The 72,089-nt window shown below is 43.8% G+C and overlaps 1 long non-coding RNA gene across 1 annotated transcript; it reads left to right on the top strand.

Moving 5' to 3' along the window:
* Window positions 1-14,113: 14,113 nt before the first annotated feature.
* On the top strand, window positions 14,114-47,948 carry LOC133804244 (uncharacterized). The gene is made up of 2 exons (XR_009878383.1): window positions 14,114-14,217; window positions 47,699-47,948. It is a non-coding gene; the product is annotated as an uncharacterized LOC133804244 (long non-coding RNA).
* The last annotated feature ends 24,141 nt before the right edge of the window (window positions 47,949-72,089 follow it).

The following is a 72,089-nucleotide window of genomic DNA, read 5'->3' on the forward strand; positions in this document are numbered from 1 at the left end:
GATTTCTTTACGGTGTGGACCACCAACCCAGGGCCCGGTAAAGCACCTGGGAAGGCATGGCCGTATGTGTATTGCATGTTAATGGCTTATTTAAATGCTAAGTGTTGATATGCATATATTATCTGCTTGTGAGGGTTTCTTGCTGGGCTTCGACTCACGAGTGCTCTATGGTGCAGGTAAGGGCAAGGGGAAAGTCGACCAACCATGAGTACGAAGAGCGTGAAGCGGTGTGTACATGTTTGGACTACCTGGCTGCCACGGCCAGGGTATTTTGGGAGATGATTGTACTGAACCTAGATTTTGTCGTTTAGCCGACACTGTTTATATTTATATGTTGTAAATATTTCTAAACGGTATTTTGGGATCCCAAATGTTAAACACTTTATAATTTTTAGTAAATGGTTTATTTTCAAAGTTTATGACCCTAATTATGGTTTAATTACACTTTTGTTTTAAAATTTCAATTAGTGAGTTAATTTCACATTTTAAACTCTCTGAGTAACGACTCTAAGGTAGTAGAACATTACAACTTGGTATCAGAGCAAGCCAAGGTTTATGGTTTCTGGAGATTGACCGAACATGTACGCTCGCTTTCAGTGACAAGCTCGACTCAGGGTTAGTTGGTAATGATTGACTTATATGCTTGAATATGTGCTTAAATGCCCTGTTTGCCTGCTTATCTCATATAGAGCATGATGAATGAGTTAACATATGCATGATGTCAGGGCATGGCCCATTGTGTGTTTTATGCTATCTGTATGTTATGTGGATTGTTGTTTGTGGTTGACTGATGTGTTTGGGAGGTGGTTTTGGGATGTTGTTATCATGCCTGATGGGCGGCGTCGTTGATTACAAACATATTTGTTGAGATGCCGCGACAATCATCGAGACTCCGCGGCAGTAGGGCCGAGGATGATAACCAGGGTCAGGACCCTCCACCTACCCCACAGAATTGGCAACAGATGTTTGCCGAAGTGGAATCAAGATTGCAACGAACAGAGGAAGAGCTTTGACAGTTGAGGCATCAATCCCCTCCACAGGTCACTGGGTTGCCAGTTCAGCAGGTCGTGGCGCTAGTGTCGGTTCAACCTGTTGTGGAGAACAGGCGGGAACCTTTATATGAGAGGATCAGAAAGCAGCATCCTCCCACCTTTGAGGGTGGACCAGACCCACTGCGGGTAGAGCAATGGATGAATATGATTTCCTCAATTATGGATTTTGTGAGGGTTGAGGGGAGTGAGAGGGTAGCTTGTGCTAGCTACATGTTCAGAGAGGATGCCTATATCTAGTGGGATGTAGTAGTTCAGAGGAGGAATGTGTCCGTTATGACATGGGAAGATTTCAAAAATATCTTCAACGAGAAATACTACAGTGTAGCAGTCCGAGCTGCGAATGTTGACGAGTTCATCAACCTGACTTAGAACCGGTTGACAGTTACTGAGTAGGCTCTGAGATTTGACCGGTTGGCGAAGTTTGTACTAGATTTTGCGTCGACTGATGCGGCAAGAAGAGACAGATTTGTATGGGGATTGAACGTCATGATCGCCCGTGATGTGAAGATCACTTTGGAACTAGAGACTACTACCTATGCTCAAGTTGTGGATAAGACCTTTACAGCTGAGGGGGCCGAGGACCAGATTTGGAAAGAGAGCGTTGTTAGGCGCGATGCCAGGAGGACAGTGTCTCCTTTTGTGAGATCCAGTCGGGGTAGTGGCTCCAGTGAGCAGAAGAGGAAGGCCCAAGATTCTTTTGTTCCTCCCAGTTCGGATAGAAGGGCGTGGGGTGCTTCTAGTGGCCGTCAGGGTGGAAGTGACAACTAGAGGAGTTTTTCAGTGTGTCCACAGTGTAGACGATGACACCAAGGTGAGTGCAAGGTTAGGGCCTGCTTTGTCTGTGGGAGTGCCAATCATCTAAGGAAGGACTGCCCACAAGTCAGGAAGGAGGAGCCAAAGCAGGGCGACAGCCTCACTCCGTCCAGGGTGTTTACTTTGACTCGGACTGAGGAGAAGGCTAGCCCCTCGGTTGTGATAGATCAGTTGTGTAGACCTAGTGTTATGTATGCTAGGGGTTTACAGACTTTGTTGTCGACTGGGGAATTGGTAGTCTCTAGGAGGTGGGTTAGAGCCTTATCAGTAAAGGTAGATAGTAGGGAATTGTTTGCTGATCTGATGGAGCTTGCAATGGATGACTTCGATATGATCCTAGGGATGGATTGGCTATCGAAGTATGGGGCGACGGTTAACTACAAGCGCAGGATGGTGACATTTGAACCATAAGGGGAGGTACCCTTTGTATTTGTGAGAACAGCTAGTGGACCGCAGGTACCTATAATTTCAGCACTGAAGGCTAGAGACCTAATGCAGAGAGGTTGCATAGGATTCCTAGAGAATGTTGTGGATACCTCCAGGGTTGTGTCAGTTGGACCGGGGGAGACCAGATTGGTATGTGAGTTTCCAGATTTATTTTCAACAGATCTGCCAAGTCTGCCACCGCAGCGGGAGATTGACTTTGTTATAGAGTTGGTACTAGGGGCGGAGCCAATATCTAGGACGTCTTACGGAATGGCTCCAATGGAGTTGAAGGAATTGAAGATTTAGTTGCAGGAGTTACCAGGTTTGGGGTTCATCAGACCGAGTTTCTCGCCATGGGGTGCTCCAGTGTTGTTTGTCAAGAAGAAGGATGGTTCCCTTAGGATGTGTATTGACTACAGGGAACTGAACAAGTTGACCATTAAGAATAAGTATCCGCTGCCTAGGATTGATGATTTGTTTGATTAGATGTAGGGAAAGACAGTGTTTTCTAAGATAGATCTCCAGTCAGGTTACCATCAGTTAAGGATTAAAGAAGAGGACATATCAAAGACTACTTTCTGGACAAGGTATGGACACTATGAATTCCTGGTTATGTCCTTTGGATTAACCAATGCCCCAGTAACTTTTATGGATATGATGAATAGGGTTTTCAAGGATTATTTGGATAAGTTTGTGATTGCGTTCATCGATGAAATTTTGGTGAACTCTCAGTCAGAGACAGAGCATGAGCAGCATCTGCGGTTGGTATTACAGTGGTTAAGGGAGCATAAGTTATATTCTAAGTTCAGTAAGTGCGAGTTCTGGTTACTGCAAGTTACATTTTTGGGCCATATCATTAGTAAGGAGGGGATTCTGGTTGACCCAAGTAAGATTGAGGCAGCGAGAGATTGGCCTAGACCGAGCAATGTTCCTGAAGTGAGGAGTTTTCTGGGATTGGCAGGATATTATTGGTGGTTTGTCAAGGGATTCTCCAAGAAAGCTACGCCGTTGACAGAATTGACAAAGAAGAAGACAAAGTACATTTGGACAGATAGATGTGAGAACAATTTTAAAGAGTTGAAACGGCGACTGATCACTGCGCCAGTGTTGAGTCTGCCGATAGATAATGAAAAGTTTGTGGTTTATTGTGATGCTTCCAGATAGGGTTTGGGGTGTGTACTGATGCAAGCTGGTAAGGTGATAGCCTATGCATTGAGACAGTTATAGGAGTATGAGCAGAGATATCCCACGCATGATCTAGAATTGGCAACGGTGGTATTCGCACTTAAGATTTGGAGACATTATCTATATGGTGAGAAGTGCGAGATATACACCAACCATAAGAGTTTGAAGTACTTCTTCACTCAGAAGGATCTGAATATGCGGCAGAGATGGTGGCTGGAATTGGTTAAAGATTGTGATTGTGACATCCTATACCATCCTGGGAAGACTAATGTAGTGGCTGATGCGTTGAGTCGGAAAGGCCCAGGACAGTTGTTCAGTTCGAGACAGATATCTGACAAGCTAGCTAAGGAGATGACTAGAGAGGGCATAGAGTTAGTGGTTGGCCGGTTAGCCAACACCACTCTTTAGTCTACGCTCCTTGAGAGGATCAAGGAGGCCCAGGGAAAATATTTCTAGTTGAGAGGTCACAGAGAGAATGTCTTAATCGGAGCGACTAAGGAATTTTCTATCTCGGGGATGGGGTTACTGAAGTACAAGGGTCGGATTTGTGTTCCGATGGATTCTGACATCCAGCGGGAGATCTTAGATGAATCACATACCACTCCCTATTCCTTGAATCCGAGTACGACGAAGATGTACTAGGATTTGAGAGTTTTGTATAGGTGGTCGGGCATGAAGAGGGATGTGGTGGATTATGTGGCCAAGTGCTTAACTTGTCAGCAGGTCAAGGCTGAACATTAGAGGCCAGCAGGGTTGCTGCAGGCTTTGGGGATTCCAAAATGGAAGTGGGAATATATCACCATACTTCGTGGTTGGTTTGCCGAGGACCGTGGGACAGCATGACTCGGTGTGGGTGATTGTGGATAGGTATACCAAGTCCGCCCACTTTTTACCTGTTAGGACGACTTATACTGTGGAGCAGTATGCTAAGTTATATGTGAAGGAAATTGTTCGACTTCATGGGGCTCCGAGGTCGATAGTATCCGACAGGGACCCCACCTTCACTTCCAAGTTTTGGGAGAGTCTGTAGAAGGCTATAGGCACGCAGTTACGGTTTAGCACCGCTTATCATCCTCAGACAGATGGACAGTCTGAGAGGACGATTAAGATATTGGAGGATATGTTGTGAGCCTGCGTGCTGGATTTTGGGGGATCTTGGAGTAAGTATCTCCCTTTGATCGAGTTCTCATACAACAACAGTTATCATGCAACTATCAGAGTGGCTCCGTATGAGATGCTTTATGGAAGGAAGTGTAGATCACCTATCCATTGGGATGAGACAGGTGAGAGGAGTTATTTGGGTCCTGAGATGGTTCAGAGGACCAATGAGTCGATTGAGAATATTAGAGCACGAATGCTCGCCTCCCAGAGTCTCCAGAAGAGTTATTCAGACCTGAAATGCAAGAGCATAGAATTTCAGGTTTGTGACCATGTATTTCTTAGGGTTTCACCTTTGAGGGGAGTGAAATGGTTTGGTGTTCAGGGCAAGCTGAGCCCTAGGTTTGTTGTCCCCTTCGAGATTCTGGAACGAGTTGGAGAGGTAGCTTATAGACTGGCGATGCCTCCATCTTTGTCAGGGGTTCATGATGTCTTTCATGTATACATGCTCTGGAAGTATGTATTAGATTCGACGCATGTTTTGAGTTATGAGAATTTGGAGCTGGATTAGGATGTCTTATGAGGAGAAGCCAGTTCAGATTCACGACCAGAAGGACAAGGTCTTGCGGAGCAAGACCATCGCCTTGGTGAAAGTGTTGTGGAGGAACAGCAAGGTTAAGGAGGCGACGTGGGAACTTGAATCTGAGATGCGGGAATGGTATCCCGAGTTGTTCAGGTAATTTTGAGGATGAAATTTCTGTAAGGAGGGGATAGTTGTAACAACCCAAATTTGCTAATAAGGCTTAGGGCCTTGATTAGTGTGCCTGGACGGCAATAAGTGGTTTATTGTTATAATATGTGAATTTGTGTGAATATGTGATTAGTGATGCATGTTTAGGTGGATTAAATATGCGTGTGGGCCCGTTTGGTTATTAGGGGAATGTTTGTAATTTTAGCCCATTGAGGGCATAGATGTGATAATTGTAATAATTGTGAAATATCTCTGTTGCATGATCCGAGACAGACCTAGGGAGCGGTTAGCTAGAAAGTCACAACGGGGTTGAAAATCTGACTCGGGGCGGGTCGATGGGTATTTCGGGTACTAGACGTTTTATGGGGTTATCAGGTTATGGAAATAAATATTTGGAGATATATTTGAGGTTAGGATGTTTAGGAGGGAATAGGGGAGAAATTTACCATTTTTCCCTCGGGGGACATTTTTGGTAGCTCGAGCCTTGAGGTAAGCTTAGAGACTATGTTAAATAAAAAAAAACATAAGAAGCTTTCAGAACTGTGAGAACCGAACCAAACCTCTCTTCCTTTTCTCTAGTTTTCTCTCAACCTTACAAAGTGGAGACTTTGCAAATCAAGTTTGGATTTGAGCTTTAAACTTGGAGAATTGCTCAGCATCACTTTGAGGATTCAAACAGGGGCTAAGGTAAACCTTTAATTGTGATTCTAATAATTGAATTCTGTGATTATTTGGCTGAGTTTCCAGTTTTCTTAAGGTTCTAAAGTTTGAGATTGAATTCTGGGTTTGATGAGTTTTAAAGCTGAAGTTTGTTAGGTTTATCTACTGGAAACATAGTGGAACCTCTGGGATAATTAAATTACGTTGTTAGATGGATTTCAGGGGTATTTGGCTTGGTTTTGGTAGGGAAAATGGTGAGTTTTTCTGGGCTTGAAGGGTCGGGTTGTGGCGCTGTTCTTGCTGAGCTGCGGCCCCTTAGAACTTTGGGGCTCCTGGAAGTGGAGGTGCGCTGCGGTGCCCTTTAGGAAGGGCCGCGGCGCGTGTAGGCTGAAATGAGGCAGGGCCTCGGGTTGAGCTGGGGCCGAGGCGCTTAGTGCATTTTTGGGTTTTTTAAGGGTTTTAGGCTTAGGAATTCAGTAGTTAAGGTTCGGGATGGATTTTATCACCCGGATTGATAAAATTCAATGTCCCGAAGATTAGAATTATGGCTCAAAGTTATTTAATGGATTAGAACTTGACGGATGAATATTATTAATGTGTTGTGACTAGGTTTTCAGTGAGGCTCGGACTAGGGGACTATGCTCAGGACATCAGTGGTTGGAAGGCTCGGGACACAGGTAAGAAAACTTCTATTCCCGTAGAGCTTGTATGTAGGGCAGGGCCCTATATGATTATGTTGCAGGGCGTAGCCCTTTGATTGAGTTTATTCATGTTAAGTATTTGCTTTATTATGCTATGTCTGCATATATGTGAATGAACGGCAAGAGCCGAGAACGGCGAGGGCCGGGAACAGCGAAGGCTGAGAGCGGCAAGGCTGGGAGCAGCAAGGGGCCGAGAACGGCATTAAGGACATGAAGTGCAAGGTCGAGCGCGACAAGGGGCCGAGAGCAGCGTTTAGCACGCAGAGTGCAAGTTGCCAGGGAGAGATCCTAAAGGATACCTGGGATATCCTTACGGTGTGGACCGCGAACCCAGGGCCTGGTAAAGCACCTAGGACGGCATGGCCGTATGTGCATTGCCTGTTGATGGCTTGTTTAATGCTAAGTGTTGATATGCATATGTTATCTGCTTGCGAGGGTTTTCTTGCTGGGCTTCGGCTCACGAGTGCTCTATGGTGTAGGTAAGGGCAAGGGGAAATTCGACCAACCATGAGTACGGAGAGCGTGAAGCGGCGTGTACATGTTTCGCCTACCTGGCTGCCACGGCCAGGGGTATTTTGGGAGATGATTGTACTAAACCTAGATTTTTTCATTTAGCCGACACTGTTTATATTTATATGTTGTAAATATTTCTAAACGGTATTTTGGGATCCCAAATGTTAAACACCTTACAATTTTCAGTAAATGGTTTATTTTCAAAGTTTATGACTCTGATTATGGTTTAATTACACTTTTGTTTTAAAATCTTGATTAGCAAGTTAATTTCACATTTTAAACTCACTGAGTAATGACTCTAAGGCAGAGGGCGTTACAATATCTAGCTCAATCAAATCTAGAAAAAGCTCTCTACTATCAACAATCACTGGCAATGCCCTAATCCACCTTCTAGAAACTACCAGTTCCACAGTAGGCAATATAGTCCCAAACCCCGCAGTACGGTACTCACTAGGTCTACACAATCTATCAATCACCTTACTAGAAACAAATGAATGTGTAGCACCAGAGTCAATCAATACAGTAAAAGGAAAGCTAGCGCTAGAATGCTCACATGCCACCACCGAGGGACTAGCCTCGGCCTCCGATTGTGTCAAGGTGAACACTTGAGCTGGAGTCAAGCTGTCCACCTTTCCTACTTCCCTCTTCTTCACTGTTGTGCAATCCTTCTTGAGGTGTCCCACTGTCCTGCACACAAAGCAAGCCTTGACCCGACAATCACCCAGATGGCGTCTTCTGCACCTCGTGCATTCTGGGTAAATTCTCCATGCGTCACCGCCTCCCTGACGGCCACCCTGAGTACCCCGACCCCTCCTATCAGGACCAGGAGAAATAGAGGCGTCAGGGGTCTTCCTTTTCTGATCACTGGGGCCTCCGCCCCTACCAGACCCTGAATATGGAGGCACCGCTTTGCACCCCTCTCGCCTCGCAACACTCTCCCTCCAAATCTTATTCTCTGCTTCCTCAGCAGTAAGAGCCTTCTCAACAGCCTGAGCATAGGTCGTTCCCCAAGGTACTGTTGTAATTCTCACATCCCGGGCTATCATAGCATTAAGCCCTCTGATAAACCTGTCCTGCCTAGCTGCATCTATAGGCACGAGATCTGGTGCAAACTTTGCAAGTCTGTCAAACTTCAAGGCATACTTAGTAACTGTCATGTTGCCCTGTACTAATCCCACAAATTCATTCACCTCTGCTGCCCTGATGACAACATTATAGTACTTCTGACTGAAAAAGTCCTTGAACCCATCCCAACTGAAAGTAGTAACGTCTATAGTCTGTGATGCCACCTCCCACCAAATATGGGCATCCTCTCTCAGCATATATATGGCACAGGCCACTCTGTCATGACCTTCTACCCTCATGAAATCCAGGATAGCAGTTCTCATAGTCACCCACTGTTCGACCTTCAGTGGATCATGTCCTCCCTCAAAGATTGGAGGATGCTGCCTCCAGAACCGCTCATATAATGGCTCCCACCTATTCCCCACTTCCACTGGCGGAAAAACTGGTACCACTACAGGTGGCACAATGGGTGCAGCACTCCCTAACGGAGCCTACTGCCTCAGAAGATAGATCTGTTCATCTTGGCTCTGAAACTCGGGCCTGCATATCTGCCATAATCTACTGCCAGTTCTTAGCGACTGGTGGAGGGTTCTGGCCCTGGTCATCATCTCTAGTCTCAGACATGGCACCGATTAGTCATGTAGATCGCCTTGGACGCATAGCTATCCAAGTTAATCTGCAATCAACCACTTGGCGATTAGACTATGATGACGGGGTAATAGTCGTTCCATAATCCATCATTGGAAATCCACCAAACACAAACAATCAAGACATAAAAATTCATCCACATGCACCAGCGATGCTAATAAGCATGCCTCAACATTATCATACAACAATGAAAATATCAACATTTATCCATGTATTCATCCATATATTAGCAATATACAAGTAATCATTCCAGATATTCATTTACATGCATGACAATGCTAATAAGAATGCCTCGATATTGTCACACTACATTCAAGGGCCAGGCCCTATCAGTATCTCATGCTCCCTATTAATCCAACAGATAACAACAATCAGAGCTCTTTCCAATCACTTAAGCGTATAAACATGTATACACATTTACCAAACCCTGAGTCGAGCTTGTCTTTAGCAACGAATGTACTTGTCCAGCTAGTCTTCAGGAACCCTTAAACCTAGGACATTCAGATACCAAGTTATAATGCCCTGGGTAGCCAAGACCGTTACACTATGTGTTTATAAAGGTACAAGACTTGCTAATCAAGTCGTTTAGTTTAAAACGTGTCACTAACTATTCATGAACTAGGGTTAAAAGGTTTTGGCCACAAAAGATACATTTCATTTAAATAAACATTTTATACATGGGATCCCAAAAGTAATTGAGTTTAAAGGACACCTTACAAATTTTTCGGATATATACAACCACTGGCCGCTCTAAGGGCAAAAAAAACATTTAAAGTTCTCCCGTTCTTGTCCATCCCTCGACTGTGGCAGTCGCGCAGCTGACTCTATACATTCCGCCTCTAGAGCCCTCCAAATCAGGGCTGATTAATCTTACCTCTGCCTTTACCTACACCACGTAGCACCCGTGAGCCAAGGCCCAGCAAGAAAACCATATTATCACATCATGATGAATGACAATAACCAGATAACTTATAAAACATAACCGTACACTCAATCATACATAGCATTCACATAGTCATACATTCGGCATACCCAAACTCATTAAATCAACATTAACAACTAAGTCATATAATAGTCAGGGTCGATGCCCTTAGGCTATACCCTCTGTTAACCCCACTGACTCCGGTCTGCTTAAACTGAGCTCAATGAATATTAAGATGTCCTCAGCTACCAGTGGCTGAGTCGCGCCCTATGCGCCAACATTAACTCCAGCACTCTTAGGCAGTTTTTTTTATATTCACATGGCATAATACCATCATACAATAATGCATACAGGTATAGGGAACCCTTAGTCCCCTCATAACTCACAACCGGGTGAAGTTTTCTTACCTTTAACTCCGAACGCTTTGATTACGAGAAATGACCCTTGAGCACGATCCCTTTCCCGAGCCCTAGCGTACACCTAGTCATAACCAAGATAAGGAATTCCATCAATAATAATTGAATAAAGGTTTTCGGTCCAAGTTCTAGCCTTCGGAACATCGAATTCCACCAAACACGGTAGTGGAATCGATCCCGAGCACCTTAAGTTAGGTCCTCGCACCTAAAATATTCTCAACGCCAAAAATGCCCTTAAGAGCTGCGACCCTATGCCCACTGTGTCGCGGCTCGCTTCCATGTAGAGGCCCAGCCCCCCCAAACAACAGACACAGGTCGCGGCCCAACACTCCCCATGCTGTGGCCCGCCCTTCTTCTTTAGCTCCCACCTATTCTAGAGGGCTGCGGCACACCAAGAATAGAGCCGCGGTCCGACCCCTTCGAACCTAGAAAGAATCACCTTTTCAAAAAGCCAAACCTCACTCAATTTAACCCAAAACCATGCCAATATCATACTTAAGTTATCAGAATATTTCTAATATACTCCCAGCAAAAAAACCCAAAGGAAAGCCAGCTTAAAAACTCATCAAAATCACATTTTAATCCTTGAAACCCCAATGCTCAAAAACTACCTAGAACAGCCAACAATTCCCAGAATTCAAGTGCTAAACCATAATTAGAGACTTACCTCTATTGAAGAACAAATCTACCAAGTTGTTGCTGAGCTAATTCCCAAGTCCTTAGCCTCAATTCAATCTTCAATATCAAGAACCCAAGAACACTTAATACCCAGACAAAACTAAAGAATTTAGACAGCTAAAATCATAATTCAATGCTTACCTAAATTCTTGTCTGAACCTACAATTTGCTACTAAGATATTCCCCAAAATTTCAGCTCAAATCCTCGAGTTTCTAGCTGAATCTTTCTTTGGTTTCCATGGTTTCCTTGAGAGAGAAAGAGAGTTGAGTGAGCTTAAAGAAGAGGGAAGGGTCGGTTTAGGTGTTTCTACTATTTTTTTTATTATCTATCCTTAGTTAATTAAGTTAATCCCAAGGCTCGGGGTACCAAAAACGTCCCTGATGGAAAAATGGTAATTTTTCCCAATATTCCCTCCTAAACTCTCTAACTTCAAATATATCTCCAATTATTTATTTTCATAACCCGATATCCCAAATAAATATCTAATACCTAAAATACCCATTAACTTGCTCCGAGTCAAGTATTGGGTCCCGTTGTGACTTTCCCGCTAAAGCCTTATTAGTGAATTTTTGGTCGTTACAACTATCCCCTCCTACTGAAATTTCGTCCTCGAAATTTTCCTGAATAACTCAGGATACTGATCCCGCATTGTTGACTCAAGCTCCCAGGTCGTTTCCTTGACCCTGCTATTCCTCCATAACACTTTAACTAGAGGAATTGTCTTATTCCGTAGAACCTTATCCTTTTGGTCTAATATCTGAACCGATCGCTCCTCATAAGAAAAATCGGTCTGCAACTCCAAGTCCTCATACTTCAACACATGTGCGTATCTGAGATGTATTTCTGAAGCATAAAAACATGGAATACGTCATGAACTCCCGACATCGATGGTGGAAAAAACAACCTGTAAGTCACTTGCCCGATCCCCTCTAGGATCTCAAAAGGTACAATAAATCGAGTGCTCAGCTTGCCCTTCTTCCCAAACCTCCTCACCCCACGCAGTGGTGAAACTCGCAGAAACACATGGTCCCCAACCTGGAACTCCACGTCCCTACGCTTAGGATCAGCGTAGCTTTTCTGCCTACTCTGTGAAGCAAGCATTCTAACTCGGATCTTCTCATTAGCTTCATTATTCTTCTGGACCATGTCTGGCCCCAAATACTTCCTCTCAATTTTATCCCAATGAATGGGTGATCTACATCTCCTCCCATATAACATCTCATATGGAGCCATTCCAATCGTTGACTGATAACCGTTGTTATATGAAAATTCAATCAATGGGAGATACTTACTCCAAGATCCCTCAAAGTCAATCACAAATGCCCTAAGCATATCCTCCAACACCTGAATCATCCTGTCAGACCGTCCATCAGTCTGAGGATGAAAGGCTGTGCTAAACTTCAACTGATTCCCCATGGCTTTCTGCAAACTACCCCAAAACATGGAGGTGAAGATAGGATCCCAGTCTGATACAATAGACTTAGGAACCCCATGGAGATGTTCAATCTCCCTCACATACAATTCTGCATACTTATCCACGATATAAGTTGACTTTGCTGGAAGAAAATGAGCTGGCTTGATGTATTTGTCCACTATCACCCACACCGAGTCATAAAGCCCCACAGTCCTGGGTAAACCTCCCACAAAGTCCATTGTAACATCCTCCCATTTCCACTCAGGAATACCCAAAGGCTGAAGCAATCCCGCTGGTCATTGATGCTCAGCTTTCACCTGGTGGCAGGTCAAACACCTGGCCACATACTCCACTACATCCTTCTTCATCCTAGGCCATCAATATAATGTCTTTAGATCATGATACATCTTTGTGGTACCCGGATGAAGCGAGTACGGCGTAGTATCGGACTCATCTAGGATCTCTCATCTGATTCCTACATCAGCTGGAACACAAATTCGCCCCTGATGTCGTAGCATACTAACCTCATAAATAGAATAGTCCTTAGCTACCCCCACTAAGACATTCTCCCTAATGTCTTGTAACTGCATATCTACCAATTGAACCTCCTTGATTTGCTCTAATAGGACACAATTTGGTAGTGGTCAAAGTTCGGGGAGCGAAATTGCTAATTATTCTACACATGGTACTATCACATTAACAGACAAAATGCCACATCATTATTCAGTTAGTTACCTAGGACGAAATCTAACAGAAGTCCCATATTTCAGTAACGTGCATAGTTCGGGGGGAATTTTTAACATCGTGAATTATTCGGGAGCACGATCATACAGTGGTCATAGTTCAGGAGGTAAATATGTTATTTTTTCATTAAAAAATATCTAAAAATATAATTAATGAATAATATCATTTAAAAAATAAACTAAATTATGTAAATATATTTATAAAAATTATGTATTAATTAAAATCTTTAAATTCTAGATTTTATTTTTTTTTCTAAATTTTTAATATTATTAACTTTTTATTTATAATAATTTTTATATCAAAACTTAAATTAATTATGATATAAAGAATAATATACTTAAATTTGATTTGTTTAACATATTTATGATAATATTAGTTAAAAACGAGTTATTTTATTAATTAGTTAAATATTGTAAAATAGTTTTAAAATTTCACTAATAATATTGGTGTTTTTATTTTTTTTTATTTTTTAAAATCCATGTTGAACATATTTAAAAGAAAATAAGCAATAGTTGAAAGTAAGTTATTTATTGATGGTTAAATGTTTCACTAATTTGTTTTTTAAAAATTATAAGATTTTAGTTTATAAATATAATTAGAAAATAAAAATTAATAATATATCATTAATATTTTATTGTATTTTTTTTCTTAATATCATTAAATTTTGTATTTAAAATTAAAATAAAAAAAATTCTACCCAACCCACCTTTTTTTCTTTTCCCCTAAACTTTATCTCTCTCTCACTTCCCAGCCGCAACCCACCTTTACATTTCCTTTTTCCTCTTGTCTCTCTCACCCTCTCAACTCCCTCTCCCTCACATTCCCTCTCTCACTCACTCACTCAATGGTGCGCGGGGTTTTGGAAACCAAACGAACAACACGAACGACGGGCGGTCATGGGTATTGGGAAAACGGTGGGGGCTCGGGGGACGATTATGGGAAAATGACGCAAATGATAGAGGCTCAGGGGTGTTGGGAAAATGACACAAATGACGGGCTCAGGGTCGTGGGTGTTTTGGTCTCGCGGAGGGGTCGTGGGTGGCTCGGTCTCACAGAGGGGCCATGGGTGGTGGCTCTGGCGATGGGGTTGTGGCGGTTTCTCTCTGTGTTAACGGAGAAGATGAAGAATGGTAAGTTTTTTTATTTTATTTTTTATTTTTGTTAGTTTCTCACTGATAATTGAAATGTAATTGTGATATAAAATATCAATTTTTCCTTACTAGAAACTCAAATTTTGTTATGAATTTTTTGGTTTGTTATGCTATAATGTATTTGATATATGTTCAAGTTTCATAATATTGCATAATCAAAAGTATTTATGTTCAAGTTTTTTCTTAATCTATTAGTTTTCTGAATTACTATGCTCTGTCATGCTTAGTATTATTATTCACTACAAGAAAAAGCTATATTCATAGCATTGAATTTGCACATTTAAAAGAAAGCATCATCCAGCCCTGTAAATTTTTTGGGGCCATTTAGGTGGCTTACCTTCTTGTCTTCCTGTTAAGATAGAAATGCTCTCTTCGAGATAGAGCTAATCTCCAAAATGCAATAAGCAATTTTCAATTCCAACATAACCCCAAAATTATTACAATAGAGTATTTATATTCAGTAGCACACACCCATGGCTAACAGAATTCAGTTACAATTTCTCACACTCCTCTCAACGTCCCAAAACCATCACATAATCCTTCAACCAACTCGGATTCACGTGCTCTCTCTTGCTACACACTAGTCCTACCTCTGTTGCATTGCTGGTCTCCCCTTCTTCAGTCCGAGTGGTTCCATTGTCCTCTTCACCTATTGGAGGAGCTTCAGTTGTTCGAACCAGTTCCCTTTCCCAGCTTCTCATTTGTTCCTCGATGGCCTTAGAATCCAGCTCTATTAGGCTTGTGGTTTGGGCTTTCGTAACACTACTCCCTTCCACGAAAACAACCTTGTCCGCAAGGTTGGGCAAGTTGTACATTCTAACGAAAGTGTCAAAGTCTCCCCAAGTGGCATCTTCCGGAGAGCTTAGTGACCACTGGACTAACACTTACCGAACAACTTGGTTGTTGTCCCTGTGAATGCGAGTAGCTAGAATGGCTAAAGGAAGCATGACCGGCTTGTTGGCTAGACTCAACTCTGGCAGGGGATAACAACTAATGGGCTTCGATCCATGGAATGGTTTGAGTAATGAGACATGGAAAGTTGGGTGTATACGACTGTTTGGTGGGAGCTTCAATGTATATGTGACAGGTCCAGCTTCAGCTATGATTTCAAAATGGCCAAAATACCGACGACTAAGCTTGGAATTAAGGCGTTGGGAAACTGTGGCCTAGCAGTAAGGTTATAACTTTACAAGAACCAAATCGCCCAACTCTAATTCCATATCCCTCCTTTTTTTGTTAGCCTATTGTCGCATGCAGTGCTGAGCTTGTTTCAGGTTGTGCTTCATCTATTGCAAAATTTCATCTCGTGTAAGGAGATCGTCCTCTACTGCTTGAATAGTGGTCGTGCCTCGAGTGTATGAGGGAATCGAAGGAGGAGCCCATCCATATACTTCCTGAAATTGCATCATGTTGATGGCCGAATGATGGCTCGTATTGTAATGGTATTCAGCCCAGGTCAGAAATTTACTCCACTGTTTTAGGTTCTCGGCTGTAAATGCTTGCAAGTATTGCTCTAAGTAACAGTTGGTGACTTCTGTTTGATCATCTGTTTGCGGGTGATAAGCTAAACTCATCTTCAACGTAGTGCCCATTAATTCAAACAATTTCTTCCAAAAAGCACTAGTGAAAATAGGGTCCTTATCCGAAATGATAGTGTGCGGCATGCCATGAAGTCGAATCACCATATTGGAAAAGAGGTCAGTGACTTTGGAGGCTGAATAGTGAGTTGGTAAAGCTCCAAAGTGAGCATATTTAGTGAGCCTGTCAACCACGACCAGGATATTAGTGACACCATGAGAATTAGGAAGTTCCACAATGAAGTCCATCGCAAAATCTTCCCAAACTTTTTCCAGAATTTCAAGTGATTGAAGCAAACCATAGGGTGCTATCGGATAATACTTATTTGTGTGGCAAACTAGACAAGTTGAAACGAATTGATGAACATCCTTATGCATACCATGCCAAAAGAAATTTGCTCCCAACCGTAAGAATGTCCTATTGACCCCTGCGTGACCACCAATAGGTGATGCATGAAATTCTTGGAGCAACATGTTGACCCACGATTTGGCCAACTGACACGGAGTCAGAATATGCTTGATATGAATGAAAGTAATGAGAAGTATGTAATGACAAAAGTAAATAAGACACAGTATTTTATAGTGGTTCGACCCCTGGATCTGGTAATGACCTACGTCCACTTTGATTGATATTGATATACAAGTCAGAAGGGTGATCAAAGAACTAGGGTTCAATGATTTTGACTAACTTCTGAAGAACAATACAATGTTACTAGGAGAATTACTAGTCTCAAATGATTCAAAAGCCAAAAGTCCCTCCCTTGAGCTATCTCTTGCTATTTATAGGCTCAAGGGGGATTACAAAAAATTGTTACAGATATTCTTTCCTGAATAATCGGATACTCAGGAGATTGTGTGAGATACATTCGGGATTTTACAAAGATCTTCCCATTAATGTTGCCTTGTATGCGGAGCTATCGACCAGACTGGTCGCAGGTAAGACTGGTTCGCACTGCTTCTAAAGTGTCTTCTGGTCGATACTCTAGCAGAACGTTTCCAGGTGTCAGCCACGTGTCCAGGAATCACTCGCCATGTCACCAACGCTAATTTTTTGGATAACATTTGCCCCCCAAAGTTTATTTACCATGAGCAGTAAATAAACTTTTGAACGAACGACTCTTCGGTAACCCCGCCTGACGTGTCAGAACCCTTCGCGTGTTCTTGAAAAAAGTAACCCACTTCTGTCTAATCATGTCCTTTCGGTTCCCCAGAAAAGATTTTGACGGCCATCCCGCTACCCTATACTTTGAAAAAAGGGAAACTGATGATTATATCTTTTTAATGCCACAGACAAACTTATATAAGACATTCGAAGTCTTTATTTTCTTTTTACTCACGCCATCGTCTTCACAAGAAAACCTAAAATCCAGAGCTCTTAACGTTCCCGAAGACCATTCCCTCTGTACTTTCAGGACCCCGTCCGAGATCCCCTTGATCTCCGAAGACCCTTTTTTCTACCTCCACGGTCACTTTCTTGGTAAGTTTTCGAATTACAATGCTTCTAATTTTTCGTGGTGCATGCTTCTGAATGTGGACTGTTTGAGTTTATCTGTTTCTGGTTTGAGATGCCTGTAGGCAGAATATTTTGTAGGCAAAATAGAGTTACGAGTTAGTTTAAAATCCTGGATCATGCTTTTTAGGACGTAAAATCGAAGTAAAAATTCGATCTTTAAGCTAGCTGAAAAAATAAGTTTTTCCCATCCTAAGGGGAGTTGAGAAAGCTTTTTCAGAAAACTTTTTACTTTCACCGTTTGATCCGTTTTTCAAACTGTTCGTGTAGAAAAATTTAGCTTTTTGTTAGAATGCTGTTGTATAAAAGCTTAACTTTTATACTCGACCAGCGTTATTCTAAAAAGCTTTTAAAAGTTTTCCTATCCTCACCTCCCCATTCTTCTGTATGCAGACTTTAATGCCAGATTTGTGGGGAGGTGAAAGGCCTATTGATGACGACATTCTCGCCTAACTGCTCAAGGGAGAAGAACAACCGGCTGACCGTGTCCACGAGATCCCTTTTTCGCGATCCTCTTCCAGACTCCATCCTTTTCCTCCAATGGCCCGTTCCAAGTCTTCAGGCAAGAAAAGACCTGAGTCCAAAAGCAGCCCAAATTCTCCTGCCCAGCCAGATTCGCAGGCTAGGGCTCCCTCGACCAGTGGTCGAGAAAATCTTGTTCCTGACCCTAATATCCAAACTAGGGCCCGCCCTCGCCATCAGAATCTGCCTGATGTCGAGTGGTATACTTCCCCGGCCAGTTCAGTGACCCTTCGGATGGTTGCTAACTGCTTCAGGAAATTCCCTCTCACAGGGGTTTCCATTATACGTCCTGCCGCAGACCAGAGGGCTAACCTTCCCGGAGGTGCAAACAGCGCCTGGTCCCGGTATCACATTGAGGCGAGAGCTTATCTCCCTCTTCATCCCTTTTTTGAGGGGGTGGCCAATTATTTCGGTGTCGCCCCCTTCCAAATAACTCCAAACGGATATAGAATGCTGGCCGCACTCTATATCCTGTATAAACTTAAGAAATGGCCAGAACCTTCGCCCCATGAGGTCAACTATCTTTTTGACCTTAAGTCTAACCCGCAACAGCACGGAACGGGTTTCTTCCATTTTTGTCACCAGGAGACCAACCGAACATTCCTGAGTGACACTACACACATCTCTAATGTGGGGCAGTATAGTAAGGAGTACTTCCTTACCCCGGATATAACCAGCAACAACCTGTCCTTCACTCGAGTAGGTAAGTGCTTGTCTTCGACTGGTCGATACTTTTCTTCAAGGTGTTCCCTTCATTTTTCTTAAACTGTAATCTATTTTTCAGGCCCCTGGTTACGTCCGACCCCAACACCAGACATGGTGTTGAGGTCCAATACTTTGGCCAGGATGTCCGACACAGCAAAAAGCGTCAAGACCCTGGTGACTGAAGAAAACTTGAGGCTGTCTAGCCTCCTGGCTCCTCGCCATGAAACTAGAGGGTCCGTGGTGGACGAAACCACTGCCGAGGGGGTTCCTGAGCAGCAACCCCCTGTGTCACCTCGGAGGAGGAGGCCAACGGGGGTTACAATCAGGGAGTCCACGGGCAATCCTTCCGCAGAAAGACCTTCTGCTCCCCAAGGCAAGGGGAAACAAAAGGCCAAAGAGCCTATTGTGGACTTGGGAGAATCCTCTGATGATAACGGTAAAGTTATTTCGCTTTTAAATGGTTTTCCAATTCCTTGTCATATGTTTGACGGGGTGGGTAACTTTACATATGCTCCAAACCTAGGGCCAGACTTCGTCATGCCAGATAATGAGTATATGACTAATAGAGTCAATAGTGTAGCGACCAGTAGTTGTAGCTCGGGTATTCACTTTGTTACCTCTTTTCTGTTCTATAATAACTTTTCATCTGCCTCTTGTCTTATCATTTTCCTGTGTTTACTTTCATGCAGACATGGCCACTCCCAACATCTTTGACATGTATCAGGCTGAGGAGGAAGAGGAAGTTCCTCAACTCCAACGGAGGTCCAAGAGGAGAACTGGTGAATCCAGCTGAGGTCCTCCATCCAAGAAGGGTCGAACAGAAGACCTTCCCAAGGACGTACCAACTGGGCAAACTTCTATCCATCCACCAGCTCCTACTGAGAAGCATACCCCTCTTGCCCCGCCAAATCCTCCGGCTGCACCCGCCAGAGAGGAAATTACTCGTGAAGAAGCTCTCAGGGCCAAACTCATGAGCCGTGCCCTTCGATCAGCCAAGGATCGTCTTGAACGCATCGGTAAAAGTGACCGTGTCAAGGATGCAATGGTCGAGGCTGAAAACATGGGGGTTGACCAGATTCTGAATAGGACCCTGAACGAAATCTCCAGTGTGAGTACTTTTCATTTCTTAAGCCTTAGTCTTTTATTCTTCACGGCAGGCTCTAACTTTTTCCTTTATTCACAGGCCTTGCTGTCTGCTATCACTACTCGTACCCGTGCCTAGGCTTCCATCGAGCAGGCTAAGGCAAAGGCCACTCAGAGGCATCAGGTGAAGGCAGCTGAGGAGCTTTTGGCTGCAGAGGCTAGGCATGCCAAGGAGTTGGAGGCAATGGCTCGAGAGAGGGATGCTGCGGTGACTAAGCTGTCAGAGGCTGAAGCTGCAAAGGAAGCTGCAATAAAGTCGCGACAGCAGTATCGAGATTCCAGCGTAACCCATCTTCGCGAAATCAAAAGGCTGGAAGAGATGCTCAAGCCCAAGGATGAGGCCATTGCTACTCTCGAAGGCAAAGTCGTGCAGTTGGAACTCGACAACTTCAAAAATCTGGAGAGGTACAAGAGGACGACGCTCCGATGTTTCTACAACTTCTGGAAACATAATCAGGGTGCCGACTTCAGCTATCTTTCTGAAGACGTCAGGACTGCCGAGTTGGCTTGCTGCATCGCCCAACTGGCCGAAGAGGAGGCAAGAGCGAGGATCCCCGCCTCTCCAAGCATTGTTGCTGTAGAAGAAGAAGAAGTTGTTGAGGACACGACCAACCATGATGCTGCTCAGGACCCTCCAGCCCCAAATGCCTCCTAAACTTTTTCCTTATTTTTTCTTTCTTTTTGGCTACACGACCCACGTGTCGTGATGTAAAGACAATATATTTTCGTTTTAAACTTTGCTGCATGAGCAGTAAATCTTTTCTTTTACTTGAACAATTACATCCAAGCAGCGATGCTTGCGGTGTAAAAGCTTAAATCTTGATGCTATAATATTTTTATTTATTATAACATTTGTCTGTATGACCGAACTTAGCATAGTACTTTGGCATGATTTAACAAAACATAAATTTTGAAAAATACTCTAAGTACTGCAGCATGCTTTCACTCATTTTGTTAATGTGTTTACATACATTGCGAGTATGCTTTGCTATCGATGTGCCTTATATGCCCCCCAAGTGATCGAGGAGCTTTAGGTCCTTGGTCACTTGCCCTGACCATGGCCTGTTCGAACATTCCTGTTCGTGTGAAAAATGATACTTGTAATACAGCAAAACAACACACGTAATGAACAAATACTTGTAAATGTAAATTCACAATGGTTGGCAAGAATGACTGGCTGCGCACAGTCCCTTATAATCTCGTATTAAAAATGGACTAAACATGTCTTTACGAGTGATTCTATAATAGAACTTTACATATACGAGCAGTTAGCCATACAACGTGGCTAACCCTCTTTGCAAAACTTGTAAAAATTGAAATTTAATACAAGCCAGTCCTTTAAAAAGGACTGTTCATTGATAATACTTGCGCAGGTGTTCTCCATTCCAATAGCGTGGAATGAGATTTCCGTTTAAGCGTGCAAGTTTGTAGGTGCCTGGATGAAGGACTTCTTCAATCTGGTAAGATCCTTCCCAATTGGGTCTGAGTACTCCAGCAGTAGGGTCGCGGGTATTTAAGAAAACTCATCGTAACACCAAGTCACCGACGTTGAATTTTCTTTCTTTAACTTTGGAGTTAAAGTACCGGGCGACTTTTTGCTAGTATGCAGCAACTCGGAGTTGAGATTTCTCTCGTATCTCATCGATTGAGTCAAGGGACTCCATCATTAGCTGGCTGTTCTGTTCCTGGTCGTACGTCAAACGCCGATGTGAGGGGGGATCTAACTCAACAAGCAACATAGCCTCATACCCATAGGCTAAGGAAAATGGAGTATGTCCTGTCGCTGTTCGGTGAGACGTTCTATACGACCAGAGGACTTCAGGCAACTGCTCTGGCCACGCTCCTTTAGCTTCCTCAAGTCTTTTCTTCAGGGTGTCTTTAAGAGTTTTATTTACGTCTGTAACGCCCCAAACTCCAGGGACCGTTACGGTGTGCCTTGTAAACAGTGCTAAACTCGCTAACCGAGTCATTTGGCCAAAATCGTGAACTAAGTATGATTAGCGGTTTAGGGATTAAAACCTTGGTTAAGATGTAACGTTTCACTAGAACGTTTAATATATACATTGGGATCTCGAAAATATAATTTCAGAGTTTATTACAGAAAATATTTACAACAAGCCGTTCTAAGCGGCAAAACAGGGTTCAACCCTAGTTCCACTTTAAACCTCGGCCGTGGCAGACGAGCAGCTGCATATGTACACGTCATCACCTAAGCTCTCCAACTCAAGGATGGTCCAGCTTCCTCTTGCCTTTACCTGCACCACGTAGCACCCGTGAGCCAAAGCCCAGCATGAAAACACAAAAGAGCATGATATAATATCAACAACGATCATAATAACCATTCGGGACTGTCAGTCCAAGCAAATAGGTGACAATAGCCAAAAGTCACAATAATGAGCATCGCTCCTTCTAGCCATGTGACGATAGGGTCACCAGGGCTTAACTGATAAGTGATTCTTTCTTAAGTTTGATTAGGACAGGTGCAAGGTGATTAGTCACCAACATAACCTTCCTCACGACTCTAGAGTCGAAACTATGGACAACGTCCCTTAGCCATGTGACAAACGGTCACCGGGGTCATATACCTTGGCTATAGTCATCTGGTCGTAGACCAGGCAAGCGCTTATAAGTTCTTCGACCCTAGGGTCGGTCTAGCATTAATGCCATAGAGCCATTCAATGCGTGATTCTCGACTTTAGAGTCGGTCCCTGACTAGTCAGTGTCATACACAAGTAAGTCATGCCGCCAATCATATATCACAAGTTCCATATCCATAAACAAGTTACTCAGCATGCTTACTAAACATGTATTAGTACAACTAGGACCATGCATAAACACAGAGGCTCAAGCTCTGAACGATATCATACCCAGTATACAAAGCATGTCCTAATCACATGTTTCTCATGCATCATATGCAATATATTCAGCAATCTAACATGCACCAATAACAGCCATGCATGTCACGTTTAATAGTCAACCAACATGCATCAAGAATAGCCATGCATGTCATACATAATAATCAACCGACATGCATCAATAATAACCACGCATGCCATACTCATTAATCAACCAACATGCATCATAATAACCATGCATGTCATACATAATAATCAACCGACATGCATCAATAATAACCACGCATGTCTTACTCATTAATCAACCAACATGCATCATAATAACCATGCATGTCTCATATACACAGGGTGCAGTTTTCTTACCTCAAAGTAGAGCTAGAACGATTAAAAGAACGACCCTTGAGAACGATCAACTTTTAGTCCTTTAGCGGTCACCTAGTCATAACCAAATATAAGGTATCATCAATAAAAATGATCAACATAAGTTCCCCAATCAATATCTAGCCTCCGGAACACCAATCCCCACTTAACCGGGTACTAGGTTCAACCCCGAGGCCTATGGCTTGAATCCCCAAGCTAAAAACATGTTTTTGGTCAAAATGGCCTTAAGGGCCACGGCCCTCCCCTGCTGCGCCGCGGCGCGCCTCCCAGACAGAGACCACCCTCCCAGCCAGACGCCTTGAGCCGCGGCGCACCACAGCCATGCCGCGGCTCAATACCCAATTTTGTCCAGAAAACTCAGCACGCACACTAGACTTTCCCCTGCGTTTTTCCCTTGAAACCAGCCCTTCAAACTTGTCCCAAACCTCAACCTAACACCCAATTCAACCACCAAAAATCCTCTACAACTCACCCTCATTAAAACCCAAAGTAAACATCACCCAAACCTCCATAAATTCAAACTTTCTACAAGTGATTCACAAGTCAAAAGCTAAAACTCAAAATAGGGTATGAACCAGAAATTAATGGTAGAAACTTACCCCAAACACGATTTGAATCCTTCCCAATGGCTAAACTCAAGCTAAACCTCCCCAATCTTGACTCCCTAGCTTGCTTCCTCAAGATAGGCTCTCAAAACCTAAAGAAGAGGGTGAAGGAGGACTTGCACGGGAAGGAAGGGAGAAAGAGAGGATAGGCTCTGTTTTAACTCTGTATTTTCTACAGCCTTCATGTCATATATATCCTTAGGGTCAAAAGACCATAATGCCCCTAAGCCAAATAAACCCCTTTAAAGGCTTCCAAGGGTAAAATCGTCATTTCCTGCCTATCTCGTTAATTATAATTAACGCTCTCCAATTCCCGCTATTCTCAATATTCCCAAATACCAATAAATCATATCCCATTACCCTTTAATTCCCGGTAATGCTCTAATCATTAAATTCACCCCGAGACTCACCCCGAGCCCTGAACTTAAACCTGTTATGACTAGACCGAACACTTACATCTCATGATCGCTCATGTCGATAAGCTCGAACCAATCCACCTTATAGTGTGGCTATATTAATTAATCACAGTCATGCACCCAAAATACACAATTACGCCCACAGTGGCCAAATTACCAAAATACCCTCATAATTAACATATGAGCCCATATGCATGCATCCACCATCATATAATAATATCATTCACGTAAACATGCATATAATCATTAAATACTATAATAAACCAATTATGGCCCTCCCGGCCTCCTAATCAAGGTCCTAAACCTTATTAGGAAATTTGGGGCATTACAACGGCTTCGACTTGCCCATTCGCCTGGGGGTGTGCGACTGAAGAAAAGCTTTTAATAAATCCATGTCTTTCGCTGAAATCGGTGAATAAATTGCTGTCAAACTGGGTCCCATTGTCTGAAACTATCTTTCTGGGCAAACCATACCGACAGACAATGTTCTTGATGACAAAGTCGAGAACTTTCTTGGTCGTGATGGTTGCGAGTGGTTCAGCTTTGGCCCATTTGGTGAAGTAATCAGCTGCCACAACTGCGTATTTTACTCCGCCTTTCCCTGTAGGTAGGGATCCAATCAAATCTATCCCCCGTACTGCAAAAGGCCACGGACTCTGCATTTGTTTCAATTCATTTGGAGCTGCTCGTGGAATCTTGGAGTACCGTTGACATTTGTCACATTTTCGTACAAACTCCATCGAATCCTCGTTCATCGTTGGCCAGAAGTAGCCCTGCCTTAGAATCTTTTTTGCCAAACTCTGCCCCCCAGCGTGATCCCCGCAGAAGCCTTCATGCACCTCTTTCATGAGTTCCTTAGCTTTTTCTGGTGTAACGCACCTGAGTAATGGCATCGAATATCCTCTTCGGTACATAATGCCATCGACCAGTATGTATCTAGCAGCTCGTCTTTGTAGATTTCTGGCTTTGTTTCTATCTGTTGGTAGCGAACCATTTGTCAGATACTCCAAGTAAGGCGCCATCCATGTATCGTCCATCCGAATCTCCATACTGGACTTAGCTGCTTGTATGCTCGGCTTACTCAGTCTTTCTACTGGCACAATGTTCAAAGTGTCAGCATCCTTCGCGCTTGCGAGTTTGGCTAAGGCGTCTGCATTTGAATTCTGATCCCGCGGGATTTGCTAGAGGGTGTACTTCGTGAACTGGGCTAGCAGGTCCTTTGTTTTATTCAAGTAGGCCACCATTTTCAAACCTCTCCCTTGATATTCTCCTTGGACCTGATTCACCACCAGCTGTGAATCACTGTAGATATCAAGCGTCTTTATGCTCATATCCTTTGCCATTCTCAATCCAGCGAGGAGTGCTTCATATTCTGCTTCATTATTTGATGCGGTGAAGTCGAACTTGATGGCGCAGTGAAATCGATGCCCTTCCGGCGTTATCAATATCACTCCCGCTCCAACGTGGGATTCGTTGGATGAATCATCCGTGAATAGCTTCCACGAAGGAGTTTTGTCTTGAGGCACGGGCGCTTCAGGCAGTTCGCACTGCTCACTGTCTGGGAGTTCGGTGAACTCCACAATAAGATCGGCCAAGACTTGTCCCTTTACTGCTGCTCGCGGTGAATAGGTTATGTCGAACTGCCCTAGTTCGACTACCCATTTTAACAATCGCCCAGTCGCCTCAGGTTTTTGGAGGACTTGCCAAAGGGGCTGGTTAGTTAGAACTGTGATAGGATGGGCTTGGAAGTAAGGACGTAACTTCCTAGAGGCTAGAATTAAGCAATATGCTAACCTTTCAATTGGCGGATATCTTAATTCTGCGCCGATCAGCCTCTTGCTGACATAATAGACTGCTTTCTGTACGCCTTCTTCCTCCCGTAACAGTACCGCGCTAGCAGCAACTTCGGTAGTTGCCAGATAAATAAACAAAGTCTCTCCTTCGATCAGCTTTGACAAGATGGGAGGTTGTGCCATATGAGCTTTCAAAGCCTAGAATGCTTGCTCGCAGTCTTCTGTCCACTCAAACTTTTTATTCCCCCTAAGTAGATTGAAGAATGGGACGCACTTGTCTGTTGATTTCGAAATGAATCTACTTAGGGCTGCGATCCTCCCCATTAAACTTTGTACATCTTTGATCTTCTCTGGCGACTTCATGTCGATCAGGGCTTTTATCTTGTCGGGATTGGCCTCGATCCCTCTTGAATTTACGATAAACCCCAAAAACTTCCCTGATCCGACTCCAAAGGAACACTTGAGGGGATTCAACTTCATCTGGTACTTCTTTAACACATCAAAGCACTCTTGTAAATCCCTCACATGTCCTTCTGCTTTCCTAGACTTTACCAACATGTCGTCCATGTATACCTCCATGTTTACACCGATTAGCTCCTTAAACATGTGGTTGACAAGACGTTGGTAAGTCGCACCTGCGTTTTTCAGTCCAAAGGGCATTACTTTGTAATAGTACAAGCCCGTATCGGTCTGAAAGCTGGTGTGATCCTCATCAGGGGGATGCATGCTAATCTGGTTGTAGCCAGAATATGCATCCATGAATGAGAGGATCTCATGTCCTGCAGTAGCGTCGACCAGCTGGTCGATCCTCGGGAGCGGAAAGCAGTCCTTTGGGAAGGCTTTATTGAGGTCTGTAAAATCCACACAGGTCCGCCACTTGCCATTAGGCTTGGGGACCAGCACCGGATTAGAGACCCACGACGGATAAAATGCCACCCGGATGAACCCATTCTCCTTTAGGCTTTCGACTTCTTCTTTTAAGGCTCGCGATCTATCTTTATCGAGCAGCCTTCTCTTTTGTTGCACGGGAGGAAAGGTCTTGTCTATATTCAGGACATGGCTGATTACTGCAGGATCTATCCCAACCATGTCTTTATGCGACCAGGCGAAAACCTCCTGGTTTTTTCGCAAGAATTCCACCAGTGCGTGCTTCGTGGTAGGCTCTAAGTTTTTCCCAACCTTTATGATTCTGGTCGGGTCTTCATTGTCGAGTTGGACCTCCTCTAGGTCCTCGACAGGTCCAACAATTTCTTCAAAATCCCCAAAGCGAGGATCCAGATCTCCATCCTCCTTTGGGCAACACCCTATTTGGTGACTTCATCACCGGATTGGGCTGGTGTATCAACCGCCATCTGCAACCTATCAGAGGGAGTGCCCTTCTTTGCCTTTGTGATTGAGGCGTTGTAGCATTCTCTGGCTTCCCTTTGGTTCCCCAACATGCATCCTACCCCTGCGTCCGTTGGGAACATCATGGCCAAGTGCCACATAGAAATGACGGCCCGTAGATCAACCAGTAAAGGCCTTCCAATGACGGCATTGTACGCCGAAGGACAATCGACCACTACAAAAGTGGCGAGTAATGTCCTTGTAGCAGGCGCTGTACTTGTCATCACTGGGAGTTTAATTAATCCTGTGGGGGCAAGTCCTTCCCCAGAGAAGCCGTATATCGTTTGGTTGCAAGGCTCCAAATCCTTAACGGACAGTTTCATGCGTTCCAGAGAAGACTTATACATGATATTCACTGAACTTCCTGTATCGACTAGCACTCTTTTCACCATCATGTTAGCCATCTGGACATCCACGACCAGCGGATCAGAATGCGGGAAACTGACATGCTGGGCATCGCCATCAGAGAAGGTTATCTCACCTTCCTCTGACCGAGCCTTCTTAGGAGCGCGGTCCTCCACATTCATCATCTCGAAGTCCTGGTCGTGGCACAGGGTTCGAGCGTATCGTTCCCTGGCCTTTCCGCTAGTTCCCGCGAGGTGCGGGCCTCCACAGATGGTTAATAACGTGCCAGCCACGGGGGCAGGCTGCAAGGGTGGCGAGCGTTGGCGCGTGGGTGCTTGCTCGTTGCTACCCGGAGCTTCTCGTTGGGAATTTCCCGAGGCCCGTACGTACCTTCTCAAGTGTCCTTGTTTAATAAGGAACTCGATCTCATCTTTTAACTGGTTGCATTCATTAGTGTCATGTCCGTAGTCATTATGGTAACGACAGAACTTGGTGGTGTCTCTTTTCGAAATGTCCTTTCGAATGGGTCCAGGTTTCTTGTAGGCACACTGGAACTTGTGGCCTGGTAAACCTCTCCCCGAGACTCAACGAGGGCAGTGTAGTTAGTGAACCGAGGCTCATAACGATTACCCTTGGCTCGTTTGTTGTCGGAGGTGGAAGGCTCGTTATACGGCCGTTTTCCACCGTTCTTGCCATTACCGTTGCCGTTCCCGTTGCCTTTGCCGTTGCCATTAGGTTTGAACCCATTGGCGGCCTTGGCGGTTTTGGAAGCCTTCTTATCCTTGCCTGAGGGCTTTCCATCATCGGCAATGGCTTCTTCAAGCTTGATATAGCGATCAGCTCGATCCAAAAATTCTTGGGTAGTTCTCACCCCTTCCTTTCGGAGACTCTTCCAGAGGGGAGAACGACATTTTACTCCTACAGTTATGGCCATCATCTTGCCTTTGTCCCCGACCGTCTTCGCTCCAGCTGCTGCTCGCATAAAATGCTGGATGTAGTCTTTCACTGACTCCCCATCCTGTTGGAGAATTTCAACCAACTGGTTCGCTTCGGTCGGATGCACACGACCTGCGTAGAACTGTCTGTAGAACTCCCTTACGAACATTTCCCAAGAAACTATGCTTGCAGGAGGGAACTTAAAAAACCATTCCTGCGCAACTTCAGAAAGTGTTGCAGGGAAGATCCTACACCGAGCGTCTTTGGACACTTTCTGAATGTCCATCTGAATTTCAAAATTGTTGACATGGGACACTGGGTCCCCATATCCGTCAAAGTTCGGGAGCGTAGGCATCTTGAATTTGCTCAGGGTTTCGGCATTAGCTATCCTTTGCACGAAAGGAGTGCCTTTCCTCCTATCGTGGTCGATGTAAGATGTCCTCCCCCTGACCAGCTGTTGCACTGCCTGGTTGAGGGCATCTATCTGGGCCTGTACAGCGGTAGGAATCGCTGTGGCCTCTGTTGCTGGAGGGACATTCTCGCCATGCCGCTCACGGCGGTCGTTGAGTACATCTCTCAGGTCCTCTTCTCTTCTCCGCTGCTCGCTACCCCCGAGCCGGTTGAAGACATTATTTTGCCTGGGTTGTCCCCGAGCGTCCCGTCTATTGGGCTGGTCATCTTGAGGTACCTGGCCCCTGCCTTTACCTCTTTCTTCGTTCCTCCCACCGGCGTTTCCTTTGCCTGAGTCGGCCTCATTATATCCATGGCCATCTCTGAACCTTGACTGGCTATGGTGGGACCGGCTGTTCCCTCTATTCCTGTCTCTGGCTGAAACGTCCCGAGCGTTAGAGGGCGGCCTGTGCTGGTCATGGTGTCCCCGTGCATTATCATGTCATGGGGGACCCCGGACTGCAGAGCCTAACTCTGAGTCCCTACTGTTACTAGGAGGGTACTGACCTCTGTTCATTAGGTTCGGTCCATCATCCCTACGGCGTCTAGGACTGCGAGGCTGATGCTCGGCCCTATTCTGCCTCTGTTACGGGGGATTACCCCGAGCAGCATGAGATGGTGGTTGTGCCTTAGGGTCCAGTGGGACATCGTCGTGGGGCATCTGAGGCTGCTCGGGCCTTTGCGGACTTGAGGGCTGGATTGGTGGGCTAGGATCAGGACCCCTCTGAGGTGGCCCATTCATAGGTCGGTCAGGCTGCGAGGCAGGTGCAGCCTGATTTCTGGCCAATAGCAAGGCTGCCTCGAGGGCTGCCATGGCTTCGCTCTGGCGGCGGTCCACCTCCGCCTGCCTTTCGCTCAATTCCGCGCGCTGCCGTTCAATCTCCTGCTGCTGCCGCGCCATAACTTCAGCGGCAATCTCCTGACTGGCTCTCAGACTGGCCAGTTCTTCCTGCAACGCGCCCAGGGTACTCTTCAACGTTGCATCATCCATTTCCTCCTCTTCAAAGTCCAATTGTGGCTCATCCTCTGCCATGCTTGCAGGAGGAGAAGGTGGCGGGTTTGATGGTGCAGCGGCGGCCGCCTTTTCAGTTTTCTTTCCAGCTTTCACCATTAATTTTCTCAACAACGATAAATCAAGCTCTCAATGAAAGCACCAGAATGTTGACCCACGATTTGGCCAACTGACACGGAGTCAGAATATGCTTGATATGAATGAAAGTAATGAGAAGTATGTAATGACAAAAGTAAATAAGACACAGTATTTTATAGTGGTTTGGCCCCTGGATCTGGTAATGACCTACGTCCACTTAGATTGATATTGATATACGAGTCAGAAGGGTGATCAAAGAACTAGGGTTCAATCAGTTTGACTAACTTCTAAAGAACAATACAATGTTACTACGAGAATTACTATAGTCTCAAATGATTCAAAAGCCAAAAGTCCCTCCCTTGAGCTATCTCTTGCTATTTATAGGCTCAAGGGGGATTACAAAAGATTGTTACAGATATTCTTTCCTGAATAATCGGATACTCAGGAGATTGTGTGAGATACATTCGGGATTTTACAAAGATCTTCCCATTAATGTTGCTTTGTATGCGGAGCTATCGACCAGACTGGTCGCAGGTAAGACTGGTTTGCACTGCTTCTAATGTGTCTTATGGTCGATACTCTAGCAGAACGTTTCCAGGTGTCAGCCACGTGTCCAGGAATCACTCGCCACGTCACCAACGCTAATTTTTTGGATAACACAACAGATGCTTTAAGTTCAAGTGTTTGCTAATAAAAAACTTTTGCTTGTAATATAACAGATCGTCCCTTGCTGAATATAATTGAGTGTCTAAAGTTCCTTGTTGTAATTGCTCATGGAGCAGGTGTAGATCCGGGCTTGTGATATTCTCTTGACGTAAATCCTCCAAAAAATCAAATTGTCCAGCACTCATTGCCAAGTGAAGGGTAGAAAGAGACCCTTCGTACTACCTAGACAAAGCATCCACAGCGGAGTTCTAAGCACCTGCTTTATACTCGATGGAGAATTGAAACCCCAAGAGTTTTTTAATGAAATGTTGCTGCTCCGGGGTCTGGATAACCTGTGTCAATAGTTCACGAAGGCTTTTATGGTCTGTGTGGATAATAAAATGTCTCCCGAGCAAATATTGGCGCCATTTTGTTAATGCTTCAATAGTGGCATGCATCTCTCGGATGTAGGTGGAGGATCCCACAAATCGAGGACCAAGCTTCCTGCTAAAGTACGCCAATGGATGACCCTCTTGCATCAAGACTCCTCATAAGCCCACATTCGAAGCATCTGTCTCCATAATAAATTGCTTAGAAAAATCTAGCAGCCGCAAGACAGGTGTTTCAGTTATCGCTTTCTTGAGGCTCTCAAAGGCAGTAGTAGCGATTGGGGTCCATATAAAATTGTCTTTCTTCAACAAGTCTGAAAGGGGAGCTACAATAGAGGCGTAGTGAGCCATGAAATGTCTATAATACCCAGTAAGACCCAAAAACCCCCCGTAATTGCTTCAATGATTTCGGTGTTGGCCACTCCAACATGGCTGTGACTTTCAAAGGATCCGCTTGAACTCCCTGCGAAGACACCAAGTGCCCCAAGTATTCAACCTTGCGCTGAAAAAAATGACACTTAGAAACCTTTGCAACAAATCTATGCTCTCGAAGAAGTTGAATGACCTTGCTGAGGTGCACCACATGTTCTTGTTCACTGTTACTATATATTAAAATGTCATCGAAGAACACAATGACGAATTGCCTCAAAAATGGCCGGAATACTTAATTCATTGCTGCTTGGAATGTCGACAGCGCATTGGTAAGTCCAAATGGCATGACCACAAATTTGTAATGTCCTTCATGCATTCTAAAGGTTGTCTTATGTATGTCTCTGCGATCCATACGGATTTGGTGGTAACCCGCTCGAAGATCCAATTTAGAAAACACTTCAGATTTGCCCAATTCGTCCAAAATCTCATTGATAGTATGAATGGGGAACCTATCCCGAACAGTAAAGTTGTTTAGCACTCTATAATCCACACAAAAATGCCATGACCCGTCTTTTTTGCGCACCAGCAACACTGGTGATGAATATAGGCTGGTGCTCGCTCGAATAAACCCTTGTTCCATCATTTCCTTTACCAATTTTTCGATAATGTCTTTTTGAAAGTATGGGTACCAGTAAGGTCGAACATTCACCGGTGTGGACCCCAGTTGTAAAAATATTATGTGATCAACGGCTCGATATGGTGGCAGCTGTGTAGGTTCCACGAATACATCAGCAAAGTGAGTGAGCAATCCTTTGCCGTGTGAGGGAAAATCAGCTTCTAACAGAGGTAGTTCGTCCACTGTAGTAATCGACTCATCCATGACAGAAATCAAACGATACATGATACTCACCTCTCCCTCACGCAAAAGTGCCTGAAATTGAGAGAATGACAGTGGCTTAGTAGTAGCATCAACCGAACCATCTAACTTTACAAAATTTCCTTACCATTGAAATTCCATTGTCAAGGCCTTATGATCATGAACACAAAGTCCCAAAGTTTGTAACCATTGCATCCCAAGCACCACATCAATACCACAAATGGACAAGATGTGTAAGTCAACCACAAAATTATGACCCTGTAAAACCAGCACCATTGCTCTGCAAATTTTGGAACATAAGAGAAAATTGCCATTGCCCATATATACCTTAAACCGTTTGGTCTCTTCCGCAGCAAGATGCAACTTAGTAGCCAACGTCTCTTGAATGAAATTGTTATTACTACCCGTATCAACCAAAACTTCCAGCGATTCAGTACCATGCTTGGTGACAATCCGAAAAATCCACGGATTCATGGAGTTCGAAACGGAGTTAAGGCTCACTTCCTCATCAGTGGGGTCGAATTCTTGGTTATCACTGTCTTCGTCTGCTGGAGCATCATCATCCTCTTGGATACGCATTATTATCATCTTGTTTTTACATTTATGTCCGTAGTTAAATTTCTCATCACAGGTGTAACATAAACCCCTATCTCTACGATCCTTCATTTCAGCAGCAGTTAGTTTCTTGATAGACACTGAATTTTGTTTGGAAGAGGTGAATGTGGTATGGGTGCTTCCCTGATTAGTAGCCAATGGCCGTGCAGACCACCCCGATCGAGTACTCTCCCTTTGCTGCCATATCAGATCATCGTTTCGATCTTCAAACAACTGCTCTTTAGCCATAGCATCCACCAAATCAACTGGTTTAGCCATCAAAAATTCCCTATGAATATTCAACTTCAATCCCCAGATGAATAAATTCATGAACATAGATTCCGACACCCCCATAATTCTCGGCATGAGAGATTCAAATTCAGCACGAAACTGAGACACTCGTCCTATTTGAGTGAGCTTAGAAATTTGACCTAGTGGATCATCGTAAATCGATGGTCGAAAACGTTGTTGCAGTGCCGTCAGAAACGACTCCCAATCTATAATTGAGCCACCCTTTTCCATCCACTGAAACCACGTCGATGGATCTCCCTCCAAGTGGAAAGGAACCATGGCCAAGCGCGTCGCATTATCAACCTTGTGCAACTCAAAGAATTTGTTAATTTTATAGACCCAATCCTCAACATTCAACCCATCAAAGTGTGGAACCTTAACCAGCAATGTCTTGAGAATTAGATTCACATCATGGCAGTCGGAGTCAGAATCGAAACGTCTCCCCTTGCCCCAGACTGAATCTCAAACTTCGCTGGCTTCCCCACCATGCCCAGGCGACGACGGAGGAGAATTTTGGGCGAAGTGCTCATCAATCAACGCTTTAAGATGTTCCAACTGAGTATCTGATTGTTGTTCCCACTTGAGATCCAAGGCTTCCAAAAGGGCTGCAATCTCTTCATTCTTCATAGAGGAAAAAGAAGCAATGAAAGCACCAATGTTAAGATAGAAATGCTCTCTTCAAGACAGAGCTAATCTCCAAAATGCAATAAGCAATTTTCAATTCCAACATAACTCCAAAATTATTACAATAGAGTATTTATATTCATGAGCACACACCCATGGCTAACAGAATTCATTTTCAATTTCTCACACTCCTCTCAACGTCCCAAAACCATCACATAATCCTTCAACCAACTCAGCTTCACGAGCTCCTTCTTGCAACGCGCTATTCCAACCTTTGTTGCATTGCTGGTCTCCCCTTCTTCAGTCCGAGTGGTTCCGTTGTCCTCTTTGTTGACGCGGTTCTTCGCCAACAGGTAATTAAGAAAAGAAGAGAAAGGGATTAGTGCTATTGTTGAATCGTAACAGATATATGATCTTGGAAAAGTGAAATGGTGACTCAAGACACGTTTTTTAATTGGTTTGAAGGTTAAAATCCTTCCAGTCCACTAGTTAGTATTATTGCTATATACTGGATATTTGATTATAAGGTATTTCTTACAAGAGATAATCCAACCCCTCTCAACTCCCAGGGTCTCCATATTTATAGGAGAAGGCACCTGGGAGTTGGTAAGAAGGTCATCCCGTGACCTTCTTACCTATCGTATCAACTCTATGACGTTCATGATTAATTCCTAAACCTGACACATAAGTGTGGTCAAATCAATAGGTAAGGAGATAATGGGCCGCACGGCCCAACCCAGTCGTGGGTGTTTGAATACGCACGTTCCTGCTGTGTGTCCGAGAAGTCAGGGGCATATCAAACACGTGATGTCTGATATGTGCACATTTACCTTGCGTGTGTTGACTTTACAAAGAGTCATAGCCTCCAAATCCAGCTCGTACCACGAGCTGGATACCTAACTCGACCTTCGGCCTTCAGAGTCCGGACTCAAGTCTTAGGCAATCTTGGCGAACCCTTGGGTTACCTCAATCTAAGGAGTTATGATCTTATGACGGCAGCTCCAATTTTGGGGATATCCACGAGGTAATCATGATTAGGCCGCAGCTCAGCTCGCTAATCAGCCCGTGGAAAAATCAGGGCGTACATCTGCCCCCCAAGCCCCTGCTCGTGGTATACTATGTCGTATAAGGCCACAGTAGGGGCTTTTAGGCTTCCCCGTGAACTCTTCACACTCCACATCTTACGCAGGCGCCTGATACGTGGAACATCGTGGTTGGTGACGATACGTCTTACGAGAACCGCATTTAATGGCCTATCCTATGCCCAGCCGTCGTTTCGTATTTCGAGTGGAGGGCCTTGGATCCCACATCAGGGCCATCCAACGACCCTCTACACGTGATCCTTTTTATATATAAAAGGGGTGGCCACCCTACGCATGGGCCACCCTTTCATTTGAAATTTCTCAGAACTTCTTTCCTTCTTCTCTCTTCATCTCAGAAGAAAAAGAAACCCTCCTTTCTGCGACCTCCATTCTTAGTGTTCAAGAAGCTCAGGCGTGAGGATTCCTTCGAATCTTTGGAGACAGGAACTCCTACGAAGCTCCAACCTAGGCGACACCTTCATTCACCTCCCAACCAAACACTGTAAGTCTCCTAACCATGCGTGTTTTGAAAATATTTTTCACTGTAGCTTAGGTAAATATTTACTGTAGCCACATGCAAGGGTTTACTGGTTTTTGTGGGTATGAAGGGTGAAAGCCTTTTAGGTTAGGGTATTCTTTGTTGTAGGAAACCGTTTAGGAGTATGGTTTATAGGATGCATTTTCTGGGGAAAATTTATGGGTAGGAGTTTTGGAATTGTGGGTGCAAAACCGGGTAGCTTAGGGGACACGCTTCACAGGCGGTTTTGCAATCTTTGCCTACTGAAACTTTCCCCCCAAGGAAAATTCTATGCTGACCCTCCTGACACACGAATTCCGAGTAATCGGGGATCTGTGGGGAGCACAGGCGCGTGTTCATTGAACCGCGTGGTCCCACTCTCCACGGGCTGGGCTTACCTCAGCTCGTGCAAATAACATTTAATTTTTCCTCATGCTTGGGTCGCCTTTTCTAAAATATTTTCTTTTGTTCGCTAGGCGACCAGATGGTACCGAAGAGGAATGCTTCCAAGCAGACCGTCAGCATCTCGGCCTCCCAGCAAGAAAAAGGAAAGGCGGTGATGCCGGACTCCCCGATCCCCAACTTTGGGCTGGCAGTGGAGCAGGAGCTCGAGGTGGCTCCTAATGCGTTCTTCGAGGTGGAGAAGATCATCTCAAAGATCACCGACCAGATGAAGATCAATAAGATATTCCTCTCCCACAACATCGCGCTGGGGAGGACGTCAGTGATTGCCCGACCTCCCACGGAAGGCGAGCGGAGTTGCGCGCCGCTTGACGAGGCATTCGCGACCTGGAGCGGCGAGCATTTCAAGGCGGGGGCATTCCTCCCGCGGGACTAGTATTTTGCTGACTTCCTAAATTATGTGAAGTTGGCCCCATTCCAGCTCCCCCCCAAATCTTATCGGTTGTTGGCGGGGTTGAGATATTTATTTTTGAAGCACAAGTGGGAGGTCCCCACTCCAGCGGACATTTTGTACTTCTTCTGCCTTAAGGCTAGCCCGGATCAGCGGGGGCGAGGCGACGGGTTTTACTATTTAACCCGATTTCCCGATACGACTGCAGTCATCGAGCTGCCCAGCCACCCCAATGACTTCGAGGATCAATTCTTCATGTCGACGGGGTTCAGGAACTGCGAGCTCCACTACTTCAATCGTCCTCGTAAGTGTTTTTCATCCTTAGCTCAGAAGTTAAGTGTCGTTTTAGCTCCTCCCGTATCCCTTTCAGACTTAGACTAATCCTGTAGCCATCTTTACGAGGACAGAGAAATCAGTGACCCTCGGGGCCAAATACGAGACACTGGCGGGCTTGCCCCCCAGTGAGAAAGATTATCGCGTGCTCGTAACAGACGAAACAATGGTAGCCTGCAAGCTGATTTTCCCAAATCAGACTTTGAACCTCAGGAGGCCCCGAGGGCTTCCCCCAGCTCGCGACACCAGACCCACCATCGTGGAGGAGGTCGCGGGAGATGAAGATGAGGAGGACGAGGACGACGAAGTTCCCCTCGTGAGGAACAGGAAGCAGGCTTTGGAGGTCGCCCAGAGGACGGGCGAGGAGAGGATCCAATCCGGAGCAGTCGCAGGTCCTTCTGGCCAAGGTAACCCTTACATGTTTAGGAGTCTAGATAGGGCCACAGCAGACCCCTGGATGGCTAGGTTCAACCCTAGGCAGCTCGTCCATCGTCACCGAAGTGATCCGGACCTGAACACGACCCTGCTCCACTGTGTCGACTGGCTTGTGCTGGACTACGAAGATAGCCGGCCTAGGGGTATTGTTGTAGTAGATAACACCCTAGCCTTTAGGTCGATCCTATTCGAGGAGTATGGGACCAACCTTCGGTCATGGCCATCACTCCGGAGGGGCGCCGTATCTCCGGGGCTTAGGCAATATGTAGAGGAATCTAGACCTGAGTCAGCCTCGGACCCAGAACTTGCGCCAGATCGGGAAGTAGGATTCCCTTTAGAATACACACACTTGAATTTTTTTTATTACCCCTTTGTTTTTGTTTCTGTATGATTGCCAACTCTTGTACTAACCATGTTCTCGTTTTTACAGAAGAGATGTCTCAGCCCGAGGAGAGTTTGCGAGGTGCGTTCTTCGGGGGGGAACCCCCCAGCAGGGGACGCTGGGCCAAGAATGAAGAGGCTCCGGACATCCAAGCACGCCGCCGGGACCCCCGCCAAGTCTCCTGCAAAGGAGAAGGAGCAAGCCCCAGCTGTTCAGGTCTTGGGAGCGGTTCCTCCTGCTGCAGGGGGAAGCAACATGCCTCCACCACCTCCGCGAGCTCCGACCGCCGCCCGGGATGCAGGAACGGAGCTCGGGACTTCGGCGATTGTACCCTCCGAGGTACGCATCCCAGTCAATCCTCAGGACCTGGGGAAGATCCCCGAGGCCTTCCAGGGAACGGTGTATGAGTCGGCGAACTACGCCGTCAGCCACATATACAAGTTCACCGAGAAGGAGCTCCGAGCCATCGAGATAATGAGCCCGGTGGGCGTGCTGGAGTCTTCACTGGGCATGGCCATGACGGTAAGCTAACTAACCTTTTTGTGGTTTTTATTACTACACTTTGCCCTGCTTTTCCTCTCTTTTTTCTAAGGCAATTGTCTTTTCACCTTCGCAGAGCGCCGTTGCCCTTCACCGGAGCATCGCCAGGACCAAAACTCAGCTCGAGGACATGAGGAGCGAGCACCAGACTACCCTACAGGCGGCTAAGGATGCCTTGGCAGCCTCGTAGGTTGAGTTGGAAAAAACCCGCTCGAAGGTCCAAGAGCTCGAGACCTCCCTCGCCACCTCGCGGACAGACCTAGATGCCGCGAAGGCTGAGGCTCAGGCCGCCCAGGCCACCCTAGAGGCCGAGCAGACAACTTCTAAAAAGTCCCTAGAAGACCTGTTCTACCATTGTTGGGCCTACAATCCAGACGCTGACTTCTCCTTCCTGTCAGCGAGCCTCTGGGAGCGCTTGCTGGTGAAGTTCCAAGCTCGCCTTGATAAAGAAGCGCCCTCCGAGGCCGGGGAGGGCTCTGGCACAGCTGAGCAAGGCGAGACGGCAACCTCCAAGGGGCCACCTGGCGGAGCCTAGGGCGTTTCTTCTCTTGTACCCTTCACTATTTTTAAATATTTTTTTGTGTAACCTTTGCATGAGGTGCTTCCACCTCAAGACAATTTGATTCAACGCTTTTAATTTATCCTCTTTCTTGCCCTTATGCATTTTGGTTACAATTTTTTGAAAAACTTAGTTCGCGTTAATCTTTATCCATATCTCGAGCTCTCTAGGAAGAACAATGATCAATAGATTTAAATCAACTTCTAAGTTTTATGACCTGGTTATGACCAGGAACTTAATTTGAAAACTTAGTTCGCGTTAACTTTTATCCATATCTCGAGCTCTTAAGGAAGAACAACGATCAATAGATTTAAATCAACTTATAAGTTTTATGACCCGGTTATGACCAGGAACTTAATTTGAAATTTTAGTTCGCGTTAACTTTTATCCATATCTCGAGCTCTTTAGGAAGAACAACGATCAATATATTTAAATCAACTTCTAAGTTTTATGACCCGGTTATGACCAGGAACTTAATTTGAAAACTTAGTTCGCGTTAACTTTTATCCATATCTCGAGCTCATTAGGAAGAATAACGATCAATAGATTTAAATCAACTTCTAAGTTTTATGACCCGGTTATGACCAGGCACTTATTTTGAAAACTTAGTTCGCATTAAATTTTATCCATATTTCGAGCTCTTTAGGAAGAACAACGATCAATAGATTTAAATCAACTTCTAAGTTTTATGACCCGGTTATGACCAGGAACTTATTTTGAAAACTTAGTTCGCATTAACTTTTATCCATATCTCGATCTCTTTAGGAAGAACAATGATCAATAGATTTAAATCAACTTCTAAGTTTTATGACCCGGTTATGACCAGGAACTTATTTTGAAAACTTAGTTCGCGTTAACTTTTATCCATATCTCGAGCTCTTTAGGAAGAACAACGATCAATAGATTTAAATCAACTTCTAAGTTTTATGACCCGGTTATGACCAGGATAGGACTTAGTTATCGTTAATCCTTATCAATATCTTGCGTTTTTTAAGAAAAACAATGGTCAATCGATATGAATCAACTTCTAAGTCATTAAGGAGACCTGGTTATATCCAGGTACCATATACCCCCCAAGTAACTGGGAAAGGGTCTTTTGTGGTTACTTTAGATTACACTTGCAAACATGTACAAAAAGCCGATTCTCATTAATACATAAAAAATGGCCTTCCAGGCCTTACAAGTGAATCATTGCTAATATTTCTTTAAGTGGATGGCGTTCCAAGTCCGCGGGACCGCCCCTCCATCAAGTCGAGCTACTTATAAGTTCCCTCCTTAATGATTTCGATGACCTGGTACGGTCCTTCCCAGTTTGGTCCCAAGACTCCATCTTTGGGATCTTTCCCAAACAGGAAAACTCTCCTTAGGACCAAGTCGCCAACGCTAAAGGTGCGCTTTTTGACTTTGGTGTTGAAGTAGCGAGTGATTTTCTACTGATAATGGGCGAGCTGGAGTTGCGAATCTTCTCGCCTTTCATCAACTAGGTCAAGGGAATTGCACAGTAGCTCGGGGTTGCGGTCCTGGTCGTAAGATTGGACCCTATGCGAAAGCACTTTAACCTCCACGGGGAGGACTGCCTCACTCCAAAAGGTTAGGGAAAAAGGAGTATGACCCGTAGGAGTCCAGTATGCCCATAGGACCTGGGGGAGCTATTCTGGCCAAACCCCCTTCGCTTCATCTAATCTCTTCTTGAGGCTCGCCTTTAGAGTCTTGTTGACAGCTTCGACCTGGCCATTCGCCTGAGGATAGGCCACGGAGGAGAAACTTTTCAAAATTCCGTACCTTTCACAAAACTCGGTGAACAGGTCGCTGTCGAACTGAGTACCATTATTGGAAACGATCTTCTTGGGCAGGCCGAATCGACAGATAATGGTTTTAACCACGAAGTCAAGCACTTTTTTGGACGTTATCGTTGCCAAAGGTTCTGCCTCAGCTCACTTCGTAAAGTAGTCGATGGCTACCACGGCGTAACGGACTCCGCCCTTTCCAGTGGGGAGGGCGCCAACAAAGTCTATCCCCCAAACGGCAAACGACCATGGGGACGAGATCATCTTTAGCTCAACTGGAGGAGCTCGGGCAACTCCAGCGAATCGCTGGCACTTGTCACACTTCTTCACGTATGAGATCGAGTCTTTGGACAGAGTTGGCCAGTTATACCCCTGCCTCAGGACCTTTAAGGCCAAGCTCTGCCCCCAGTGTGGTCTTTGCAAAAACTCTCGTGCACCTCCTGTAGGATGGCCTTTGCTTCACCTGGAAGAACACATCGTAGGAGAGGGAGGGAGTGCCCACGCCGGTATAACACCCCATCTACTATCGTATACCTGGGAGCTTGATAGAGTCTCGCCGTGCATCATTACGCCCTTCAGGCAGCTTTCCCTCGACGAGATACTCAAGGATGGGGGTCATCCAGGTCGGCCTGGCATCGATCATCTCGACCTCCGTCCTGACATCTACAATGTTTTGTTTCTCCAAGAACTCTATTGGCACTAACCCCAAGGTCTCCGTTTCCCCAGAGGTGGCGAGCTTGGCAAGAGCGTATGCGTTAGCGTTCTGCTCCTGAGGTATCTGTTCGATCGAGCCTCACTCAAACGCGGACAGCTCAGCTTTTACCTTTTCCAGATAGGCGGCCATCTTGGGTCCCCGTGCCTGATATTCTCCCAGAACCTGATTTACCACGAGCTGGGAGTCACTGAAGCAATGGACGGAGCTCGCCTTCAACTCCTGGGCTATCCTCAGCCCGGCCAACAAAGATTCGTATTCGGCCTCGTTGTTGGAGGCTTTAAATCCGAATCTTAGCGCCGAGTGGAATCTATGTCGCTTGGGGGATATCAAAATGATTCCAACTCCGGAGCCGTTCTCGTTGGACGAACCATCTACAAAGATCCTCCACGACGCCTGGGGCGAGGTGACTTGGTGTGAGTCTTCTGCGGGATCCTCTTGGAATCCCGTGCATTCTACCATAAAATCGGCCAGGGCCTGACTTTTTATAGCAGTTCGCGAAGTGTACAAAATCTCGAACTGACTGAGTTCGATTGCCCATTTTAACAAACGTCCCGATGCTTCAGGTTTTTGCAAAACCTGCCTTAAAGGTTGATCGGTCATGACATGTATCGAGTGGGATTGGAAGTACGGCCTGAGCTTTCGCGAGGCCGTGATAAGGCAGAACGCCAATTTCTCCATCAACGGGTACCAGGATTCAGCCCCGAGAAGTCTCTTGCTGATGTAGTAGACTGGTCTCTGAACTCGGTCTTCTTCTCGTACCAACATGGCACTAGCTGCATCCCCGGTGACAGCCAGGTAGAGAAAAAGAGGCTCTCCTGCTTTGGGTTTGGATAATACGGGTGGCTCGGCCAGATGTGCCTTCAGGTCGAGGAATGCGCTTTCGCACTCTTCTGTCCATTCGAACTTCTTGTTTCCTCGGAGCAGGTTGTAGAATGGCAAACACTTATCGATGGACTTGGAAATAAATCAATTGAGGGTTGCCACTCTTTCTGTCAGGCCTTGGACATCTTTTCGCGACCTGGGCGAGGGAAGCTCGAGCAGTGATCTGATCTTGTCGGGGTTTGCCTCGATTCCTCGGGTATTGACTATGAAGCCCAGGAACTTCCCGGGCGCGACTCCAAAAGTGCACTTCTGCGGATTAAGTCTCATGCCATACTCCCGTAGTATCCTAAAACATTCTTCCAGGTTGGAAACATGGTTATCGGCAGTCTTTGACTTGACTAGCATGTCATCAACGTAAACTTCCATGTTTTTCCTGATCTGGCTTGCGAACATTTTGTTTACTAACCTTTGGTAGGTAGCTCCGGTGTTCTTCAGCCCGAACGGCATGACCTTGTAACAATAGACGTTAGTCGGGGTCATGAAGCTGGTGTGTTCCTGGTCTGCCGGATTCATGGCGATCTGATTGTAGCCTGAGTACGCGTCCATAAGGGACATGAGCTCGTGCCCCGCCGTGGCATCTACCAGCTGGTCAATCCTTGGCAGTGGAAAACAATCCTTGGGGCAGGCTTTATTCAGGTCAGAGAAGTCTATGCAGGTCCGCCATTTTCCGTTGGGCTTCGGGACCAGCACGGGGTTGGCGACCCATATTGGAAATTTGGCCTCACGGATAAAGCCGCATTTCTTGAGCCGGGCCACCTCTTCCTCCAAGGCTTCAGCCCGAGCTATTCCTAGGCGTCTTTGCTTCTGGGACTTGGCGGGAACGCTTTTATCCAAATGAAGTGTATGCATGATGACACTCGGGCTGATTCCCACCATGTCCTCATGGGACCAGGGAAACACGTCCAGGTTATCCCGCAGAAATTTAGTCAGTTCCACCTTCCTCTTGCTACAGAGGTTTTTCCCGAGCTTGACCATCCGTGATGGGTTCTACGGATCAATGTTCACTTCCTCGAGCTCCTCAATCGCCTGGAGCTCAGATCTGTCCTCGCCTATTCGGGGGTCAATATCCTCACTTAAGACGACATTTTCCCCTTCGACGCTTTGAGGTTTTTCAATCTCAGGATTAGCTAAGGGTTCCTGAGATTCCTCTCCACCACCTTGAATGGCCATTGCAAGCTGCCCGGGTTTAGATTTTCCCTTCATAGAAATGCTGTAGCATTCCTTGGCAGCGAGCTGATTGCCATGAACCGTGCATATTCCCGTGGAAGTAGGGAATTTCTTCGCGAGGTGGCGAATGGAAGTGACGGCCTCAAACACCATGAGCGTAGGTTGCCCCAAGATCGCGTTGTATGCAGTGGAGCAGTCGATGACCATGAACTCGAGGAGCTTGGAGATTGTCCGAGATTCTTCTCCTAGGGTGATCACCAGCTCGATCGTCCCTATTGCTGCTGATCCCTCTCCTGAAAAACCATACAGCATCATGGAGGTCGCCTTCAACTCAGCGACAATTAAACCCATCTTTTCTAACGTGGATCGGAACAGGAGGTTCACCGAGCTCCCGTTGTCGATCAATACCCTTCTCACTCTCCGATTGGCGAGCGGAATTGTGAGGGAATTGGACATGGCCCGCATCTTCCTTCGTAAAAATGATCAGTTGTCTCTCCAACCGCTGCTGTTTTGACTGGCGCTGCTCCGGGACGAACTCTACTCCGTTATGAGCCTTTAGTTCATTCACGTATCTCTTCTGGACACCCCTGCTCGTGCCGGCCATGTGCGGACCTCCAAAGATGGTGGATATCTCTCCTCCAACCACGGGAGGAGGGACGTCCTGATCTACCCGAGGCCCGAGCTGGCTAGCCGGGACTTCTGAAGCAGGTCGACTTGCTGGAACCCTGTTCCGCGCATATTGAGCCAAGGGGCCAGCTCGAATGAGAGTCTCGATCTCATCTTTTAAATGCCTACAATCGTCGGTATTGTGGCCAACATCGTTATGAAAACGGCAAAACTTGGAGGTGTCTCTCTTCCCCTTATGGTGCTTTAATGGTTTCGGCCTCTTCCAGGGGACTCGAGTAGAGTTGGCTAGGAAGATGTTCTCCCTAGACTGGGTGAGCTCTGTATAAGTCGCGAAGACGGACTTGAATTTGTCTACGGACTTATTCTTCTTTTGGCCGTGCTGACCGTTTTTGCCATTCCCCTTTCTCTTGCCTCCACCGGGCTGGTTGTTTTGTGAGACATTTTGGGTCGCTACCACGACCTCCGTCCCCACTCCAGCGGGCTGTTCAGGGACCTGGCTGGTTCCCGCAGCTGAGGCTTCGGCTTCCTCCAAGTTTATCCATTCTTGGGCCCTGTTAAGGAATTTGCTAACCGAGCTGACTCCCTTCCTTTGTATATCCTTCCAGAGATCTCCTCCGACGAGGATTCCAGTTCTGATGGCCATGAGCTTGGAGCTATCATCCGCGTCTCTGGCTCGAGCAGCGACGTTCAAAAATCTGCTCAGGTAGGTCTTCAGAGTCTCACCGGGCTGCTGCCTCACGTTAGCCAGGGAGTCGGCCTGAACACGGGCGGCCTGGGAGGCTCAGAATGCCCTTTTGAAATCTGCCGAGAAAGTCTTCCAGGAGCTGATTGACTGTCTTTTACTTTGCTTGAACCACTGCCTGGCAGGTCCAGTCAGTGTGGAAGGGAAGACTAAACATCTCAGCTCGGGGCCAATGTTGTGGGCCATCATTAGGGTGTTGAACATCCCTAGATGGTCCGATGGGTCTCTGTCCCCATTGAACTTTGACAGGTGCGGCATACGAAAACCAGATGGGTACGTCGTTGTTGCTATGCTGGGGGCGAAGAGTTCCATCTCGTCCCCTGAATCATATTCATCTTTTTCTTTTTCTGACAAGAGTTTCCTCATCAGCTCTTCCATCTGAACCAGGCGCTCGAGGGTTTGGTCCTGATGTCCGTGGTTATTCCGGGGCTATTCAACAGCTCTGGGCCCATTGTACACATTTGGTGGGTTATTGCCCCTCCTATCTTGAGATAGGTTATTTGGGACATTCCCCCCGTTACGTACTTCGGACAGGCCCCCCCCTGAGTGAGCGTGGCCATCTCCTCCTGCTGGTTCTGCTCTATGAGAGTTAAGGCGATCTCGCAGGTTGCCTCCCTGGGTGGTTTGATGACTTTGTGCCGAACTCAAACGCTGACGCAGGTCTCCCCCAGAGAGATCACTCCGGCGACTGCCGGTCCATTGGCTCCTGCTAGATAGGCTTGGAGTCCGCCTTTGGTTGTGAGGATTTGGGCTTTCCCTTGGCGCCCTGCTACGCCGGGAAGGTCCAGCTGATGGCGGGTTTCTCCGACTACTCCCATAGGTTGGGATATCTCAGACGGGCTGAGGAGGAGACAGATATCTGATGGGAGATGGAGGATGCCTGACTGGAGAGGCGATCCTAGTTTCGTCAGGACGGATCAAATTTGGTGGGGGCCTTTCGGCCCTGCCAACCTGTTGGTCCCGCGCCTGGCGATCTGGACGAGGCACAGGACGGTTGTTGGGGACGGGCTGATGCTGCGAGCCCTCCCTGGATCTCCTTCGGGAATTACCTCGAGCTCCCCTGGGCGCTCTCGAGGATGGTTGGGAGCTAGGTGTCGACGTCCTGACCGAACGACTGTATTGTTGTTGCCTGGCTTCAGGCACTTCTTCGAAGCTTGCCTCTCGATGGTGTGATGAAGGAGTGGAGTTGGATGTCGGAAGTCTGTCCGACCGGCTATGCCTGGACCGGTTACCCCGGCGAGATTTAGAAGCCTTGCCTTGCCTCTCTCCGACGTTAGCGTCGGTTGTGACAGGGGGTAGTCGGGCCAGCACATCCTTGATCTGCTTGCTAGCTATTGCTAGCTGGCTCCCTAGCTGAGCGTTCTCCATCTCCACCGCCGTGTAATAACACGGGTTTGGATTAGGTGGCCGGGGGGCCAAACTTTCGGTGTCATCTTGGCCCACCGGCTGCTTTCCTGGCCGCTGCTGGGTCTCAGGAACTTGTTCACCAGGGGTGGCAGTATGATGAGCCTCCTGCCCATCATGCTGCTCTATCTCGTTACCGTGCCTGGATCGAGTAGTCACCATAGTTGGATGTTTGCGACAGCACTAACCAAACTTGCTCCCAATGAAAGCACCAAACTGTTGACACGGTTCTTCGCCAACAGGTAATTAAGAAAAGAAGAGAAAGGGATTAGTGCTAATGTTGAACCGTAATAGATATATGATCTTGGAAAAGTGAAATGGTGACTCAAGACACGTTTTTTAAGTGGTTCGAAGGTTAAAATCCTTCTACTCCACGAGTCAGTATTATTGCTATATACTAGATATTTGATTACAGGGTATTTCTTACAAGAGATAATCCAACCCCTCTCAACTCCCAGGGTCTCCATATTTATAGGAGAAGGCACCTGGGAGTTGGTAAGAAGGTCATCCCATGACCTTCTTACCTATCGTATCAACTCTGTGACATTCATGATTAATTCCTAAACCTGACACATAAGTGTGGTCAAATCAATAGGTAAGGAGATAATGGGCCGCACGGCCCAACCCAGTCGTGGGTGTCTGAATACGCACGTTCCTGCTGCATGTCCGAGAAGTCAGGGGCATATCAGACACGTGATGTCTGATATGTGCACGTTTACCTTACGTGTGTTGACTTTACAAAGAGTCATAGCCTCCAAATCCAGCTCATACCACGAGCTGGATACCTAACTCGACCTTCGGCCTTCAGAGTCCGGACTCAATTCTTAGGCAATCTTGGCGAACCCTTGGGTTACCTCGATCTAAGGAGGTATGATCTTATGACGGCAGCTCCGGTTTTGGGGATATCCACGAGGTAATCATGATTAGGCCGCAGCTTAGCTCGCTAATCAGCCCGTGGAAAAATCAGGGCGTACACTCTTAACCTACTGGAGGAGCTTCAGTCGTTCGAACCAACTCCCTTTCTCAGCTTCTCATTTGTTCTTGGATGGCCTTAGAATCCAACTCTATTGGGCTTGTGGTTTGGGCTTTCGTAACACATCCAGCCTTGTGAATTTTCCAATAGTTTTATGTGTTGTGTTGTTGTTGTTATTGTTATATATTTATACTATTTTGAATAAGCTGACTTTATTTTCTTTAGTGCCTAAACACTATTTCTATTTTAGTTACCCTGTTTTGTTTACTGTTTGGGTATTATCAATCAAAATTAAGCTCTTGGATCATAAAAGTCATGTTTTAATAATGTTGAAAGTGAAGAGAAGGTGAGCTTACTAATAATGATTTTTAAAAAAAACAAATTATCAAAGGCCAGGCTCTGTTTTAAATTTTTATAATTACATGCTCTTGTCCCTATGATTACATTGCCAGGATAGTTATGCTTTGGGCTTAGCAGTATAATTATAGTAATCAAAGTCTTAGATCTTGGCATATGGTTTTTGCAAGTCTTTTTCTCTAGTTTGTGATATAAACACTGGTTTTGTTTTGTTGTTTAGTCTTTTTTGATTAATTTTAATTCTCGATTAGATGAAAGAGAAGTTTGTTGTCATGCCCTATTAGCAATATTGGTGCTATTATGCTATAGTATTTGCTATATATTCTTCTTTGCACACCACTAAACGCTTTCCTTTTGTTGCCTCTTAAATGTGCCTCTATGTTTTGTTTCTCTGTCTTTACAACAATATTGATATATGTGTTCACTTTCAATCAAAGCAATTAAAGTAGAGGAGTCATGTGTGTGTATATATGTATAAATATATATAATAAAAATGTATGTATGTTTACCTTGTCTCATGTTGTAAGTCAATTGTGTTTTTGGGTAGTTATTTCTTTCTCTGTGTTGTAAATCAATTGTGTTTTTTTTTATGTTTGCAGGTGGTGGTGCTCGTGATGATGAGGATCTGGGATTGTATTTTGTATTATGCATAAATTAATTGTGTTGAACATTTGTATCTAGGTTTTTGTTCTTGATATTCTAAGTTTGATTTTGTACTGGATTTTATTTCTAATTTTTGATGATGTTGGAAAATATACTACTGATTACTGTGCCATTTTGTAAACTTGTCATTTCAGATATAGACATGTTGATTATGCTCAAATTTATGGGATGATCAGATTTTTCTTTCGTGGACTGCTCAATTCTGTCCACTGTATTCTTTAAGAGTAAAGTAAGTCTCAATCTGAAAGTTACAAAACTGAGGCTCGGGATTCAAGTAACAAGACTGTAAGGTATATTCGTGTCAAAGGTGGAAGTCAAATATGAGTTGTTATGATTGTTCTTTATTCATTTTGATGTTTATTTGTTGTCTTTGGATAATTTTTTGTGTAAATGAGTATGGTTTGTATATGTGAGTTTGATTTTGGATAATTAATAAAGATGTATTTTTAGAGTTATGATATTGAATAAATTTTTGGTTTTTAAATTTATATTATGGTTGGAATGTTATGTTTTGTTATTCTCACATTTGATTCAATATTTATGTAATTTTTAAATATATATATATACTATTAGTGACAATGTTTTTAAGCAACTTATTTTGTTGTTTTTGATATATTTTTTAGCGACATTTATTAACTGTAGTTGTAGAAAGAAAGAGTGACAGTTTATAATTGTCAGTGTAGCCAGCAACATCGACAGTTTTTAACTGTCGGCGTTGCCAGTAATAGCGAAAGTTTTTAACTGTCGGCGTACTAATCCCTATGCCGACATAGGCAAATACGACAATTAGTTGACTGTTGTCGTTGCTCAATAGACTACAACAGTTAAAAATTGTCGAGAAAATCTAATTTTGTAGAAGTGTGATGTGCCAATATTAGTTGACGTTAAGCTTTTGGTAGGATTATTTTAAGTTGTTGTGTTGCTCATGTTTGATGTGTTGTTTAGTTTTAGTATATGAAACAATATATATATATATAGGTGCATATATACTACTTTTTTTAATCAATTAATTATGTTACTTTTTCTTTCTCTTATACTTTTTATAATTATTTTTAGTTGACATACTACTTAAGGTTGATGTGATGTGGATAGTTTTTTTTTTGGTAAAATATCAATTGTTTCTTAGAAATTTGGGTAAAAATATCAATTGTTTCTTGGATAATTTGGTCAAATTATCAACTACTTCCTGCAAAAATTTAACATTAATTGTTTACTAGAAACATCAACTATGTGAAGAGCAAACCATAAAGTTAAAAAAATAGTAGATGACCATATTTTTAAAAGAAAGTTATATTTAGTCGAGAAAAAGAAAAGTTCCTTTTACTTTGCTATTTGTATTTCTCACTTTAATTGTGGGAAAAAAAATCTTAGCAATTAAATCTATAAAGTGCCAAGTAACTATGGGAATTCATCTCGATTAATATAGTGTCATTTTTAATACATTGGCATGTACGTAGTACGTAGTTATTTCGGTATCGAGGTGTAGATCAGAGTTCTAGTCCATTCAAGGTATTCTTATCCTCAGGTTTAATCCATCATAGTTCTTTTATTTTCTTTTATCTCCTAACTCATTATTTTGGCTTTTGGTTAGGTGTTTAAGATTCTTGAAACTTAAGGTTTTTGGTAAATTCTATCTTGATGGTTTAGATCTCTTTTTCATCTCTATTTCTTTAGAAACTCATGATTCTTATTGTTGATTTTAGGAGTTTTCCAATCCCGTTCTTGTCTCCAATATTCCGGTTTTTGGTAAGGAAGATAGGTTAGATTATATGTGTTATGATATGTTTATATGCTATGATATGTCATGTGCTATGTATGTATGTATGAGTATGTTTTTAGTCGCTTGGGGCTTATAGTTGCTTAGATGGGAAACCCCAAGATTTTTTATCATTATCGTGGATTAGAGTTATGATTTACCCTACCTTGATTAGTAGACTGAGGACCTAGATGGGTTATCATATACTACTTTGTGATCTAACCTACCTCGATTAGTAGACTGAGGACCTAGATTGTTTTATCACATGCTACGGTAATGAGTTAATGACCATTAATATTGGTGTCCTATATGATATACGTTTTTACGTCAAATGTTTTATAGTATATGTTTTATGATATAGCCTTATGATGTATGTTATATGTTTTTAGTAGATTTTCCTTACTGGGCATTAGGCTCATTCCTTTTATTTTAGATGGTGCAGGAAAATGAGCTTGGAAGGCGGGATGGATTCGTGACAGCTTGGCATGTGTATTGGGGATGGATTGATTGAATGGACTGCTGGAAGATCGAGGATGAAGTTATTTTAAGTCTTTAATTTATGTATTTATTTTCCGCACTTAGTTTTTAAACAATTAATTAAAGTTTATATTTTTATGTATTAAACAATGGGATCCCATACCATATTTTGTATTCCATACCGTATTTTGGATTTTTATAATAAAGTTCTATTATTTTATGTATGTATTCCAAAATAGTAGTTATGTCTTAGCAGCTTTTAATGGCCTGAGGTCTTAGAATTAATTGAGACATTACAGAGAGAAAGAGAGAGAGAGAGAGAGAGAGAGAGAGGAGTGTTTGAGAAATTCTGATAGTTCCGGTTAGTTCCTAGAGTTAAGTTTGGCTATATCCCTTAACAAAAAGACCTAATTGCCCCTGGTATTAACCCAGCCCTCCTGTTGCCCATAAGGGCTAAAACAGTCATTTGCCCCGTTTTCTGCTAATTCCTCGAGTCGTCCTACCAATTCCCAACCAATCCCGACACACCCAACTAATTATCAAATACTTACCCGTTATTCAATAAACCCCAAATATATGTTAAATTTCCCAAAATAACCCTAGGCTCACCCCAAGCTGGGTATTAAACCCTGTTGTGACTATTTCGCTAATTCGCTCACTAGGATCGCCTCGAGTTGTATACTGCAAATATATCCACATAATAATGTGGTCTCAATCATTTAATACATATAACCGCATTTATGCCCTCAACGGGCCAAAATTACAAATATGCCCTTATAGACAAACAGGCCCACATGCATATTTAATACTCATAAACATGCATATAAATATATTCATATTATCATATAAATCATGCATTCCACATAGTCACACATTTAATCAATAAATCACACATATATCTAATTATGCCCTCCCAGCACGCTAATCAAGGCACTAACCCTATTAGCATTTTTGGGACGTTACAATGGCTTACGAAGATTTTGGGTGATCTGGAAATTGTTCCAAATATGGATAAACCAATCATACTCTATTGTGACAACAGTGGATCGACTGCCAACTCAAAAGAACAAAGAAGCCATAAAAGAGTCAAGCATATAGAGCACAAGTACCATCTCATAAGAGAGATACTACATATAGGGGATGTAATCGTTCAAAAGATTGGATCAGCAAACAACCATGTTGATCCCTTTACGAAGATGCTTCCTGCTACGAGTTTTGATAGTCATTTATTAGATTTAGGATTACGCGACATGTCCCATCTACTTTAAGCAAGTGGGAGATTGTTGGGATTTGTGCCCTTAAAGCGTATTTCTGTATGAATGATTACTGTTAATTAAATAAAGTCAATATTTTGAACTCATATTTGTATTTGATTATACATGTCATTTATCATGAAGATCCAATATTATTGATGTGGTCTTGAATAAAGTATATATATATAATGACATAAATACAAGAGGATTTAATTCAAGATAATAATATAAAAATTGTCTGTAATCACTAAATAAAGCAGGAGCTTTATTTAATAAACATTACGAGCACAGTCTATCTTTTATTTAAGACAGAAGTTTATCCAAATTGTTCAGTGTAGCAACGCAAAGAGATAGATGTACCGTATACAATATAGATTGTATTGGACTGGGACATGATGAAAGAAAGAACTTCTGATAATCTCCATTAAAATATAGAAGTTCAACATTCATCAATCGATGATTGTTTGAGACTTGACCTCAATTCTGAATTATCGGATAAGGTTCAATATTCCTACGACCGAATTCCTAATATCTTAGAGTCATAGAACTACAAGTGTTTGGGAACATACTTCACATATATAGAATCTACTTCTTACTTAAATGAAAGCAGATTAGTTGTTCCTTTTAGTGTTGATTCATGGCTTGAACATAGAGCGCTCAATTTTTGTTAGAGAACAAAAATTTTATTCTATAATTAAATTTACAGAATAATGTTCATTAGAGGATCAATGGAACTAATTGATAAAGACATAATTAGAGAGGTTAATGGACATTAAGGCCTAGCTTTATTATGAACAACTAGTAGAGGGTCATAACTCATCATGCAATGACTAAATCAATGGACAACTTTATAGTTATAGCTTCTGATAATATAAGACTATAGTTTTGAGAGTTCAACTATGAATTTCTAGTGGAATAATTCATAGTTAATAAATTATTTAATGGAACTTAGAGTTAGTGAAATTAATGAAATTATTGGTGCTTAGAAGTATGGGTCCATATTGTCCCCGTACTAGCTCGATAACATAGAGGTAGGATTTTGGTATTAAAAGGAATTAATTAAATATTATAAAGTATTACTTTTAATCTCACAAAATAATATTCAAGATGTTATTTATGAAATAATATTTAATGGCAAATAAACTTATATTGATAATTTTGTGAAATTAATTTTTTATTGAAAAATTAATCATATTTAATTTTTTGTATAATTGTATACTAAATAAAATAATATGATAAATGTCCCACAAATAGCATTTTATAGAGATAAAATACCACAAGGCCCAAAACCTTGTAGTTGGCACCAACCACAGTCCAAATGGATTGTGGCCCACACATACGCCCAATGTGATTAAGGCTAGGTCTTATTTCTATTGTAATATTAATAGAATATAATATCAAGGAAAAAAAAGAGATCAGATGCAATTAACGTTATTTTTCCAAGAGAGAGAAATAGAGAACTTTGTTCTCTATGAATTGTGAGAAGAACACTCTCATGTGTTGAGATTCAAAAGTGTGTTCGTGTTTATCCTACCAAATAGCATAGACATCCAACTGTCTCATTCTCTTTGTGCGAGCCATAGTATGGAAGATGGTGGGTTAGGAGGCTAAGACGCTATTTGATCTACACGTGCTCTACATCTAGAAAAGGTACTTGTAAGTTTCTATTTTATTCAGATTCATGAGCATGAGAAAGATCTCATTCTAGTTATGGTTCCTAGAGTGATTCGTTCTTATGCTTTAATAATTGTTATTATTATATTGATATATTATTTCATGCTTCCCGTGCACTATCAATCACGTGATCAAAAACCAATAGTCATTTTGTTGTTTTTCTTATTTCTAACTTAGTTTTGCTTGTTTTATGTGACAAAAAGGAGTGAACTTCTTTTAGATAAGTTCAGTCATACTTTTCTTATGTAACTCTGACTGTTTATTGATTTTGGTGTATTCATTATATTGTATGTCTTTTACTGAATTTGCTAGTGATATTTTGTCACTCTTTGATATATAGTATGAGACCCTGTGAAATTATAAGTTAGATTCAATTTAATATAGATCAATTAAATTATGCTTTTAACATATACATCTTCCAGTTGTAATTAATGATGTAGAATTGCAACTGCATTTTGAATTAATACCAATGTTAGATTAGAATTTCCAGCACTACATCTCTACCTTATCAAGCTCTTAATCTGATTATTTTTTTCATCTATTATTTTATTATTTTTAACTCTTTTCTACTTTTTTTCTATTTTTATTTTTAACTTGACTAATCTAATCTTTAGTTGTGTGTTGCCTCTCTGTGGATACGACATATCTCGATTACTACCGCAACCGCTTATGAGTTTATTAGGCAATATCACTATAGATCTATCTCAAACAACTTTCACAAACACAATCTTAAATCAAAGCTTCACCACCCAGCTCAAATTTCACAAACTCAACTTTAAAACCCAGCTCAAATTTCACAAATCCAGCTTCAAATCAAAGCTTCAAAACCCAATAAGTTCATTAAACAACATAACTAGAAGAAGAAGAAGAAGAAGACCGCAATGCTATAATGGCCTTCATCCTCGTCCTTGTGGCACCCAAACCTTCGGCGAGCAGGGTATTAGACCTACGATGACCTCTGGCGAAGCCCTTTTTTTTGTCGTCCTGAGCCTTGACGTCTCCTACGAAAAAGAAAGCAAGCAAGAAGAAGATTTGCACATATAGTAGCCACCTGAGTTTTAGATCTGCACGTACAGTAACAAGCTTCGGCATGTCCTTTCCCTATACCCCGACCCAAATCCCATCTCAGAGCTCGTCGTCGTCCCTTTCTCTTCATTGTTGACTGGTACTGCTCCCCTCCACCGTCTGCTCCAATGTCGTCAAGTAGGTTTTAGATTTAGGTTTATCATGTTTGGTTTTGAATTGTGCTTTTTTTTTAAAAAAACATATATATTTATGTTTAATATTATTTAAGTTTTAATTAAATTTATATTTAGGTTTTAGTTATTAAATTTTGATTAAAATTAAAGAATAGTTTTTTAATATGTTGTTTAATTTTTTAACATTTAAAATGAATTAAAAATAATTTTTTATTTTTATTAGATTTTAAATAATTTTTTAATATTTAAATGAATTTTTTAAACAATATATATATATCTATATATATAAAGTATTGATCTGGACCAATTAAAAGCTGTCACCTAAACGATTACCTAGCACTTAACAATCATGTACTTACGGCTGTCAATAATTGTTGACAGAATGTATTTTATCCACCAAAAAATCAACTTGGTATTAAAGTGTTACAAAATGATAAACTTAAGCACTTTTAGTGCAAATTACTTTACTAATAATAAGTGCATCAAGATCGATAACTTCTTCAAAATGTTGATTAAAACTGGAAAAAAGATGACGGACTAAATTAACATAATATATGGTAATTAGTTAACAAAAGACTACGTACATGCCAATGTATTAAAAATGACACTATATTAATCGAGACAAGAACGAGATTGGAAAACTCCTAAAATCAACAATAAGAATCATGAGTTTCTAAAGAAATAGAGATGAAAAAGAGATCTAAACCATCAAGATAGAATTTACCAAAAACCTTAAGTTTCAAGAATCTTAAACACCTAACCAAAAGCCAAAATAATGAGTTAGGAGCTAAAAGAAAATAAAAGAACTATGATGGATTAAACCTGAGGATAAGAATACCTTGAATGGACTAGAACTCTGATCTACACCTCGATACCGAAATAACACTCTATCTTACTTCCCAAGTGTTTAGAAAAGCTTAGATTGAAAAAGATTTTATCCCAAAACCCTAGTGTTTTCTCCCTAGAATAAACTTAGCAGCTTGGAGCCTCTAAATAATGCTTGAATAATGAATGAAATGGCTGAGTACTAGGTCCTATTTATAGATTTAAAGGAGTGAAACTAACCCCTTTTAAAAATAATAAATAAATGAATATAAATTGAAAAGATTTGAATTTTTGGTTCAACAGATGCCCAGAACTTGGTCAAAAATGTTCAGGAGAAAATCTAGGCTGTTGAGGGCTGTTTCCAATTTAAATCCACAAATTTTCAAAAATGGCTCTAGGAGCCGATATATTTCCCTCCCTAGGCGATATAACGCCCCTACCTATGCCCCGAGCTTTCATGCTTTTGTTAATGTGAAATCGACGTGCTTTTCGTATCTTCCGTAGGCAATGTATCAGCCCTATAGCTGTGATATATCGGCATACGATGATATTTTAAACACATTTTTGCACACTTTCAGCATATTTGAAGTTTGTTAAAACAACTTTTAATGAGTAAAACGTAATCCTAACAGCTACTGGAAGGTTCTAGAACTTCTAGATCTATCTTTTATTTATTTCTTGATCTGAAATGCTTAAATCCTCAATAAACTTGCTTGTGACAAGTGTCACGTTCTTATTAGTTCTATCTAAACCTTAGGTTATAATAAATAATATTTCTAGGACCAGCTATATTAATCAAACCTTATGTTAAAATTAATATTTCTAAACTATAGGTTAAACTTATAAAATCCATAACTATTTCTATGAGTTTCCAAATAAATCCCGGCTTGAACCAATATCCACGAAAACTAAAATACTACAAGCTGCAACAGCAACTACTACTACTACTACTACTATCTAGCTAAGTAAAATTCTGAGACGCTACACACTCTCTCTTGCACGTTCACTCTCTCTCCCTCTCTTGTGCTTTGAAGTTGGAGGAATTTGAAGGGAAAAACTTGGTTTTTGTAACACCCTAAACTCCAGGGACCGTTACAGTGCACATTGCAAATAGTGCTAAACTTGCTAATTGAGTCATTTGGCCATAAACGTGTAACTAAGTATGATTAGCGGTTTAGGGATTAAAAATTTCGGTTAAGATTTAACATTTCACTAGAACATTTCTTATATACATTGGGATCCCAAAAATATAATTTAAAGGTTTATTACAACAAAATATTTACAACCAGCCGATCTAAGCGGCAAAACAGGGTTTAACCCTAGTTCCTCTCCTTCAAACATCGGCTGTGGCTATCGAGCAGCTGCATATGTACACATCGTCACCTAAGCTCTCCAACTCAAGGATGGTCCAGCTTTCTTTTTCCTTTACCTGCACCACATGCTCATGAACAATCATATTATGATATCAAGAAAACTCAATATGCTCATGAACAATCATATTATGATATCAAATCATATCTAGCATGCCTAGCAAACATAGCTTTATTCAAGCATGCAAATAAGTTCAAACAATGCTGGGGTATCCAGGATAAGAAATCCTGCCCTTCTGATTGGATGACTATCAAGTCAATCCTAATTAGATGAGTGTTTTGACACTTGAGGTTCTGGTAAACCATACTGAGTGACCAACAAGCAAGTCACCACGGGGCTCAGCACCCAGAGCCATGCATATGATGGTCAAAATGATCAATGCCCTGGATAGCCAAGACCATTACACTATGTACTTATAAAGGTGCAGGACTTGCTAATCAAGTCATTAAGTTGGAAACGTGTCACTAAACATGTAGATCTATGGTTAAAAAGGTTTTGGTCTCAAAAGACTCATTTCATATATTTAAACTGTAGTAAACATGGGATCCCATACAAAGCAAAGTTAAGATAACTTTACAGACTCCCAAAAGTACATAAATAACTGCTAGCCATACTAAGGCAAAACAGACGGTCTTTAGGTTCCACATCCTTGGCTAGACCTCAACCGTGGCGACCGAGCACCTGGCTATGTACATTCCGCTCGCTGAGCTCTCCAGTCAGGGCTGATCTAGCTTGCCCTTGCCTTTACCTGCACCACATAGCACCCGTGAGCCAAGGCCCAACAAGAAAACATCATAGGTAACTCAAACATTAACAACAGACAAATAGCTCAGTAAGCATGTATACTCATCAGATAATCCACATCAGATATTCACCATATACATTCCAATACCAGGTACATTCCATCGCATATAATATTCATAACACATAATATTCAGGGCCGACGACTTAGGCCGCACCCTCTGTTTAACCCACTGACTCTGGCCCGCTTAAACCAAGCCCAGTGCATAATAAGCTGTCCTCGGCTACCAGTGGCCGAGCTGCGCCCTTTGCGCTAGTGAGACCCTTGGCACCCTTAGGCCGTTGGTTCACTAAATGGCTTGCATGGCATAATACCATCTTCTCAAGCCTCTACAATAGGGAGCCCTTAGTCCCGTCACATATATTCAACCAGGTGCAGTTTTCTTACCTTTAGTCTGTACGATTATCGAATTACGAGCAACGCCCCTTAAGCACGATCCGTTCCCGAGCCTAAGCTTTTACCACCTAGCCACAACCAAAGCATAGGGTTTCATAAATAATCAAATATAGGTTTCCAGTTACAAAGCTCACTCCTGGGACTCCTAATTCCACCAAGCACGGTGATGAAATCAAACCCGAGCACACTAGACCACTTCCCCATGCTTAAAACCCTCAAAATCTCAAGTGTGCATCCAAGGGATGCGGCCCCTAAAGCCTAGCCGCGGCCCTTCCCCAAAACAAAGCCTACTCCCTCACTGAACCACACACACGCCGCGGTGCGCCCCCTTGGCCGAGCCCCCTTGGCTTCCTTGCATGCTAGGGCCGCAGCACTCTAGAACAGAGCCGCGTCCCTCCCCTTCGAACCCAGATTTTACACCATTTCAAAGCTCAAAACCTCACCTTAAACCATCCCAAAACTCCCCAACTCTTAACCAATTAATTCCCAACCTCTTTAGCATGATCTAAACAGCATAACTCCCAAGTAAACACAGCCTAACACACTCCAATCTCTTCCTTTCAATTTCTGAAACCCAAGTGCTAAAACACACATAAGCCAGCCATCAAACTCAATGAAAAACCTCTAAACCAGGAGTAGAGACTCACCTTTGCTGTAGTATCACCTCTCCAAGCTAAGCTCCCAAGTTTCCCCTCTTAATTCTACCTTAGAACACCACAACTAAACTTGTTTCAAGACTTAACTAAAACCCAACTAAAACTCATAATTCAACCACAGAAAACAGAGTTAGATGCGTACCTTAAACCTTGCTTCAGTTCCTTGATAAATCCCTGAGCTAGACCTTCAATTCCTCAATACAAATCCCAAAATTTCCAGCTAGTTTCCCCTTTAGTTTTCTGTGTTTTTCTTCCTTTGGTTTACCCTTGAACGTGTAAATGAACTGGGACAAAAAGCTTAGTCGGTTTTTGTTTTTTCTAAAGGCTTCCTTAAATCTAGCTTATCTGTTAAGTTAATCCCGGGGCTCGGGGTGCCGGAACCGACCCCGAGGCCAAAAAGGTAAAATCCCCCAATATTCCCGCCTAGACATCCTAACCTCAAATATATCTCCATATATTTATTTTCATGTCCCGATAATCCAAATTGCTACCCGCTATCTAAAATTATCCCCGACTTCTCCAAAGTCATATCTTAAACCCCGTTGTGGCTTATCCCGCTATCTGACCCTAGAATCGTCTTGAGTCGTGCTCAACGAACCTGTCCACATTATAATGTGGTTCTCACATATATCACATATCATATTACCACATAATACAATCAATTATCATATAAACAATATTAAACACATAATTACTCATTAAATCACAATTATTCCATTAATGCCCTCCTGGCACACTAATTAAGGCCCTTAAGCCTTATTAGCGAATTTGGGTCGTTACAAAGTCACTTTGGGGCTCGGTGCCCACAGCCGTGTAACGAAACCGTTACCTAGGCTTTCCTGCAATGGCTCTAATCAAATGAGTGACTGATGGGTAGTCACTAGCTTAAACAGATGAGTGACTACTGGGTAAGTCACTAGCTTGAACAGATGAGAGACTGATGGGTAAGTCTCTAACTTAACAGATGAGTGACTGATGGGTAAGTCATACAAGCACTTTTAGTTTTCATCGAACTTGAGGTCGGTCCGGCATTAATGATCTTGTTGAGTCATCTAATGCAGAATGTCGATTAGATCTAATCTTTTATCGGCTCTGGGTTCATGACGCTTATGCCGTTTCTGGCTCCCAGGTCGGTAACACACGACCAATGCCAAATCTGAGTGATCAGGGCCATGCACAAATAAGCAATGCTACAAAACATATATCATATGTCTAATATCCAAATACAAGACATTCAGCATGCTTACTTAACAATTACTAGCACAATTAAGGTCATGCATACACACAGAGGCTCAATCTCTGAACAATCTCATATTCAATATTCATGGCATGCCCTAATCACATGTTTCTCGTGCATCAAATGCATCATATTTAAACAGCCAACATGCATCAAGAATAACCATGCATGTCACATATGGGGTGCAGTTTTCTTACCTTTGGTCCAAGCACAGGTTACAAATAAACGAGCCACAAGCACGATCCCGATTCCAAGCCTCTAGTGATAACCTAGTCACAACCACAAATGGTGATCCCATGAGTTCATGTTCTAAAACCAATCTCGGAACTAAAACCTAGCCTCCAAGACATTAAACCCCATCAATCCGGGTAGTAGGAATGATCCCGAGGCCTAAAACCAAGTTCCCGAGGTCAAAACACTCAAGCGGGCTCAAAACCAACCGAGGGTTGCGGCCCTAGAACCTTGAGCCCCAGCCCCCAGCCACATCAGGAGCAAGGGCTGCGACGCCTAGTAAGGCCAAAGCCCTTCTCCTGCTTCTTCGAGCTAGGGCCACGGCCCAACTTCGGGCCAGCCATTTTTCTCCATTTTCAACCTTTTAAAACCTCCCAAAAACATACCTAAACACCCCCAAATCCGAAAATCAAAGTTCCCAAACATCCCCATGATCCAAAACCCAAGCTTCAAATCTAACAAAAACTCATCAAAACACAAAGTCCAATTCATGCTTAAAAACTTTAAAAACTTAAAACTTAAAACTTGAATTACCTTCAATTGAGTTGTTCCCAACTAAATCCTTCGGCTAAAAAGCTTCTAATCTTCCCTAGGATCGCTATGCCTCGATCCTCTCTTGAATCCGATTCCTAGAACTCAAGTTTCCTTCGAAAATGTGATCGGGAGATGAAAAGGAAACTTAGAGGGAGAGAGAACGTACAGAACGTTCTTTTATTCTTTTAAAAGGTTACTTCAAGCTTAAGTAGCCTCAACCAAATCCTAACGCTCGGGGTCCCGAAAACACTCACGGGGAAAAAATAGTTAAAACCTCCAGAATTTCCCCCTGATCTTACTAACTCCCAATTTATCACCAAATATTAATTCCCATTACCTGATAACCCAGTAATACTCTATATACCCCTTGACTTACTGTTAGTCAAGAATAAATCCCGTTGTGACCTTCCCACTAGCTTACCTCCTAAGATCGTCTTGTGCTGAGTAACCCTAGCATAACCAAACAATAGTAAAGCACCACACACATATCACATATATGCCAAATATGCCCAAAATGGCCAAAATATGAAAATCGCCCAATTACTCAAAAATGAGTTCACATGCATATTTAATACACCTAAACATGCATATTATCATTTAATAACACAATAAATCAATTATGGCCCTCTCGACCTCCTAATCAAGGTCCTAAAGCTTATTAGGAAATTTGGGGAATTACAACTATCCCCTCCTTACAGAAATTTTGTCCTCGAAATTTATCTGAACATGCCCGGAATAGGAGTTCCGCACAACTGATTCCAATTTCCCAGGTCACTCCCTCGACCTCACTGTTTCTGTAACATTACCTTAACTCAAGGTACACTTTTTTCCTCAGAATCTTATTCCTTCTGTCTCATATCTGGACTAGCTATTCTTTACAGGATACCTTAGCCTCAATCTCCAGATTCTCATAACCCAACTCATGAGTTTCTTTTAACCCATATCCTCAAAATGTAAATACAAAATACACTATCCACAATTGTCAGTACCCAAAAAAAAAAGATCGAATCAAGTCAACCTGACTAGTCCCATCCAAGACTCAAACTATTATACTTCTCTAGGGCTCAACTTTCCCTTAACTCATCACCCCTTTCCATGGTGATACTTGCAAGGAAGATATGATCTTCTACCTGGAACTCTATGTTCCTACTTTTCAATCCAGTAAAACTTTTCCATTTACTATGAGAAGTGAGCATCGAAGCTCCAACTTCTAATAGTCTCGATGGTCTCTTGAACCATCTCATGATCCAGATATAACATCTCACCCATCTCATTCCAACGAATGGGTGACGAATACGCTCTACCATACCTTATTTCATAAGGTACCTTTTCAATACTGGATAACTCCCTTCCTCTCTCAAAGAGATCTGACTACTGATCAGCTGTGTTACTTATCCTTACTGACAAAAAAAATAAACTCACTTGGACTGCTGGTCCACAATGACTTAATACCAACTCATACTGGCCCACTAACCTGGGCAATCCCACCGCGAAACCCATCGCGATGTTATCTTATTTCCATTATCAAATACTCAAAGGCTACAATGGCCTCTCCAATTTCTGATACTCTGACTTGACCTGTTAATAGGCTAAGAACTTTACCACATAGACCATTACACCCTTCTCCATCTCAGGCCATCACTATGAAGCTTTCATATCCTGTCACATTCCTATGATGCCTGAACAAAGAAATTAAAAGAGTAACATGAGATTCGTCCAGAATCTCCCAATTAATCTTAGTGTCCATTGGATCCCAAGTCCGATCCTTACACCACAATAAGCCCATACCTGATATTGCAAAACCCTTAGCTAATCCAGCTAAGACTTCCCACTCAATCTTTCCTATCTGCGGTTCACTTAATCATCATCATTTTTTTAATCCTTTCCAAAATAATAATCTTAAACATAACACTGACCATCTGGCCCACCAGAAACTCTACTCTAGTTCTGGTCAGATCTTTTAATCAACATGTTGCATAAGCAATCTTTTTCTCTGTGTCACTGAGGGGTCATAACCACTTACTAACTGATTCTGATCTACAAGAAGACTCAGAACTCTTTCCCAAAGTACATGTAATATCCTGCCCATCTAAGGAAACTCCTGCCCCTAAGGCGTTCCTTGACCTTGGCAAATCTCCACAGAGAAAATACCACAATGCCATCGTCCAAGATAATCTCAAATCTTATTCAAATAATCCTTTGAATGCTCTGTTCATCTGATTCAAAAACACTTGGCATTAGACAAATTTTCAAGACACACTTAGCACTCCCGGTGCTTTTATTAGATATAGACACAGTCTTTTAAATAACTTCCTCCCTGATCTCTAACTGGTACTAACTAGACCAAAAGTCCACTTTTGAGAATTCCATCTCACTCAATATCTAAGCCTCGAGTTCTTACAACCCTACTGAAACATTCAATACAGTGCCCTAAAACTTGAATCCATTCCTGGCACCAATCCAATCACCATTCTGTCTCTTTCACATAAAGGAACCCTAGCAAATCCCCTGGAAACACATCCAGGAACTCACAGACTAGTCTAGTCTGTCCTAATCCCACTGGCACAATCTAAGTGGTATCCACTACACCAGCTAAGAGTTCTATGCATCTCTCTGTCATAAAACTCTAGCTCTCAAATATAGATGTCATTAGCATACCAAATTTATGCACGGTGCCAACTGCCACAAGGCTTCCCACTCTCAAGCGCAAGAGATACTATTCTTTCCTTGCCATTTAGCATTGCCCCACAATTACTTAACCAATCCAAATCCAGAATCATATTGAGCCAGTCATAACCAGCTTTATGAAAACCACTGAGGAATCCTTTTCACCATAACATAACCATGTAATTTTCATAACATCTTTGTGCTTCTATCTATGTAACAATCAAAAGAACGGCATGGCACCAAAGCCAATCAGCATAACACAAAATCAGAACTAGAGAACTAACCTGCCACCCCTGAAGAGCTGGTCTCAGTCCCGGACTCTAACCACCTCGGAATGAACACTTGAACTGGAGTCGAGATGTCCATCCCTTTTCGCTCATCCTTTCTTAGCGCAGGGAAATTCTTCACAATATGCCCAACCATACCACATGTGAAACACGCCTTTGCTCGGCATTCTCCCGGATGATGCTTCTTGCACCGAGTGCAGATTGGATAAATTTTCTTCCAGCTTTCATTCTTACTTGCTCTAATAAGTGGAGATACCACTATCTGAGCTCTGTGCTCTCTAGCACTCTTCTTCTCATTTCTTATGCTCTCAACAGCAAGAGCCTTCTCCACCATCTGAGCATAGGTAGAGATTTCATACACTGGGGCAACTCTAATGCCCCGAGCTATTCCAGGATTCAATCCCTGAATAAAATTTTTCTTTCGAGCTGCATCTGAGGGTACCAGGTCAACAACGAACTTGGCCAATTCATCAAATCTATTAACATACTCGGCTACTGTTGCTTTACCCTAAACGAGATCCATAAACTCATTCATCTTAGCAGTCTTGGCTGCATCGTAATAATACTTCTCAATGAACAGCTGTGTCTCATGTCTGGGATACTACTTCCCACCACGTCCGGGCATCATCCAGCAATACATATGTCGCATAAGCCACCCTATCGTGACCTACCAGCCCCATACTGTCAAGAATTGAACTTATCATGGCCATCCATTGCTCAGCTCTGAATGGATCTAGGCCTCCCTCGAAGACTGGAGGGTAATACTCCTAGAATCTTCCATAGAGGAATTCCCATCTGTTCTCAACCCTAGGCTGAGCCAAAGCTGATGCCACTCCTGGCATAACCAAGGAAGAAGTGCTCCCCAACAGACTCCGTTGTTGCTTCAGACACATGATCTCTTCCTCATGCCTCTGCAATCTTGATTGCAAATCTGTGATCATCTGTTGAAAACTCTGAGGGGCAAATGAAGAACTCAACCCCTGGCCGAAACTCTCAGCCTCTGTATAACCACCACCAAGCCTCATTATCTGCCTTGGATATACACCTGTTGATTGGATCTGCAGTCAATAACTTGACCCATTAATCATGATGAGCATATCAAGAGCTTTCCTCACCGGAACAATCTTACCACACCACAATCACAAACCACTTGTAGTGCTAAAAACATACCCATGGCATTCATACATCAATCATAATCCTTGCTCTTCCATCATTCATACCATGCCTCCAACTCCAGCAGGCAGATATTACAATTATACATTCATGGAGCAGGTAATCATATGATCATAATCATATACATATTCATGGAGCATATAATCATATAGTCAAGAGCCAGCCTCTATCATAATCTCATGCTCCCTAATACAATGTGCAGGTAAAGCATTTGCATTCTATTTAAGCAGTTAAGCACATAACTATAGAAATAGTTACCATTCCCTGAGTGAAGCTTTCTTCAGTGACGAGTGTACATGCCCAGCTTGTCTTCAGGAACCCATAAACCTTGACAGGCTCTGATACCAAAATTGTAACGCCCTAAACTCCAGGGACCGTTACGGTGCACATTGTAAACAGTGCTAAACTCGCTAGTTGAGTCATTTGGCCATAAATGTGTAACTAAGTATGATTATCGGTTTAGTGATTAAAAATTTCGGTTAAGATTTAACATTTCACTATAACGTTTATTATATACATTGGGATCCCAAAAATATAATTTCAAGGTTTATTACAACAAAATATTCATAACTAGCCGATCTAAGCAGCAAAATAGGATTTAACCCTAGTTCATATCCTTCAAAGCTCGGCCGTGGCGGTCGAGTAGCTGCATATGTACACATCGCCACCTAAGCTCTCCAACTCAAGGATGGTCCAGCTTTCTTTTTCCTTTACCTGCACCACATAGCACCCGTGAGCCGAAGCCCAGCAAGAAAACTCAATATGCTCATGAACAATCATATTATGATATCAAATCATATCTGGCATGCCTAGATAACATAGCTTTATTCAAGCATGCAAATAAGTTCAAACAATGCTGGGGTATCCAGGATAAGAAATCCTGCCCTTCTGATTGGATGACTATCAAGTCAATCCTAATTAGATGAGTGTTTTGACACTTGAGGTTCTGGTAAACCATACTGAGTGACCAACAAGCAAGTCACCACGGGGCTCAGCACCCAAAGCCATGCATATGATGATCAAAATGATCATACGGAGCTTATAGCCCTGAATAGATGAGTGAATATCACTTTGAGGTTTTGTTAACCATACTGAGTGACTGACAAGCAAGTCACTGTGGGGCTCAGTGCCCACAGCCGTGTAACGAAACCGTTACCTGGGCTTTCCTGCAATGGCTCTAATCAGATGAGTGACTGATGGGTAGTCACTAGCTTAAACAGATGAGTGACTGCTGGGGTAAGTCACTAGCTTGAACAGATGATAGACTGATGGGTAAGTCTCTAACTTAACAGATGAGTGACTGATGGGTAGGTCACACAAGCACTTTTTGTTTTCATCAAACTTGAGGTCGGTCCGGCATTAATGCTCTTGTTGAGTCATCTAATGCAGAATTTCGATTAGATCTAATCTTTTATCGGCTCGGCGTTCTTGACGCTTATGCCGTTTCTGGCTCCCAAGTCGGTAACACACGACTAATGCCAAATCTGAGTGATCAAGTCCATGCACAAATAAGCAATGCTACCAAACATATATCATATGTCTAATATCCAAATATAGGACATTCAACATGCTTACTTAATAATTACTAGCACAATTAAGATCATGCATACACACAGAGGCTCAAGCTCTGAACAATCTCATATTCAATATTCATGGCATGCCCTAATCACATGTTTCTCGTGCATCACATGCATCATATTTAAACATCCAACATGCATCAAGAATAACAATGCATGTCACATATGGGGTGCAGTTTTCTTACCTTTGGTCCAACTACAGGTTACCATTAAACGAGCCACAAGCACGATCCCGATTCCAAGCCTCTAGTGATAACCTAGTCACAACCACAAATGGTGATCCAATGAGTTTGTTGACGCGGTTCTTCGGCAACAGGTAATTAAGAGAAGAAGAGAAAGAGATTAGTACTTAAAAGTAGAACCGCCGCAGATATGAAATCTTTGTGAAAAGAACTAGGTGACCTTAAACACGTTTTTAAGTGGTTCGAAGGTTAAAATCCTTCTACTCCACTAGTCAATATTATTGATCTTTTCTGGGTAATTGGTTTACAAAATATATAGTTCTTCCAAGACTATTTTTTCCAACCTCTATCAATTCCCAGGGTCTCCATATTTATAGGAGAAGGCACCTGGAAATTGGTAGGGAGGTCATCCCGTGACCTTTCCATTTGTCATATCAAGTCTGTGATATTCATGATTAATTCCTAAACCTGACACACAAGTGCGGTCTAATCAGTATGGAAGGAAACAATGGGCCGCACGGCCCAACCCGTCCGTGGGTGTCTGAATACGCACGTTCCTGCTGCGTGTCCGAGAAGTCACGGGGATATCGGACACGTGATGGCAGGATTATGCACGTTTATCTTGCGTGTTGACTTCCCATAGGGTCAGAGCTTCCTGAGAAGCTCGCTGCCGGAACAATCCATAACCCGAGCTGATCCGTCAGAGGTCGCCGGATGTTGTTCCCAGCTCCTGGAACAACAAGAGGGAGCAGGAAACTCCATCCCCTCGAGCTAGAAAGGGCCCGTCCTGAAGATAAAGCCTCTGGCCTGTGGCAGCCTCGGGCTAAATCATGTTTAGTCCGAGGATCGTCCTGCTAAACAGCCCGTGGGAAAGCCAGGGCGTACATCTGCCCCCCAAGCTCCTGCTCGTGGTCCATGACGTCAGATATGGGAGACCACAGTAGGAGCTTTTAGACTTCTCCCACAACCCTTCGCATTCCATGCTTTTCGCATGCGTCTGATACGTGGAACGCCGTGGGTGGTGACGGTACACTCTACGAGAACCGCATTAAATGGCCTAGCCTACTGTCCAGCCGTCGTTTCACATTTCGAGTGGAGGGTCTCCCAGGAGCCTTTTACACGTGATCCTCCCTTGTATAAAAAGGGGGTGGTCATCCCACGCACGGGCCACCTTACCATTCAGAACCTCTCAAATTTCCTTCTTTTCTCTCTGACCTTCCGAAGAACAAAATCCTCATTTCCATTGCTCTCATCTTCTCCGTTCACGAAGCTTAAGCGTGCGAGTTCCTTCAAGGCCTTGGAGACTACTGTGCCAACGAAGCTCCTACCAGCGCAGCAACCTCGCTCACCATCCAACCCTATACTGTAAGTCTTCTGTCCCTGTTTATTTTTGAAAGCATGCCACTGTAGCCTAGGTAAAAAATTTTACTGTAGCCACATGCAGAGGTTTTCTGGGTCACGCGGATATGGAGGGTGATGGCCCTTCTTAGATTAGGGCACACTTGCCATGGGACATCGCCTTAGAACATGGGTTCCATGATTCTCTCTTAGGAACAATTTCTGGGTAGGATCCTTAGGAACTTTGGGTGCAAAAACCGGGTAGCTTAGGGAATACGCCTTAAAAGCGGTTTTGCCACGCCTTGCCTGTTGAAACTTTCCCCCCAAGGCAATTTTTTTACTCTGAGCCATCTGACACACGAATTCCGAGTAATCTGGGATCTGTTGAGGGCATAGGCGCGTGTTCCTTGGAACGCGTGGCACCACTTTCCACGGGCTGGGCTTACCCCAGCTCGTGTACTTAATACTTGCTTCACTCTCCTGCTTGGGTCGCCTTTTCTAAAGTGTTTTCTTTTGTTCGATAGGCGACCAGATGGCTCCAAAGAGAAATCTGCCACAGAAGAATGTGGGAAGTTCGGCTTCCCAGAAGGATAAAGGAAAGGCGGTGGTGACCAGCTCGCCAATTCCTCACTTTGGGCCGGCGGTGGAGAAACAGGCCGAGGTGGCTCCTAACGCGTTTTTCGAGGCGGAGAGAATCGTCTCGAAGATAACCAGCCAGGCAAAGATCACCAAAATCTTCCTTAACCACAACATTCCTCTGGGGAAGACCTCCGTGATCGCCCGACCTGCTGCGGATGGGGAGAGGAGCTGCACGCCGCTCGACGAGTTGTTCGCGTCCTGGAGCGGGGAACACTTCAAGGCAGGGGCCTTCCTCCCCCTGGATCAGTATTTTGCTGATTTTCTGAACTATGTGGGGTTGGCCCCATTTCAGCTCCCCCCCAATTCCTACCGTCTGCTGGCGGGACTGAGGTATTTGTTCCAAAAGCATGAGTGGGAGGTCCCCACTCCTGCTGATATCCTATATTTCTTCTGCCTCAAAGCCAGCCCGGACCAGCGGGGGCGAGGCGACGGGTTCTATTACTTAACTCGCTTCCCTAACACAGCAGCAGTGATTGAGCTGCCGAGCCATCCAAACGACTTCAAAGACCAGTTTTTTATGTCTACTGGGTTCCGAAACTGCGATCATCATTATTTCAACCGCCCTCGTAAGTAATCCTCCATTTAGCTCGCCTTTTAACGGTTATCTTATTTTAGCTCATCCCTTATTCCAATTCTGATTTCAACCAACCTTGCAGCCATCTACTCGAGGACCGAAAAGTCCGTGACCCTCGGGGGTCAATACGATACACTGGCGAACCTGCCCCCCAGTGAGAAAGACTACCGCGTGCTCATGACGGACGAGGCGATGGTATTCTGCAAGCTGATTTTCCCAAATCAGACTTTGAATTTGAAAAGGCCTCGGGGTCCTCCCCCAGCCCGCGACAACAGGCCGATCGTCGCGGAGGAGGTCGCAGATGACGAAGGCGAGGAAGAAGGTGAGGAAGTTCCTCTGGTGAGGAACAGGAAGAGGAGCTTGGAGGTCGCCCAGGGGATGAGCGAGGAGAGGGCCCAATCCGGAGCAGCCGCGGGTCCTTCCGGTCAAGGTAACTCTTACTTATTTAAGAACTTAGATAGGGCCACTGCAGACCCGCGGCTGGTTAGGTTCAACCCTAGGCAGCTCGTCCATCGTCACCCAAGGAATCCGAACCTGGACACGCTTCTGCTCCACTGCGTTGACCAGCTCGTGCTGGACAACCAAGAGAGTCGGCCCAAGGGTACCGTAGTAGTAGATAATACCCTAGCCTTTAGGTCAGCCATTTTTGAGGAGTACAGGACCAATTTATGCACGTGGCCTGCGCTCCAGAGGGGCGTCTACGCTCCGGGGATTAGGCAGTACGTAGAAGAGTCCAGCCCCGATTCAGAACCGGACCTAGAACCTTCGCCAGTTCGTGAGATAATCGTCCTAGGCTCTTCCAGCTCGGGGGGTAGGGCTCCCTTAGTATTTGCTTTCTTATTGCCTTTATTTCTGTATGATTGCTGATAACCGTGTTTTTTGCTCTTTGGCAGAAGAGATGTCTCAGCCCGGGAATAGTCTGCGGGGCGTTGTGTTCGGTGGGAATCCCCCAGCGGGGCCGAGGTTAAAGAGGCTTCGCGAGTCCAAGAGCTCGACCGGGGTCTCCACCAAATCCCCAGCTACGGAGAAGGAGAGAGACCCGCCATCCCAGGTCGCGGGGGCGAACCTCCCTGTCGCCAGGACAGGACTCATGCATCCGCCACCCCAACGATCTCCACTGGCCGCCCAGAACGGGGTAATAGAGGTCGGGAATCTGGCCGCGGCAGCCCCGGACGTGCGTATCCCGGTCGACCCCCGGGCTCTGGAGAAGATGCCCGAAGCATTCCGAGGTACGGTGTACGAGTCGGCCAGCTACGCCGTCAGCCACTATTACAATATCAGGGAGAAGGAGCTCCGGGCCATCGAAACAACGAGCCCGGTCCGAGTTATAGAATCTGCTATGGACATGACTTTAACGGTAAAGTGCCCCCTTCTTCTAAGGCTTTGACACTCACACGCCGCCGTTCTCCTTCCAGTTTGCTAATTTATCATTCTTTTCTTGCAGGGCATGGCTGCCGCCTATAGAGGCATCGTTAGGACCAAGGCCCAGCTCGAGGGTTTGGAAGCAGATCGCCAAACTGCCCTCCAGGAGTCTCAGGAGGCGAGAGACGCCCAGGCGGCCTCCAAAGCCGAGCTAGAGAAGGTCCGCTCGGAGAACGAAGAGCTTAAACGCTCCCTGGCCGCATCCGAGCTAGAGAAGCTTCGCTCCGAGAACCTAGAGCTTAAAAACTCCCTGGCCGCATCGCGGGCAGACCTTGAGGTGGCGAAGGCCGAAGTCCAGACCTCCCAGGCCGCCCTGAAAGACGAGCGGGTCGTGTCGGAGCAGTCCTTACAGGACCTATTCTATCACTGCTGGTCCCACAATCCGGACGCGGACTTCTCCTTCATGTCGCCGGACCTCTGGGCCTTCCTGTTGCCGCGGCTTCAAGCCCGCCTGAATAAGGAGGCTCCTCCTTCGGAGACTGGAGAGGCTTCTGCCGCGGCGGAACAGGGCGAGACCGCGACCTCCAAAGGGCCAACTGATGGGGCTTAGGATGCTCCTCGTTTACGCACTTTGAGCATTTTTTTTTTTATTGTAATTCTCTTTTTGTGTGGGGCGTTTTCGCCTCGAGACATCTTGCTCAGCCAGTTTTATATATATACTTGTATGCATTTGGTCACAATTTATCTTTTTATTTTTATGACTTAGTTCAAGTTAACATTATTTGTGTCCCGGGCTCTCTAAAGAAGATCCGCGTTCAACAAATTTTAGCTAACTTCTAAGTTTTCCGACCTGGTTAAGACCAGGAACTTATTTTGAAAAAACTTAGATCGCGTTAACTTTTATCCGTATCCCGGGTTCTTTAAAGAAGAACCACGGTCAACAAATTTTAGCTAACTTCTAAGTTTTATGACCTGGTTAAGACCAGGAACTTATTTTGAAAAAACTTAGATCGCGTTAACTTTTATCCGTATCCCGGGCTCTTTAAAGAAGAACCACGGTCAACAAATTTTAGCTAACTTCTAAGTTTTATGACCTGGTTAAGACCAGGAACTTATTTTGAAAAAACTTAGATCGCGTTAACTTTTATCCGTATCCCGGGCTCTTTAAAGAAGAACCACGGTCAACAAATTTTAGCTAACTTCTAAGTTTTATGACCTGGTTAAGACCAGGAACTTATTTTGAAAAAACTTAGATCGCGTTAACTTTTATCTGTATCCCGGGCTCTTTAAAGAAGAACCACGGTCAACAAATTTTTGTTAACTTCTAAGTTTTATGACCCGGTTAAGACCAGGAACTTATTTCGCAAAAACTTAGATCGCGTTAACTTTTATCCGTATCCCGGGCTCTTTAAAGAAGAACCACGGTCAACAAATTTTTGTTAACTTCTAAGTTTGATGACCCGGTTAAGACCAGGATAGGACTTAGTTTGTGATGACTCTTATCCGTAGATAAAAATTAACACCTAAGTTGTTAAGGAGACCTGGATAGATCCAGGTACCATATGCCCCCCAAGTAACTGGGAAAGGGCCTTTCGTTGTTACTTTAAAATTACCCTTGCAAATAACGAGAAACATTTGATTTTTATTTATACATGGAAGGTGACCTTCTAGGTCTTACAAATGTTTATTGATAATATTTCTTTAGGTGGATTGCATTCCAAGTCCGCGGGACCGCCCCTCCACCAAGTTGAGCTAATTTATACGTCCCTTCCTTGATGACTTCGATGACCTGGTATGGTCCTTCCCAGCTTGGTCCCAAAACCCCATCTTTGGGATCTTTCCCGGCCAGGAAAACTCTCCTCAAGACCAAATCGCCGACGCTAAAGGCACGTCTTTTGACCTTAGTGTTGAAGTAGCGAGTGATTTTCTGTTGATAATGGGCGAGCTGGAGTTGTGAATCCTCTCGCCTCTCATCCATCAAGTCTAAGGAGTGGCATAGGAGCTCGTGGTTCTTGTCTTGTTCGTAGGACCGGACCCTGTGCGACAGGACCTTCACCTCCACGGGGAGGACCGCTTCACTTCCAAAGGTTAGGGAGAAAGGAGTGTGACCCGTGGGA

This window comes from Humulus lupulus, chromosome X (genome assembly GCF_963169125.1).
Source record: "Humulus lupulus chromosome X, drHumLupu1.1, whole genome shotgun sequence".
Taxonomy (NCBI): Eukaryota; Viridiplantae; Streptophyta; class Magnoliopsida; order Rosales; family Cannabaceae; genus Humulus; species Humulus lupulus.